This window comes from Coenobita brevimanus, chromosome 84, assembly GCF_032717465.1.
Source record: "Coenobita brevimanus isolate Jiangsu-jjx chromosome 84, ASM3271746v2, whole genome shotgun sequence".
Taxonomy (NCBI): Eukaryota; Metazoa; Arthropoda; class Malacostraca; order Decapoda; family Coenobitidae; genus Coenobita; species Coenobita brevimanus.
In genome coordinates this window covers 46,140,276-46,212,364 of record NC_137037.1, presented here as the reverse complement: position 1 = coordinate 46,212,364, position 72,089 = coordinate 46,140,276, and the positions used below count along the sequence as shown (strand labels likewise).

At 41.2% G+C, this 72,089-nt stretch overlaps 2 protein-coding genes across 2 annotated transcripts in view; both read left to right on the top strand.

The window, feature by feature from the left end:
• Nucleotides 1–4,961, top strand: part of LOC145410161 (uncharacterized) — a 182,149-nt gene extending 177,188 nt beyond the window's left edge. Inside the window, exons 5-10 of the mRNA XM_080280359.1 lie at nt 764–868; nt 1,367–1,520; nt 2,671–2,751; nt 3,247–3,353; nt 4,641–4,737; nt 4,792–4,961. Coding sequence (XP_080136485.1) covers nt 764–868; nt 1,367–1,520; nt 2,671–2,751; nt 3,247–3,353; nt 4,641–4,737; nt 4,792–4,961 — 714 coding nt within the window. The remainder of the gene's footprint in view (nt 1–763; nt 869–1,366; nt 1,521–2,670; nt 2,752–3,246; nt 3,354–4,640; nt 4,738–4,791) is intronic.
• A 14,391-nt stretch (nt 4,962–19,352) lies between these two features.
• LOC145410160 (uncharacterized) lies at nt 19,353–46,405 on the top strand. Its single transcript, XM_080280358.1, has 5 exons — nt 19,353–19,508; nt 27,337–27,469; nt 36,833–36,965; nt 38,968–39,073; nt 46,295–46,405. Exons 1-5 carry the CDS (start codon nt 19,353–19,355, stop codon nt 46,403–46,405), a joined length of 639 nt encoding a protein of 212 aa, XP_080136484.1.
• Nucleotides 46,406–72,089: the final 25,684 nt, after the last annotated feature.

Below are 72,089 nucleotides of genomic sequence, written 5' to 3'. Positions count from 1 at the left end.
TTATTTTGATCACGTCAAGCCATAAAGGTCAGTTGAGGTAAAAAAATATATATATAATTATATATATGATTTAAAAACTGATTTTAAAAAGTTATCAGGTCATAGATATCAGTTCACGAAGGTCAGTCAGATAAGACAACGAAGGTCATATATGGTGGATATACTCTGTTAGCGTTAACTTGACCTAAAATTGCCATATGTCCGTCTTGAATAGAGAGTTGCAGCAAGAGCTTAAAGTATGCGTTTGTGTGTGTGTGTGTGTGTGTGTGTGTGTGTGTGTGTGTGTGTGTGTGTGTGTGTGTGTGTGTGTGTGTGTGTGTGTGTGTGTGAGATGAATTCCTCGAGCTAGACCTTAATCGATCATATAGCCCCTTCAGGTGACGGGAGAGCGCTACCCCTCCCAGCAGGGCAGCTACCTGGGCGGGGAGCAAACTCTCGACCCTTCTGTCTTGAGTCAGGCGCTCTACCATTGAGCCACCGTGCCTCCTGAGAGAGAGAGACAGACAGAGAGACAGACAGACAGACATAGAGAGATTAACTGCAAAAGAAACATTCAGGCTCAAGTTAAAGTGATCTGACATCATTTTATTTTACTATTATTATTATTATTATTATTATTATTATTATTCAGACACTTGGTGTACATAGCCACTTATTTTCTGCCACTTTTTCCTCCCGCCTTGTATTGTTGTTAGTGGTAGTTGTAGTAGTAGTAGAAGTAGTAATAGTAGTGGTATTAATATTGTTTTTGCTTTCCCTTTAGTCTTGTCTCCTCCCCGAACGTGACTCCCCTGCTGATTTCATCTTCGAGTGTGGGTGTTGCTGCGACCCCCCCTGCCAGCTGCCGTGCTCTTGCGACTGTCCGGGGGTAACTGAGGACGAGGACGACGACGACGACGACGAGGATGAGGAGGAGGAAGACGAAGAGGAGGGCAGTGACGAGGGGACGGTGTATGGGGAGGGGGAGGGCAGTTTGAACGGATCCATACCACGAAGTTTGTCTCTGCCACTGAAGGAGAAGACTGCGAGGGTAAATGTAATAAATGTAATTGTTTATCATTTGATACTTTCGAGACAGTAAACACACACCTGCCCACGATCAGTATAATTTTTCTTTTTGTGTTTAGCGGAATTAAAACACACCAGCCTATGAAGGTGAATGTAGTAGTTTACAATTTGATTTTTTTCCGAATAAATAAATAAAGATATATATATATATATATATATATATGAGAGAGAGGGGGGAGTTGAGTGACATGTATAGCAGTGGAGCCGCGTGGTTATATCGATGTCACCACATGAAGGCATATCCCTTTTCATCACCGATCTTGCATAACCCACACAAATTTCCCTCCTGCCCCTCCAGGCCGGTCAGAACAATAACAACAGCAGTGTAAGATCCAGCGTGCGGTCAAAGGGTAGCGGACGCAGCACCTCTGCCGCCACCACCACCACCGCCACCGCCAGCCCGCCAGTCGCCTTCATACACTGCGACTTCACACTGCCGCGGGTCAAGCGAGGTAAGTCATAGCAGTTTGATGAGGAAAGTGACTGAATATTACTGACAGGCTAGGTAAAATAATTATAGAGTGTAAATTACATTTATAGTAGTTATTTATGTTGTAGTGGTTAGTCTCCACCAACTACATAGCCTAGGTGGAGACTATTGTTTTTGCTAGTATTATTATTATTCCAGCCTCAGAGTCTCGCGACGATTCCAGGAGAACTGGAGACTGTTAGGAATCTGAAGGGCCCAGGTTATGTGTCCTGTCATGGGTCGTTGCTGATAGAAAAAAATTCCAAGTCTTGTATGTTCAGTGGAAGGGCATGGCAGAAATAGCCATATCAGTATTAAGTGTGAACGAGGTAAGTTGATCGTGCCTACTGGAGATTTCAATCCGACCTGCACAAGGAATCTGAAGGGTGAAATTGGACCAATTTCCACTAAATTACAACAATGTATCCTACCATGACCTATGAACACTACTGAGATGTCCTGTTCATGTCTTTGTGACCGTTAGTCAAGGACCTCCATCCGGAACAGGTGTGAAGACTAGCGACTGTCCGCAGTGCAGTTGCAGAGTTCAAGTTGTTGTTGTGACCCCAAGGCTTATCTGGGCGTGAACCCGATGGACTGCAGGATGTAAGTGTCTTTCTCCTGCATTCCACCGTCCTCCTTTGTGGGAATGAGGAAATTGAGGGACGTTGTATAGTCAGTGAATGGAGCTGCCCGGTTATATCATTGCCATCACGTGAAGGCGTCCCTGTCCAGCATCAGCATTGACTTTAAGCAAGGGAAATAAAGTAGGACTGATAGAGAAATACATACCATGAGAAGTTGACAAAATAGAGAATAATACCGTAGTTAAAGTTGATAGAAATAGAGAAAAATACTTTAAGCTGATAGGAAATACGAGAGAATGATAGTTAAAGTTGATAGAAAACAGAAAATGTCAGTTGAAGTTGATAGAAAAGAAAGATTTATAGTTAACAGAAAAAAGAGAATAATAATGAAAGTTGATGGAAAATAGAACAATTAAGTCAATAAAATAAAAAGTTAAAGCTGATAATAATAGATTAATAGTTAAAGTAGATAGAGAATACTAAAGTAGCTTATACTAACCTGACCCCTGCTGAGCCCGAGTATTGACCCCCTTCTGTGTGTTGCAGGCGTGGAGGGTCAGCGCAGATCAGTGGACTTTGCAGTGTGTCCAGAAGCCAGGCTGGAGGAGCAGAGTGCATCATCTAGTGGTTAGTGTCCTCATAAAACACACACACACACACACACACACACACACACACACACACACACACACACACACACACACACACACACACACACACACACACACACACACACACACACACACAGTTCATTTCTAACATCTCCATTCCATGTCTCTAGTGTTGTAACTGCCTTCATATCTCCAGTTCGAACGTATACTAGTTTAGTTTAATGATTTAACGAGAATTAATAGAAGAAAATAGAACTTATGTAATGGTAAGTTAATAATCTAACTTGTACTAACGTGAGCATGTCTTGTATAACTTAATCAAATATAACTTAACCCAGCCCAACCCAGTCTACCCTAACCAAACTTAACCTAACCTTACGAAACTAACTCTGCCTCCTCATCCATAACCAACCTAACTTTAACTCAAACTCTCCAGCCATCGACATGCTGGGCGTGATGCGGGGCGGGGCGGGGTACTTGGAGGAGGGTGGAGCGGGGCGGGGCGGGGCAGGGGGCGTGGTGGACGAGACCTACAAGACACGCTCCCTCCCCGCGTGGGTGAGAAACAAGAGCCGTCCCCTGGGTGTTCTCGATGACCTCAATACCATTTATGAAAAGGTGGGGCAATTTTTAATTTATTTATCTATTTATTTACTGTATCATTCCTTTATTATTTGTTCTTTTTCATTTTCTTTTTGTCTTTATTTCGATGACCGCAATGCCATCTATGCGAAAGTGAGGCTTTTTTTTTTTTTTTTTCTTAAGTTTTCTCGTTTTCGTTTTCACCGTTTTATTTTTTATCATGATTACTTCAATACCATCTATGAGTTTTTTTTTTTTTTTTTCAAGCATAACCTGTTTTTTTACTGTGTTCTTGCTTTATTTTTCTCGCTTTCTTTTCCTCGTTTTTATCTTTATCTGGATGACCTCAGTACTACCCATGAGATTGTTTTTTGTTGAACCATTTTTTTTTTTTAACTATCCCTACTTTTTTTTTCTCGTTTTCGTGTTCTTTTAATCTTCCTCTCAATTACCTTAGCACTATCTGTCTAAAGGTGGGGCTATTTTTAGTTTAACTTTGTTTTCTAAAGAGTATCCTTCCTTTATTTTTCCTCTTTGTTTTCCGCGTTTTATCCTTTTCCTCAGTGACCTCAGTACGATCTGTGAGTTTTTTCCGTTTAACTTTTTAGTAGTCGTAGTAGTAGCAGTAGTAGTAGTAGTAGTAAATAGTAGTAGTATAATAATGATGATGATGTGGATAACCAATACTTCAGATGAATTAATGCGAATACTGTACTTACGTACTAGAATTGTGTGTCTTACATACAGTATATGCTAGATTTGTGTGTATCTCAGTGAAGGTAGTCTCAGTATGTGTTTTTGTGAGACATTACCTGCCGTACCATGTGTTCTAAGACAGCATATCATAATACGGGGGTCGCATACATCTTTGCTTATTCATTTTTAAGAAGACGGCTGACATAAAATTTAACTTTTCCTTTGGTTCACTGGTTATTAATGTCGCCTTGCTAATACTCGTGTGTGTGTGTGTGTGTATATATATATATATATATATATATATATATATATATATATATATATATATATATATATATATATATATATATATACATGTAGACAGTGTTCGTTCATTATTGATTTTCCATTCCAGCTTGAGAAAAAGAGGTGATGATGATGATGATGATGATTAGCAGTAGTAGTAGTAGTAGTACTAATAATGGTGGCCCTGATAGTGGTGACAGCATTCCATGTTTCCAGCCCCAGTGGAGTAAACGAAGGAGGAAAAAAGGTGGTGATGATGATGATGATTAGCAGTAGTAGTAGTAGCCGTAGTACTAGTAATGGTGGTGGTGGTAGTGGTAATAGCATTCCATCTGTTTCCAGCCCCAGTGGAGTAAGCGAAGGAGGAACCGAATGCGTAGCGACGCTGCAACCGTCATCGCCCTCAGCAAGTCCCGCGCACGCCTGATGTCCACGGGCGGCGGCGGAGGCGGTGGCGGTGGCGGCGGGCAGATGGCGGGGGGGACAGCAACAGCTGCAGGAGCAAGAGATTCACCCAGACCCGCGGCGAGGCAGGGGGAGGCGGAGAGCGGGACGGCGGGAGGAGGGGCGGCGGTGGCAACTACGGCAACTCCACAACCCGACACAGTGGCGCTTGTCGAAAATGAGGCCGTCATTGTTTACGACGAGAGGACCGCACTGTAGACAGGCTGAAGATGTTTGTTTGGGACGAAGGAACCGTGCTGTAGACTGCTGTTTGTTTACGAGGGGACTGTGCTGTTTAGGGGATGTCGGCTGTTTGTTTACGAGAGACCGCATAGTGTATAGTCTTGCGGCTGTTTACGACGAGATGATCCTGCTGAAAAGAGTGTCGGTTGTTTGTTTACGATGAGAGGGCCGCGATGTAGAGAGGCTGGCGGCTGTTTGTTTACGAGAGACTGCACCGCAGATAAGCATGCGGCAGTTTACGAGTCGGTCTTGCTGTAGAGGGACTGTCGGCTGTTTGTTTACGACGAGGAAACCGCGCTGTAGAGGTTTTTGTTTTATTTTATTTTTTACGACGAGAAGATCAGCCAGGATGGAGCCCGGTCGCTATTTCTAACTGTGGGATCTGTAGAGTAGAGAAAGAGGTGTTAGTAGTAGTAGTAGTAGTAGTGATTGTTTCGTGTGCAGGACGATGACGTGTGCAAAAAGAGGGAGAACAGACTGGAGAGGTATATGATTGACTTAATAAGAAAACAAAAATCCTACACCATAATATTACCAACAGAAAAAGAAAGAAAGAAAGACAACAGTGGTAGCAGGGAGAGAAGCAGGAGAGCAGTGTTAGCAGTGAAATAGATTATAGCAGGGCAGGGGATCGTCTCAAATATATGATCCTAAAAGTCTAGAGCTGTTAGACAGAAAATAATAGGCAGAAGAAGAACTCAGAGACAACAGGAATAGCATTGAGAGAAGCAGGAGAAACAACTTTATCAGTGAGAATAACCATAGCAGCCGGAGTGAAATGAAAATCAGCTACATTTACTTAGCAACGAGAGGACTACGCAAGAGAGACCAAGAGATGTAGGGAGGCAGAGGTAGCAATTACAGCACTAGAAACAACTTGAGCAGTGAAAGAATCAGGGCAACGATGGTATTTTTAAGTTAGAAGACAGAACCGTAGATGCAACAGTGATTTAACAGTAACAGAGAGAAAGAAGTACTAACTTTCGCGAACAAAAAGTATTGACAGTGAAGACAAACACAGCGACTAATGAAACACGAAGCTATTGATAATGAGAGGGCAGCCCCTTAAAGGCATGAGTGGACAAGTCACGATACAAGCAGGAAAAGAAACAGCGACAGTCACTAGGAATACATATATATATATATATATATATATATATATATATATATATATATATATATATATATATATATATATATATATATATATATATTTTGCCGAGAAAAAGGTTAAACAGAGACCACTAGAAAACAAAGGTATTTGTAACGAGAGGACAGAACTAGTGATCCTAAGGGAAAACGGGAGCTGGTATTGTTTACTACGAGTGCGGTGCTGAAGAGGAACGCCTTCACGTAATGGCATGGAGATAACTAGGCAGCTCCGTTGTTCGCTTATATGAATGTCCCTCGACGCTCTCCCAGTCCCCCGAAAGATGAATGTTTGATTCCAGCAAGGGGCCAACTTCAACCTGCAGTCCACTTGTGTCATGTTCAGTTCAACCTTTGACCAAAACAACAAAAGAACCGTGTTACAGAAACTGGAACAAGTGAAATAGGATGGAGTGAATGGTTGCAGAAGAGAAATGTGTTGAAATTGTGGAAGAGAGTACAGAAGTGGAGATAGTGGATACAGCCAGCAGAAGTAGAAGCAGGTAGAGCAAAAATGGAGGCAGTGGAAGCCGAAAAGATAGCAGTAGTGCATCAGAGTGGCAGGAAGTAAAGTCCGTAGTGTCAATTTGCGGTGGAACATTTTTATTACACTGAACTCTATTCCGTCTTCGTGACATCTCTTTCTTAGCGAATTAGTTTGCACATTCACCTTAAACATTCTCTTGCGTGTTACTGGTCTGTTTTTAATGGCGATATAGTTTGCATCACCAGCATACAAGGGGATATTAATGTGTAATAAAAGGCAAACGACGTCGCTGAGGAGGAGGGATTACGAAATTCCCAAGTAAACGAGAATACTGTACGAGTCATTATCCTTCAGGTTTTATGTATTTGCCATAATGGGTAATGTTTAATAAAAGGCAAAATAAGTTGCTAAGGAGGTAGTGTTACGATATCTAAACGAACGATAAGATGGTCCATTTTCCTGCAGGTTTTGTGTAGTTGCCATAATGGATTGTAATGTGTAATGTGTAAAATAAATCGCAGGGAAAGAGGCGTTACAAAATCCATTAGTGAACGGGAAGACGGTTCATTTTCCTGCAGGTTTTGTGTAATTGCTATAATGGATCGTAATATGTAATGTGCAGATAAGTCGCTGGGAAAAAGGCGTTACGAAATCCCATTAGCAAACGAGAATTTGGTCTGTTGTCTTGCTGGGTGTGTGTGTTTTTCCGTAAGAAGTCGTCAAAGAGTCGTAAGAAATACAGTTTGTGTGAGGACCCAGCGCTTGTAATAAACCTCCGTGCTGTAGAGTTGAGAAAATTACAGTTTATAATTCTCTTAGGCTGGCAAAGTTTCGAATACGACCAAACACTTTATTTTTATTTATTTTTTCTTTTTTTTTTACTCGTGTGTGTAAGGAAAGAAAATACTGTACTTTTAGATACCGATTTCGAATGATGGTGATTTTATTGTACTCCTTAGAACTCTCGCATGCTGGGAAAAAATTGTGAGGACGACAAAACACACTTCTTTCGTCTGTGTGTATGTATGTGTGTTGAGATGGAGAGAGGTAAACACCTAATTCTGTGCTGTAATATAAGGATACCATTTTTGTATGAAGATGATTGTATATTTATTCACACCTTGTAAGAAGACGTTTTTTTTCTTTTTACAAGGATGGTGTTATTGAGCAACCAAGAAATCAAGACGCGCCTTTAATCCGGGCCACGTCTTTTGAAATTTATTCATGCCTTAATCGTGTTTTATTCAACTTAGGAAAGGCCTCTCGTATTGAAAAGGTTTATTTGTCTATATCCAACCCCTCCAGTGTGAAGAGCCAATCCTAAGCTGAATATAATCGTCAGGAGATGGTAGGAATAAGCTTAAAACAGATGTCCCCGGGCTGTAGGAGTTTTTCCCGCCAAATGGGGTTGAGGGAGGCAGTTGACTCTCCCTCCTTTGGTGCTTTCTCTCCACTCCTCTCCTCTCCCTTTCCTCCTGTTTTCTTCTCATTTCTTTTCCTCTCGTGGTTATCTTCCCCCATTTCTTGCTTCGCTTGGCTTGCCCCTCATATCTTCGTGTAATCTTTCCTCCCTTCTCTTCGCGTAATCTTTCCTCCCTTCTCCCATAGATATAAATATACATTCTCCTCTTTGCGTAATCTTTCCTCTCTTCCTCCCGTCTGTCTTACTTCTCACGTTCCCTCATCGTTTTTGCCTCAGGTTTTTCTCATGTTTCGGCCATTTTTGTTCTCTTTCTCTCCATTTATTCCATCCTGCCAGCTATTTTTTTTTTTTTCCTCCCGTGGGCCGAATTGAGCTTTGGCCCGAATGATCCAGGCAAAATGCAAACACACTTTCTTTACCAACCATAAACAAACTGTCGTGTCCAAAGTAGCGCTGTAAGATCTCCATAATCAACCATAGCGCAGTAGAATCAAGATTTTTGTACGCCATATAGTCAACTGTACGTGTATTATACCCCTCAGTAATTGTATTCATGTATTATAGCCGATAACGAACTCATTTGTATTCCTGCATTGATAGCCGATACGAACTCTTGTATTCGTGTATTTATGGCCGATACGAACTCTCCTACTTGTAAGATGATGTGAATGTTTCAGTAGCTATTTTTAAGCAGTATTTCAATTTGTAATATCCTCAAGAGTGTCTGTACTTAAACTTAGAAACGGCTATTCGAAGTATTTTAAACTTTTTTTGTAACGTAGCGTAGACAAGGGGAAGTTTTAATGCATAAAATACAAATGTTCAGCGAGGTTTTGTGTCTGGTAAGAGTGTGGTGGTTTTAGGGGCCAAGATTCACAAATAATCCCAAGACCATCTCCCTCACGTTACTTGAGTTTGGATTTGGAGGAAGAACAAGAGAAATGGGGAGACAGAAGACCCCTTGTCCTCAGATTATAATAGTAATATAAAAATAATAATAATAATCATAATAATGATGATGATAATAGTAATAATAATAATAATGATGATGATGGTGATGATGATGATGATGATGATTATGATAAGTTTAGTCTTCTTTAAGCTCAGATCTTGATTTACAGGATGACCAGGAGATGTAAGAAATTTCTGGACTCCTGGCCTTTGACGTTCCTGAAAAAAAAAATACAGATAAATAAATAAATAATTCTAATTGCAATGATATTTTTCTTGCAATCAGGGGCGGATCCAGGAGTATTTTTGAGGTGTTGCCCATATCACTGTCCAAGGTAATGAATGTTTGGTAGTACCGACTTGCTCCTCAGCCAACTGAGTAACGATGAATACTTTAATGTATTTTATAAGTATTGAACCTGGACGTGGAAACTGGTGAACCACGGTTGGGTTGTATCATATTTGTGTGGGAAAAATAAATATAACAACTCAGAAGATGGGCAGTCTGAATATGCTTATCCCAGAGTGAAAACAATAATTGATGCCGGGATTGACAGGGCAACACTTTCTAATCCACCCATGCTACAGGGAAAAAAGCAAGAAAGGGGGAAAGAAAGAAAAGATATAGGAAAAAATCTATATAATTCATAGTTACGACAGGGAGTTAATCTTGAGTTGTGTTTGTGAATCCCGGCCCTGGTTTCTGCAATTGTCAAATAACTGCCATTAGGGGGGTCGAACCTGGGCACTGAGGCGAGCTTGTGTTCCTAATTTTTTTGTACAACTTGGGGAAAAATGTACATAGTTCTCAGGTTTACCGCAACAGGGTGCCAGGTTGATCACTGCTGTACTAACTGATGTACTAATTTCTGTACTAACTGATGTGCTAACCGATGTACTAACTGATGCACTTACTGCCTCTGTTAATGACAAGTGTTCAAAGGGCCTCATCACACTGCCGCCTGACTCAAAAATGGGGCCGATTTCTGGGAGGCACAGGAGACCGTAGTACATCTTAATAGCGATTTTTTCTGTACATTATATCTTAGTAGCTCTTCTTCAGTGATTCATTTTGCACTTTATGTCTCAGCATCTATTCTTCAGCGATTTATTTTGCATTTATATCTCAGTATCTCTTCTTCACCTTTTCATTCTGCACTTTATATCTCAGTATCTCTTGTTCAGGGATTAATTATGCACTTTATATCTCAATATCTCTTCTTCTGCAGTTTATTCTGCACTTTATATCTCGATATCTCTTCTTCTGCTATTTATTCTGCACCTTATGTGTCAGTATCTCGTCTTCAGTTCTCTTCTTCAGTGATTTTTTTCCGCCCATTTTAGTGCTGGATCCCCTTGTATGTTAGAGATTCAAACTTGATATTAAAACGATACAAATAACATACAAGAGAGGATTTAGTGTCGTATGCAAAATAAATCGCTAAAAAAAGAGGTGCCACGAAGCCTCCTATTCCAGCTATAGTATGGTCCTGTGTCTGATTAAGGTTTTAGTGTGGATAGGCCCTATATCTTTTCCCTGCTCCCGTAATATCCCACAGTAACCCCTTTATAAGCCATCTTTTTCACTTTATTCATGGTATCTTGAGACGATTATTTTATAGCTTATGTTAGACTTTAGACGGGAGGAGTTACATTAGATAAAACCTTCAAGAACTTCACAGTAATCGGGTTATATGCTGTTCATTTTAACGTGGTCTAAAATTGCCATCTGATCTAGAATGCTGAAACATAACGAGAGATTTGACAATATGGTGCTCATCACAAAAATAAACAGGGAAATAAAAATGCCATGGAAACATCCTTGAATAATTGTCGTTCCATCTAGAATGTTATTATAAGAGATTTGACAACAGTACGGTGCTAGCCACACACACACACACACACACACACACACACACACACACACACACACACACACACACACACACACACACACACACACACACACAAATAAAAAAAAAAGGAGACAAAAATGCTAGGTATGGAAAAGAAATGCTGTAGAACCGTACTTACTTTTTTCTTTTTTATCAGATGATGAACATAGGAAGGAAAAACAAAATTAAAAATATTCCGCCATTGAAGCCCGGGAAATATGCTGCAAAATGACAAAAATATCCACCAAGTTAAACAGATCGAAATACGGAGTCACTTTTCACCGGGATTTCTTTGGCCATATATACTGTTCAGCTTCCATCTCATCAGTACGGCTGCGAGTTCATTGTTATTGCTACCAGACGATTTTATTTCGGGCGAACCCCCGTGTAAAGAAAGCCAATGAAGGGTTTTAATTTGAAAAGCATGTAAAGTCTATCCTAAGCCTTATAAAATCGTCCTGAGATAACTAGAATAAAAACATAGTTTTGAAGATCCTAATCATCATTCTCTCTCTCTCTCTCTCTCTCTCTCTCTCTCTCTCTCTCTCTCTCTCTCTCTCTCTCTCCATATTTCTTGATAACAAGCAACTGTCAGGTGGTATGATGGGACAGCTAATTGGTTTCATGGTTAATATCACACACACAAAAAAATATATATATCCTAAATTGCCAGGCCTAACCGAACCCAGCCATACGTAACAACCTAACCCAACAGAAGCGAAATTAATGTTGCTTAACCTGACCTAACCCGGCCTAGCCCAACTATTTAACCTATCCACCGACCTATGCTAACCTCTCATAGCAGCTTAGCCCAACCTAACCTAGTATTTTTTTTTTAATAACCTCCATTCATCAGGGTTGCACGAATGCCAGTTTGTCGTTGGTATATGTTAGGACAAGCTTTATATATTTCTGTATTATTATTAGTAGTAGTAGCAGTGGGATTGAAGGTTGAGGACAGTGATATGAGTGTGTTGAAAATGAGTGTACTGTCGGTGACAGTAATATTACCCGGAGTTTTAGTCGAACAGTTGTGAAACCTTTAAATTACCGTATTTACTGGAAAGTTTACTGGGTTTTGAAAGTAGCATCGGTGGGTTTTGAAACTCACTGCCGCGTTATATATCACATTGTGGTGGATTAGTAATTATGTCCACGATGGGACAGTACATTGAAAAAACGAAAATTGGCTTCAATACGAACGAGAAAACGAGAGAAAGTCGTAGTTAATAAGATGATTGACTTTATGTTCACAGTGGATCACTTATAATTCTGTTCAGTATAAATCCGTTACCTTCCAAGAACAGATATATAAAATTAAGAAATGACAAAGATTCTCTGTTGATAATGAGCTGTTCATCAATGCATAACACAATTACAATCCGAACAAAGAAAAACAGTCCTGGAATTGGAAGTTTGTTTAAGCACGTCCTGAATATGAATTGGTTGAAGTTGAGTACCTAAGAAGATATAAACTTTAGGGCGACTCGTGTTAATAGTAATTGGTATCCAAGTAAAGTGATAATGAGAAAGACAAACTAAATGTGAACCACTGACCGTAGCAATAAGGCATTTAAAATTTGTGTGTATAGTTGTCAACATAAGGTAAATAGCTATATATATATATATATATATATATATATATATATATATATATATATATATATATATCATTGCGGACTAAAATCGGGCAAATTCTTATGTATATTTTATGATGAAAAAGTTTGGAAATGGGGAAAAATCGTAATGACTATTGTAAATTGCTCTTACTATACTCCGGTAAAATTTGAATGTAATTTTGTGACAGTTGTTTTAGTCGAATATTTTCAGAAAAAAAATTTGGAAAGCAATTGTATGTAGCGATCCTAATGAAAAATAGATAAGTTTAAAAATTTATAAATTTTTCGGATATGCGTTTTGAATGATAGAACAGAGTGTATAGCTTGTACTGAGATGATTCGAAGCTAGGCTATATTGAAGACAGGTTATATTTATGAGTATAACAGTTGAATACAGTATATCCAAAGACTGAAAGATTATTTATTACTGCTAGGATATGCTAAGTAAATGTGCTTGTAAATAAGTAATGGTATAAGGTTTTTTCGTTTATGGACTCTCTCTCTCTCTCTCTCTCTCTCTCTCTCTCTCTCTCTCTCTCTCTCTCTCTCTCTAAATATATATGAGCATCTTTCTGTTTGTCCGTCGTAATCTATATCTCTGTCTATCTACAGTATACATTATATTTCATGCCCACACCCATAATAAAATACCGAAAAAAATACTACCGTATATAAATAAGATCCCAAAGCTTCTTATTTTACACTTTTATAAGGCCTGAATGTATTTGCACCTGCATAGACTAAGTAAAGGCGCTTCGAATATCTATAACCCCCTTTGTATGAGTAAAAGAGTCGTATTCTAAAAGATTTTGGAGATTCGTAGCACCTCTTTGGCAGCTGTTTATTTCATGTATTTTTGCTTATTACATCGTTTTTTCTTGTACGTGACTGAGGCACGCTGTCAGTATTAAGACTACAAGTGACATACAGGAGAATGCTGATGTGTAATATGCAAAATAAATCGCTAAGGAAGAGGTCCCAGGAAGCCTCCCATGCCATTTAAAATGAGGCCCAGAATGCATATTGATGTTGAGAGTAAATTGAACTCTGGCCGGATAAACCACTGGGAGAAATATACAATAGCCTTGCCGCATAGCCTGACCGCTATAATTCAGTTAAATGAGTTGTAATTCTTTATGATGGCGGTATTCATTCATTTCTGTATTCACACTTTACCACTGCAACTTTTGTTATATAAAACCACACCTTCCGCCGCTGTTTATTCTGAGGGATATTTTTAAGTGTCCCATCAAGAATTTTTTTTTTTTTTTTTTTTTTTTTTTTTAGGACTATACAACAGCGAAGTGACACAACCGCCTGTTTTTGTTCTGTTCTTGTTCCACACGCACTTACCCTTATGGTCTGGAACCACAGTTTCTGCTTCACTTAGGCTTACTTTTTTTTTTTTTTTTTTTTTTTTTTTTTTTTTTGTAATGCAGAAGGTGAACAGAGGAAGGAAAAAAAAAAAAGTTATCATAATGGAGCAACAGAGGAAGGGGGAAATAAAAAGTTGATCATTTTGGAGTTTCATACATGCGCACCTTTATTTCAGAAGTAGTAGGACGATTCTTGAACTCAACGAACTTGTGGCCTATTCAGCAAGGGTTTTCTTTAATCTTTATCTACTTCAAGATAACAAACTTAGCCCGAATTCCGAGTGGTATGAGAGGCTCCGTAGCGACCATTCCATTGCGATTTATTTTCCATTATTGCGCCATAGCATTCTCGTGTATATCTTGTTATTGTGAACATATTTTGCGTCAGTATGTAGGAAAGGATATTGCGATGTGGTGTGCAAAATAAGTCGTCAAGGAGACGTGTTACGAAATCTGTTAAGGGTCCGTATTCTCGTCGGTTCAGGAGGCTCCCTAACACCTTTTCCTTGTCGATGTATTTTTGGGTATGGCTGGCGAATATACTTTTGTACGTTATTTATACAGTGTATGGCGATATTTAAAGGAATTATGTAACACAGGAGAGAACAGTAAGGTGTAATAAGTAAAATAAATCACTTAGGAAAAGGTGTTAGTGAGCTTCTTAAACCGATGAGAAGACGGGCTATACACTCACCCTTACTTTATGTTGTGTATCCAGTCCACTTACATCCGTCTTGACATGGGCTGTATTTTAGGTGGGTAGGGGGCTACGTAACACCTGTGCCTTAGCGATTTAGTATGCATATTACACCATAACATTATTTTCTGTAGTAATTTTAGTATGGACAGCTTTTGCATTCATAAAATTTACATGATAATAGTAAGGTGTAATGAGCAGAATAAATCGCTAAGGAATGTATGTTACGAAATCTCCAGAGCCTCTCAGAATACGACCCAAATGGGATATGTTCGTTCCCCTCCCTACCCTTTTTCAAGACGAGAACCTCCTAGTTATTATTATTATTATTATTATTATTATTATTATTAACGTTATTTTAGATTTGACTAATTGTGGTTGCAGATCGAGTTTAAATTTTTACATTATCAGCTTCATTTGAATATCATAGGTTTGTAACAACTGTATCATTTCAATTATTATTATTATTATTATTATTATTATTATTAAAAATGATTGTGTTCAGTACTAATGTAGACGTGTGTGTGTGTGTGTGTGTGTGTGTGTGTGTGTGTGTGTGTGTGTGATTAAGGAGGTTCTCGAGTGCCTTGCGTGTGTGTATGTAATTTGCGATGCGTTTGTGTGATTTGAGTGTGCGTGCGTGTGCGTTTTAACATGTAGGCGTCCGTAGGGTAATGCCACTGCACATTTTTTATACAGACCCATTGTATACTCTTAAGCCTATATGTATTTCCTTGTATATATAGCTTTATGTATATTAAATCGTGCTAATACTGATGCCTTTCTTTACATGTAGAATAAGTCCCCGTGATAAGTAGCGTTTTTTGCGTTTATTTTTTGTGTGTGTACTCATTGCTATTGTCAAGTTCTTGTGACTCACTCTCAGCTGAATAAAATCGTCTGGCGTTGGCTGAGAGAGAGAGAGAGAGAGAGAGAGAGAGAGGAAGGGACTATGAGAAATTCACTCTCACTCACACACCCGGGATAAACATCATCATCTACAGACTCCATGACCTATGAGGGTTCCTCCGTGCAAGCTTGTAGGCAGTGACTCATCCCTATCCAACTAAAGTGTGAACAGGAAGGGCCAACATGCACCAGCCATGAGTACTGCGGCCTTCTCCTTGGTCTCTTCTTCGCTGGGTTGTATTTTCAGAATGCACCGTACGAGCATGAACAACGTCAGGGAAACATGGACATATACCCGGAGTTGATGTTCACGTATTATGCAGGTGATAGGTGGAATAATCGCTCTTAGTACGTCACCGGGTTGTGGCAGCGATATCCCACGATCCTGTGAAGGCAAACGTCATGTCTTACAGCCGCAATGTAAGACCGGGAGCACCAAGGCCTTGCGACTGTAAATCTTCGTTCATCACACAGCGACAACGCGAAATGGTCGAGTCCAGAACACCGTATGCTAGACCAGTGCGATGGGAAATATCATCTAACCCGACATTGTTATCGATCATACTACCAATATAAATCTCTCTCTCTCTCTCTCTCTCTCTCTCTCTCTCTCTCTCTCTCTCTCTCTCTCTCACACACACACACACACACACACGCCTGCTGAATACACGAAACTTTTTTTCATCCAATAGGTCACCAGTTACCTAGATTTTGGTCAAGGTCAGTAACCATAAAATTGCCAGTTAATACTCGAGTGTTAAGTCCACAGTAAACAACAGGAAATATTCTCATTAACGCCTTCATTACGATTTTTTTTTCTACCACCAGATAATTTATACAGTGTATTTCTGGGAAGAGATATACCGGTCTCTCAAAGGATCTCTCGTTGCCCTACAGAGCTGTATGGTCCATTCATTGGTCCTACCTTTGGAGATTCACCCCTTCACCACATTTTTTTTTTCCAGTAAAATACATTGCACCGAAGTGATTAATTAAGGAAATATGCAACATATCCAGTTCGAAAAAGATATGCTTTGTCACAATATCAGGACTGAGTAACCTATCGCCTGGCCCTGAAGAGGCTCATGAGGATTGCTTTTAACTCCATCTTTTCTAAAAATATCCATGCCGAACGAAATTGTCAAAAGGTATGTATGTGTATGTAATTATGTATAAAGGTATGTACGTAAGTATATGTATTTAGGTAAGATATGTATATATGTATAAAGGTATGTATGCATGTATGTTATAGGTTCTCAACTAATTGTTCATACCTAATTGTATCTTTACAGGAATGAGTCAAGCTCGTACTGTCCCGTGTATTAAACCATTTTTATTATACATATCCTTAATTTTGTGAATAGTTTAGGCACACAATTTCATTCGGTAGTGCATTCCACTGATCAGTTGTCCTATTTGGGAAACTGAATTTCCTTACGTCTTTATCGCCTCTCTTTTTATGTGGTTCTTTGCAGTGTCCTCTTGCTGATGCTTCCCCATAGGTTATATATTTATTTGTCTATTTTCTCTTTCCCTGAGATGCATTTATATAGCATAATCATGTCTCCTCTTTTCCTGCTCTCCTGCATGGTGGTAGATTCAGTTTTTCTAGTCTTTCTTCGTAGCTTAGATCCCTTAAGCTTAGTACCCATCTTGTAGCAGCCCTTTGTACTTTTTCAGTCTTATCTATGTGTTTTTTTAGATGAAGATTCTAGACTATTGATGCATACACCAGGGTTGGTCTGATGAATAATGTTATCTTTCTCAGCATGTCTTCATTTATATGTGTGAATGGTATTCTCATATTAGCAACAATGTATAGATGTTACGTATTTTCTCATTGATGTGGTCAGCCGTAGATAGTCTGTTATTGATAATCACTCCTAGGTCCTTCTCCCTTTCTGATATGTGTAGGGTTGAACTTCCTAACTTACAATCACATTTTTTTTTTTTTTCACTTTTACCAAACATCATTACATGACACTTGTCCAGATTAAATTCCATTTGCCATTTATTGTTCCATTCATGAAGCTTATTTAATTCTTCTTGTAGCCCTCTCCAAGAATCTGTGTTAGTAATTTTCCTTTGTATTTTTGCATCATCAGTAAACAAATTTATATAGCTTCCAATTTCAGTGTTACTGTCGGTGTCATTTATACCCTGTACTAAAAACATAATTGGTGCCAGCATTGAGCCCTGTGCAACTCCGCTAGTCACTTCCCTCCATGATGGCTATTTCCCCTTAGTACTGTTCTCATTTCCCTTTTTTCAGAGAAAATCCTGCATCCAACAGTACAGGTTGCCTTGGACTCCTCCTTGATGGTATGTACTTGTATATATTACATAGGTATGCATGTATGAATATGTATACAGATAGATATGTATGTATTAGATTATACCGTATGTATTTATGTATGTTTGCACGTATGTGTGTATTGTAACGGCTGAGGCTTGCACACCGCTGACGTGAGTGGGCAGTTCTTCTGCATAGGTTAAATCTGTGTTTTGTGGGTTGTGAAGGGAAACTTATCCGGAAGACCGAGAAACACCTCTTTGTTATTTGAGAAGTGATCCACCCTCACCCAATGCTACACACGGGTATATGTGTGAAAGACTTTTGGAGTACGGCGAGAAGTGCATGTGGAAAGTGTGTTGCAATGGCAGTGTTGAATGAGCGTCTGTAATCCAGAGAATCTTGGCAGGGTGGGAATATGTGAAATCACATGAAGAACATTAATGCACTCTCTTACATATGTCAACTCTTTGGTGGAACTGAATCCAGTTCAGAGGAGGTGGTAAACGTGTTCCTTCATCTGGCGGTCCGCCGGAGGCTCCTCAAGATTGTCCAGTTATTGATTCCATTAACTTGTGGTAGGTGGTGGCGACCGTCATCCACTCACTTGATGTAATGCTGCCTAGTTCTTCCATCACCTTTATCATTCATTTTCTGTCTGGCCTCCTCTCTTCCGGTTTCTCCCATCTTTCCTGTCACTTTTTATTACTCTTCTCCTTTTCAGGTGGCTTTACATTGACCGACAAGCCTAATGGTTCCTGTAAACCAGGAAACCATTTACAGCGTTAGGTGGTAACCAAATAACCAACCCACACGTGTTCCCTACGTGTCAACAAATAGAATGACGGACTGACGGAGGGTTCCCCTCCCTGTAAACACCAGCTCAGATACAAACGGTCACATGGCGTCTGGCAATAGATTAATAAATAGAAGATAGATATTGTGGTTTATTATTTGCTAATTTAGAAGATATTCTCACTTTCCCAATTTCCTTAACCTATAATTAAATGGCACATTTTCCCTCGTCACTCGTGTTCTCTTGTGTTTGCCCTCCAGAGTCCAAATGCTTTTTTTTTTTTTTTTTTTTTTTCCAGCCCTGCGTGTCTGCTTACTGTGGTGAGTTACTATTCATACAGTTTTGTTTTAGTCTTTTAGTCGTCTTAACCACTGTTATTATCCTAGTGAGAAATAGGCGTTAAATATTCTTGCTCTGCTATGTGAACGATAAAATTTGCCAATATACAGTATCCCTGCTTGGCCTTCAGCGACGAGGAAGGATTCGTTTGGCGTGCACGGTGTTCGTCAGCGTCGAGTCCGAAATACGTTCTCGACGATCGTGTATTACATGTAAATTGTGCATAAAATTCGTGTGATTATTTAACAGATAAAGATGTATGCATTATTTGAAGTACATTCGGATCATCAAAGCTAATAGTTTTAATGAGAAAAGGTGACCTTTTTTTTTTTTTTTACCACCGAAATATCTCGCGCGTGTTTCGGTGTTGAAAACAAACGACCATTGTTACCATTTACACATTAAAGTGATACGGGTCTGATTCGTCGGAGTCATGTTGAGTGAGGTGGGCCTAGAGGACCTAGTGGTTGCCTATGATGGCCTGGCAGAAATAATTAAGCCATTTCACACAGACCAGAGTGAAGAGAGTGACTCTCAAAACACCACCAATGGATCACAGATTATAGAGGAAACTCAGTGTTTTGCAGAGGTATGAATTGTTGTAATTGAAGAATTAAAAAAGTAGCCTAGTTGATAAAAGAGTCTAGGTGTTTCATGATGGCAATAAGTTGAGCTTCAAGAAATAATCATGATTAATTATAATTTAGCTTTATCAAAGGAGATTGGCTACCAGTTGTAGCCACAACAATTTTGCATGCTTTCATAGATACATGCCTCTGGACAGCATCAAGAGATTCTTTGGTAAATGTTTACAAAACCATAACACTAGATTGATATGGGATAATAACAGGAATTAATTCTTTGCACAGTTGTTAACTTTCTTCTATGACATTTCTTCTGGAAAATAATAAAGTGTAAGCAAGATACTGTGAAGTCTAATGTGGCACAAGGGTTTTGTGAATATTAACTCCAACTTAGCTTTTTTTTTCTTATAGTGAAAATGAGTAAACAAATGAACTTTGAGCAATTTTATACATGAACTTACCCAAATGCCCCTTAACTGAACCTAGGTCTGTGTCATTCCAGCCTAACCAAGACCAATTTCCAGTCTTACCCTAAGTTGTTGGTGGAGTCCGTCTTGACTGATTTAAAATTTGAGAACATGCACAGACCCACTTCCAGCATCCTGGCTGAATCAGGACCATTGTGCACCAGTGAAAACAAAAGTACACCGCATGACCATAATGCACCACCAAGTAACAAAAATGCATTTTTTTTTAGTGGACCAAACTTAAGGAAACTGCCAGCACAGGCACATGTTAGAGACCCCACGTTATCTCGCTTGGTTTAACTTTGCGGAAGAAATATCGCAGAAGAAAGTTGACTTAGAACTGTGCAACAAATTGATTCACACCATTATTTCTTAGGAATTTGGTAATATGGATTTGTAAACATTATCTGATTCCTTTAACCCTTTAGATACAATGTTTGACTGTGGTCAATTTTTTTTTTTTTTTTTTAAGATATTTTTGACAAGCAACACCATATTACAGCACAAAACATAGGTCTAGTCAGCTGTTTTTCACAGATACAGATACCTTCTCATCCACTTGCACAGAAAAGGCACTTCACAAGCTCATTTGAATAATTTCATTTTTTTGGCTACATTTAGAATTCTACCTGGGGCTGTCGTCCCCATGGACTGTTGTATCTAGGGGTTAAGACTCAGAGCCAAAGATGTGTCTGGGCATCTTAAATTGTATTATTTTGAAGTGAGCAGTCAGTCTCTCTCTCTCTCTCTCTCTCTCTCTCTCTCTCTCTCTCTCTCTCTGCTTTGAATGTAGAGGCTATTCGGTATCATTATTATTATTAGCTGTTATTATTATTTGACTTTTAATGTTTTTTATTATATATCGTTTTTTCCTGACATGGTATTTGTTCTATGACTGTTTCACTGCGTACAGTCAGTCAGAAAAAGTACGGTATATGCACACTGTAGTCAACATTCTCATCGGTTAAGGAAGCTCCCTAACACCTTTTCCTTTGCAGTTGATTTTTGGTTATGGCTGGTTCATATAAATCTGTACATCGTTTATGCAGATTATGGCAATGTTAGAAGGAATTGTATAGTGCAGAATATGAGAGTAAGGAGTAATAAGGAAAATAAATTGCATCTAGAGGTGTTAGCCTCCTTAACCGACAAGAATACTGACCTTTGTGTGAAGTAAACCAGACAGTGCTTGTTGCAAAATTCTAGCTGATTGTATCCCACAGTAATAAGGGTGTCATATCTATTGCCCGTTTGAAATATTTTCGTAGGTTGTGGCAACCATCATCCACTCACTTGATGTAGTGCTGCGTACTTCTTCCTTCACCTTTATCATTCTTTTTCCGTGTCTGCCCTTCTCTCTTCCTATTTTTCCCATTTTTCCGTTCACTTTTTTTTTTTTTTTTTTTTCCAGGTAGTTTTTATTGAGTGATAAGTCTAATGGTTTTCTGTAAGCCAGGAAACCATTTACATCACCAGTTGGTAACCGTATAACTAACCCATACTTGTACTCTACGTGTAAACAGGTGGGTTGGCGGAGGCTTAGTGCCCCTCTCCCATAAAACAACTACTGTACCCAGTCAAATGGCCACCCCTTACGGGATTATGGCGTCTGACTATAGATAGACATTCCATAGTCAGTACAGTACTGTACTGTTAACTTAGGCACATTCAGATTATACCTGTTATATTAATTGCTGCAGAACATCATGAGCTACATTGATTATTTAGGATATCATTGATCCCACTTTCTGCCACATTTTTTATGGAGATCAACTTTAATTCCCATAGAATATTAATTTTTGCTTACAATGGATATACACTCGACCCTCCATTTCCCAGATTTCGGATTTCACAGACATGGGCTGAGGCCGGGCAATATTATCAGATGCCTGACATATGCCCATACGAGTCTGGGATTGTCACAAAAGTCCGGCCATTATTCCCTCATATAAAACTATATGCAGTCTGCTGCACAACACAGTATAATTTTAGCAAGGTTTAGACTCGATAAAGGCCATTTGTAACGTACAAACAAAAAGATATTTTCATACATGAAAAGCATCATGGGCACCATCTTGCTTCTCTCCACCAGTTCCTTCCCACTTGTGTCATTATTGATATTTATATTTATGTTATTTCAGTATGTGCTGCATTTATATTTATGTTATTGTGTCCGTGTTATTATTTTATGTGCTGTGTATGTTAGTTATTTTGGTATAGGTAGCCTACATTCCAGAATGCTCTAGAATATTGGAATAATTGCCAGAGAATATTGGAGATTTCGGATAAAATATGGTAAAAGTACGGGGAATGTTCCCCCCCCCCCATGTCCGACTCTGGGCAAAGGCTTCAGGGCCTATTTCTTGGGGGCAGTGACCTATTCCAAGCCCCAGTAGTCCTCCTACACCTTCACATGTCACCACTCCGGTGCTAACACCCACCGTCCACATTGAATACATGCTAGGGCTGTCTCATACAGGACTGGTGTATTAGTATTAGTGGGGCCGGACTTTTGCGATTCCCAGACTTTGGGGGTTCCCGGACTGGTCTTCCCTCCCCTTTTAGTCCGGCAAATGGAGGGTCAAGTGTAGTGTACAACACAAAGGCCATTTACAAACAGGCTGGGTTAGGTTAGATTAATATCTGTTATTGGCAAATAAAGCATCCTGGGTAGAAATGATGGGCCAAATTGTAAGGTTCATATATGAGATCGTTGGAAAAACTTTGTTTCACCATGAAAGCTAAGAACACCCAAAAGTGAAGATTTACCAATAGTGTAGTTTTGAAAAGTTGCAGCAGTTATTACCAGGCTGAGCTTGTGATGATTCAGAATAGTCTATCAGTAGCAGGAAAAGGTAACAAATTGTGCCTAGACCAATACAAAACAACAACACTATCATAATCTAACAGCTCAGTAAACCCAGAATAGAGAAATGCAAGACCATTCACTTTGGCAAAAAAAAAAAAATCTATCTATTGCCAGACGCCTCAATACCGTTTCGGGTGGCCACAAACAAATCGCCTCCGAGTCACCCTGTCCCCCGCCAGTTCACTGCCCTGCTCCCAACTCACAGCCCCCTCTCTCATATACCTCACCACCCCATCCCTTCATCTCATCCTCAGCCTCCCCCTCCCTCTTCCCCCCTCCACCTCACTGACATACACTCTCTTCGTCAGTCTTTCACCCTCCATCCTCTCCACATGGCCAAACCACCTCAGTGTGTTCCTCATAACGCTTCCTATCACATCCACATCAACACCACAACGCTCCTTTATATCCTTATTCGTCAGCCTGTCTCTCCATGTGACTCCACAGGCTCCTCTTAAATAACTCATTTCCACTGCTCTCACTCTTGACTTGTGTCCTTCCAACAACGTCCAAGCTTCACTTCCGTACGTTAGAGTTGGTATCACAATACTGTCATGTAGTAACTTTTTCACTTCCATGCTCACTTCCCTGTTTCTTATCACTGCTTTCAAAGAACTAGCAACCTTTCTTCCCTGCTGTACCCTTTCAAGCACTTCACCCTCCAAACCTTCATCCTTACTCATCACACTACCCAAGTACTTAAACGTACTCACATTTTCCAATTCCTCACCATCCAACCTCGCTGTACATTGTGACTTCACCTCTCTCAAAGACCATCACTTTACTCTTCCCTACATTCACCTTTAGATTCCGTTTCTTACACACTTTCCCAGACTCATCCACCAAGCCTTGCAGCTCCCCTTCGTCTTCACTCAACAACACAGTATCACCTGCAAACAACAGTACAGGGAGTTTCCAAACACTATCCTCTCTCACCAGGACCACTCCAACATCCACTACCCTACCTTGTACCTCTTTTATTACCCCATCCATGTACAGATTGAACAACCATGGAGACATGACACATCCCTGTTTCAACCCAACTTTCAAAGAGAAAAATTCACTTAGTTCACCATCCACACACACTGCAGCCTTAGCACCATCGTACATACTCTTCACAGCATTCAACAACTTCCCATCTACTCCGTATATTCTTAACACTTTCCACAATCCTTGTCTATCCACCCTGTCATATGCTTTCTCCAAATCCATGAAAGCCGCATACAACTTCTTTCCCTTCTCTAGAAACTTTTCCACTAAAGATCTAAGAATGAATATCTGATCTACACAAGCTCTTCCCTTCCTAAAGCCTCCCTGTTCTTCTCCAACTAATTTCTCTGTTCTTTCTCTAACTCTGTCAATAAGTATCCTACCATACACTTTTTCAATTACACTAAGAAGACAAATGCCCCTATGATTACCACACACTTCTTTTTCCCCTTTTCCTTTGTACAAGGGAATAATTATACCTGACTTCCAATCCTCCGGGACTCTACCTTCCTCCCAGGCCAATCTGCACATCTTACACATCCATACTATTACTATCATTCCCCCATTCTTCAGCATTTCACCACACACTCCATCAATTCCTGGGGCTTTCCCCGATTTAACTTTCTTCATTGCTTCCACAACTTTTATCCTACTGATTTCTTCCTGTCTTCTCACCTCCCTCCCTCTCCCAGCCATTCCCCAGCCACTTATACTCGCATTACTTCCATCCTCTATGTTCAACAATTCCTTAAAGTGTTCTCTCCATCTGCTCACTTTTTCTCCCTTCTCCACTAGTAATCTACCATTTTTATCTTTCACTCCCCTGTTAACTTCACTTCCATCATGTCTTACTCTTTTCACCTCTTTCCAGAACATTTTCTTACAGTCCCTCCACTTTACACTCAAATTCCTTCCAAATTCCTCATCCACTCTCTTCCTACTCTCTCTTACTATAGTAAATCTTTTCACCTCTCTCTTTCTTTCTACATATAACTCTCTCTTGCGCCTCTCAACTTCTTCCACGCCCCTATTTCTCATCCATTCGTTGTATGCTTTCTTCTTTTGTGCCACAGCCTGTTTCACCTCTTCAGTCCACCACGCTGTTCCTTGCACCCCCCTCCGTCTTCTCTTCCTTCCACACACCACATCACATGCTGCACATATTTCTTCTGTAAATATCCTACACACACCTTCCACGTCTCCCATCTGCTCCAATTCATATTTGCCCAATCGTTCCTCAACTTCTCTCTTATACTCTGCCTTTTTCTCATCCTCTTGTAACCTTTCCACTCTCCTTGCAACTACTCCTTCCTCTCGTCTTTCTCTTCTTCTATTCCTCCATCTTACTTGAATTCTAATTCTGGCCACCACCAAGTAGTGGTCAGAAAGTCCACTCCCCCAACCTCTATAAACTCTTGCATCCATTACACATCTTCGCATCCTTTCATCCACACACACATAATCAATCATTTCCTTCCTTTCATTCAGTTCACCACCCACCCTTCTCATCACTCGCCATGTATACCTGTGGATCATTTTATGCCTGAAGAGGGTATTGGCTATCACCAACCTCCTCCCAGCACAAATGTCCACTAACGCACTCCCATTCTCATCTATCTCAGCAGGCACACCCCACTCACCAACTCTTCCATCCAGCTTCACATTCCATACTTTACCATTCATTCACCAATCAAAAACACTCTCTCATTCCTTCAAACTTTTCCATGCACACTTCTACATTTGTCCAGAACTCTTCTCTTACTCTTCTAGCACGATCTTGCGTTGACGCATACACACACACAATCGCCCACATTTGTATTCCAACTTTCAACTTTACCCACACAATCCTTGACCCAACTGATCCATACTGTCTTATGCTCCTCTTCCATCTTTTACTCACAACTATACATACTCCTTCCTTTGCCCTCTCATTCTCACCTACTCCTGCACAAATACCCCATCCATACTCCAATTCTCTCTACACAATAAGAAGTTTTGTGCTAGCTAAGTCATATGTGGAGAAGGACCTTGGTATGATTATATCACTGGATCTCAGGTTGTCAACACTTATTGCCAAAATAGCATCTAGAGCAAACAGCAGGCTGGATATTATAAAAAGAAGTTTTCATTTATCAGTAAAGACATGGCTCTGCTTCCCCTACACAAGACATTAGTTACGGTACCCCTACCTGGGCAAGGACATTAAGCTGCTGGAGCAAGTTCAGCATAGGGCAGCCAAGTTGATACCAGAGGTGGCAGAAATCTGGTGTGAAGCCTGCTGTGGGGCTTTAGGCCTGCAGACACTGAGGTCAGGAGGAAGAGAGGGGATGTGATTGAAGTCTACATCTTTTGTATGGTTTTGAGAATATACGCTTCTCAGAATTTTTTACTCTGAGTAGTACAGTACTTAAAATCTGTGTGGATACCATCCAGAACTTCGCTTGGTCAGGACATTGGAGGACCACTATGAAATGGAAGTGATTCTCCTTTCAGGTAATAAATGAATGAAACTCCCTTCCAAAACACGCAGTAACAGCATCCACATTATCCATAAGTCACAGTATGATGGACTTAGTTGTATGGAATAGAGCAGAACACTCAAAAGTGGGAACACTACAAGAAATTCACTTCTCACTACCGGTACCCCATTATGAAATACCAAGGAAGCAGTACAAGGTTAACCTAGTCTAACTTAATTAAGCATGAGCTGGTTATGGGTCCTCTAAAGTCCCATCAGTTCTCAGGAAGACTGTTAGGCGGCAGCACCAGGACCAGGAATGTCAACATATCTGCCCAGTTGAGAGTGGGTAAAATTATACCAGTATGTTCTCGTTTTCATTAATGGACTAGGTGAGGTTAGTTAGGTTTTATTAGGGTTTGAACATGCTTATTTTCTGTGCTGTTAATAGTGTCACTTCCAAGCCATCGTATGGTATGATATGAGTACTCTATATATCATTAGCAAAGAAGTGTTTGGCACCATTCTAGGAGGGGGTACACTGCAAGAGGTTTTCTTATACCCCGCTAAATATCAGTAGGTAAACATAGCCAGGGGTAACTGTTATAACTAATCAGAACAGCAATACAAACTAGAAAACTGTACTACATTAGTGGTAACTAATGAGTGTGTCATACTTCATACATGTACCTTCCTGTGTTTAATTTGTTCAGCTTGTCATTGCTTTTAAGCTCATATAATATTATTGCTTTGTTCAGTAAATAAGTATTTCAGGTTATAATATGGTGAACTTCATCATTCCTCCCCTTCAAGATACTGATGGTAAATCTGTATTGTGCATCATGTTGGTGCTTTAATTACTTTACTGTATTTTACCCTAACTATGGCATTAAATTTCAGCTCACACACTAGTTGTTGACTTACTTTTGTGGATTATTTAGTAGAATCATTGTAAAGGATATACTGGGTACACTACTGTATACTGAACTGTGATCTTTTTAGGGGTTAAGAAGTTCTCAATCTAGTATTACTGACTTTCTTACTTTCAGAAAGTGGACAAATTTTTGTATGATGTGTCAGCCCTAGCAACAGCTCGAGATGAACTGATGTCCATAGCAGAACGTTTTTCTGTGGCAAACTTGAGGAAGGCCTCTGCAGCCCTTACACACCCTACTGTTCTAGGTGACACATCATGATACTGTTTGTGTGGCCATAACATGGCATGTGTTAATGAATCTTTGCATTTATCATACTGAGCTTGGAAGTAAAATTCAGTAGCGTAGAGGGCTTCATACCATACTGTATACTGTTTCCTCTTTTACTTGGTCAAAAATGACATGCTCTTTTTTGCTTTTTGCTCTTTAATTTGGCCTGATAGTGGCACTTCATAGGCATTCAGAGCTGTAGCAAGTGATTAACACATGAACATAGCACTGGTTGCAAATAAGTGCCATGGAAAGGATGTAGAGTTGTAGCATTGTCTTATTCTGCCATTTACCTAAAGAGAATGAGCTGGAGGAGGATGAAACTCTGGATCAAGTTTAAGAAATGGGAGGGAATATATATATATATAAATTATATATATAGCCTATATGTACTGTACTGTATGTATGTATGTATATATATATATATATATATATATATATATATAAAGTAATCCCTCCAATATCCGACGTAATAGAGCCATAGGCAGGTCCGGATAGTGGTCCTGTCCGGATATTGGGCCCCAGCTTATGGACTTGTACTTATGGACCCCGACTCAGAGAAACACCTATACAACTCCCTCTGGACATGCATAGCACCTATTTAAGATCCAAATCACACCAATAAGGGACATAAAAGACTGAAATAAATGCAAAAGAAGCATAAAATGAGGTTTTTGAGGTAGGTTCATACAATATTCAACATTCTGGGTACTTACAAGTCCCTGGCTCCTGGACTGGTAGTTATGGACCCTAACCTAGCCTAACTCAGAAAAACACCTTCCTACTGCACATGCATAGCACCTAAGACACAGCATACTGTATTCACACCAATAAGGGACATGAAAGAGTGAAATGAGGTGTTTGAGGTAAGTATAGTATGGAAAATACAGTAGAGTACAGTATGAAACATTCTGCCTACTTACAGCAAGTCTATGGCCATCTCGATGAATAACCGCCTCCTCTCGGACTCTGACAGTAAGAAGGATTTCCTGAAGCACTTGCAGTACACTGTTCATGAAGTCTTGCACTGAACTTAGTCATTCACACTCAGAAGTCCATTCTCTTCACAGTGCACACTCGTGTCTAACTTATGCTCCATTGTAACTTAATAAGTGTTGCACTGTGCACTTTAACTTTTTCCACTCTTATAACCATTTTCCAAAGCAAAAACACACGTCTATTTATGTGAAATTTAGTTCAAAAATTGTCTTTTCACTCACAACTGTAAATCATTAACACAATGCACTGTTTTTTTCACTGCACAACACTGTAAATTCCCGTGTGGTCTAGTGGAGAAGTTCTGGGCGTCTATTCACTGTCAGAGTCCGAGTGTATCACTGGCAGGTGACCTAGGGGTGCGTTGCTGGGTCATGGTGATGGCATACCCACTGCAGACGACTCTGAAGACAGACGCAAACTCATGTCGAGCAGTGACTCCACCGTGGCTGATGTGCTGGTCTGTGGCACGGAGCATGAGGGCCTGTCTTGGGGAGGCAACGGAGTGGAGCCAGGGCTGGGCACAGCGGGGGTCATGGGCCTGAAAAAACTGTCAATCGTTGAATGACGCAAGGAACAACGATTCTGACGATTGATGATGCGCTGCCTGAAAGCACGCACTTCCTCCACAAGTCCCAAGGACCCCATCTCCCTGTCGCAGTCCGGGTGTTCCAGGTAGTCGAGAACGAACTCTAGGTGTTCCCGGAGTGCGCTTTGCTTGGGGATGGTTGGAGGTGTGTCATGCTGAGAGGAGTCCGCATCATCGTCGCCATCCTCATCGGAATCTTCAAGCTGGGTACTGACACCTGCAACTGAAGATGCGATCTCGATATCAGACTAGGTCTGATACCCAGGATCGCCCTCGTCGTCATCCAACCACTCACGCACATCTTCCACATCAACATCGTCGCCATGCGTACGTAGACGTGCATGGAAGTCATCCACGTCAAAACCTAGGAAATCGTACTCCACATCCGTTCTGAGAAGCAGACGAGACCAACCATTTTCTAGAGTCTTGACAGGGACTTCCTTCCATGCACTGGCCCAGTTGTAGATTGCAGACTTGATGTTGTAGCGGCGAAGGTTTTCCAAAGTCCGCTGGCCTCGCGTGTCCCGTCCCTCCCCGTGCTTGTCCTCGTCCTTGAGAATAACCATCACCTCGTCCAGGAACTTCCGTCGATATAGGCGCTTTGTTGCTGCGATCACTCCTTGGTCCATTGGTTGGATGAGAGCAGTCGTATTAGGTGGCAGAAACATGCACCTAATCCGGCCATTCTCAGCCACCAAGTCCTTGTCGCATGGCTGGGCACGTGCATTGTTGAGGAGAAGGAGGGCCTTTACCTGGTCGCGTGGGATTCCCAGTGTCTCCGTCTGGTAATGTATGACCTTGACGAAGTGGCGGTGGAACCAGTCTTTGAAGATCAGGGCTGTAAACCATGCCTTTAAAGAATGGTACCAGACGACAGGAAGGACATCCATCACCCCAGGAAAACACTGAGGCTGCTTTGCATGGCCAACAATAACTGGCTTATGCCGGTGCATGCCGTTAGCATTGGCACAAACAAAGTAGATATCCGTTGCTTGGAGAGCTTGCGGCCAGGTACATGCTTCTCCGTCTCCTCGGCTAGAGTGTTTGTTGGCAAAGAGCGATAGAATAAACAGGTTTCGTCAGCGTCGTAGACTTGACCGAGAGTGAGGCCCTCCCTGTCGATCAAGCCCTTCACCTTGTGCCGAAACTCGTCAACTCCATCCTCGTTAGCATCCAAAGCTTCGCCATGAGCTTTACGGTTGGTAAGGCCATGCCGTAACTTGAACGCGAAGAGCCAACCCTCGGATGCCTTGAAGCCTAGGGCGTCGTGAAGCCTGGCGAACTTCTCAGCAGCAGCCTTCAGCTCCGTACCACGTACCATCACACCAGCAGCACGTTGCTGTCGATACCAAATCAACGTGGAGCGGTCGACTTCAGCAAACTTGGGAGTAAACATCATCATCTTCTCCACGTTGCGTTTGCTTCTCGACGAGAAGTCAGCCGTGTACTTCATGAGTTTGTCTCGGGATCTCTTAATATCAAACAAAGTAGATCGGGCCAGGTTGAACTCGTGGAGGATGCGGGAAGAAGACCACCCCGCATCTACTTTCTCCAATATCTCCCATTTCTTCTCCAGAGTCAACACCACTCTCTTCCTCTTGTTAGGCGGCGGGGCCATCATCACACACACGAAGGAGAGGCACGAGACCAGCAGGAGTGCCTGCAGCAGGTAAGGCACCACCACAATAGCGAGCACGTGGGCAGCCATGAAGTTTGAGCATTCACTCATGACGAGAGACAGGCGGAAAGTGGGGAGGATGCAGGGGCGCTCTAGCGGACATCAGAGGAATGATGTGCCACAACAAAGCTGTCCCATGCCCCGCGCGCCAAGTTCAAATTATGGGCGGGAAAATTTCGTTGTTGTTGTTTTTTTTTTTTTTTTTTTTTTTTTTTTTTTTTTTTTTTTTAAATACTTGTATTGGATCCCGGGACGATTATGTCCGGTTAGGTTGGATGTTCGGATATTGGGCATTCGGATATTAGAGGGATTACTATATATATATATATATATATATATATATATATACAGTAACCCCTCCAATATCCGGATCAATAGAGCCATCGGTAGGTTCGGATATTGGTTTTGTCCGGATATTGGGCCCCAGCTTATGGACTTGTACTTACGGACCCTAACACAGAGAAACACCTATATAACTCCCTCCGGACATGCATAGCACCTATTTAACACCCAAATCACACCAATAAGGCACATAAATGACTGAAATAAATGCAATAGAAACATAAAATGTGGGTTTAGAAGTATGTTCATACATTAATAAACATTCTGGTACTTATGGACTCTAACCGAACCTAACCTAACCGAACCTAACCGAACTCTGAAAAACACATTCCTACTGCACATGCATGAGGTAAGTTTAGTATGGAAAGAAGTACAGTATGACACTTTCTGGTAAGTATAGTATGGGAAAAAATACAATATGAAACATTCTGGTAAATATAGTATGGGAAATAGTACAACATGAAACATTTTGGCTACTTACAGCAAGTCCCTGGCCACCTCGATGAATAACCGCCTCCTCTCGGACTCTGACAGTAAGAACGATTTCCTGAAGCACTTGCACTACACTCTTCCTGAAGTCTTGCACTGAACTTAGTCAATAACACACAGAAGTCCGTTCTTTTCACAGTGTTCACTTTAGTCCAAATAATGTTCCATTAAATTTAAGTGTTGCACATTAACTTTTCCCAAGTTTTTTAAGTTTCCAAAGCCAAAACAAAGAAGGTTAGTTACGTTAAATTTCTTTTCTACTTAGTCTTTTCTCCCAACTTGAAAACCTTAACACAACACACCGTTTTTCACTGCACAACACTCAAAATTCCCGTGTGGTCTAGTGGAGAAGTTCTTGCTGTTTATTCACTGTCAGAGCCCGAGAGTATCACTGGCAGGCGTCCAAGGGGTGCATCGGTGGGTAGTGGTGATGGCATACCGACTACAGAAGACTCTGAAGACAGCCGCAAACTCACGTCGAGCGGTGACTCCACTGTAGCTGATGTGCTGGGCTGTGGCTCGGAGCATGAGGGCCTGTCTTGGGGAGGCAACGGAGTGGAACGAGGGCTTGGCACAGCGGGGGTCACGGGCCTGAAAAAACTGTCAATCGTTGACTGACGCAAGGACCGACGATTCTGGCGATTGATGATGCGCTGCCGGAAAGCACGCACTTCCTCCACGAGTCCCAAGGGCCCCATCTCCCTGTCGCAGTCCGGGTGTTCCAGGTAGTCTAGGACGAACTCTAGATGTTCCCGGAGTGCGCTCAGCTTGGGGATGGCTGGAGTAGTGTCCTGCTGGGCGGAGTCTGCATCATCATCGCCTTCGTCGTCGGAATCTTCAAGTTCGGGACTGACACCAGCAACCGAAGACGCGATCTCGATATCAGACAACGTCTGATACCCAGGATCGCCCTCGTCGTCGTCCAACCACTCACGAACATCGTCCACATCAACATCGTCGCCGTGCGTACGTAGCCGTGCATGGAAGTCATCCACGTCAAACCCTAGGAAATCGTACTCCACATCTGTTCCGAGAAGCAGACGAGACCAACCATTTTCAAGAGTTTTCACAGGGACTTCCTTCCATGCACTAGCCCAGTTGTACAGCGCAGACTTGATGTTGTAGCGGCGAAGGTTTTCCAAAGTCCGCTTGCCTCGAGTGTCACGTCCTTCCCTGCGCTCGTCCTCGTCCTCGAGAACCACCATCACCTCGTCCAGGAACTTCCGACGGTACAGGCGCTTTGTTGCCACGATCACTCCTTGGTCCATTGGTTGAATGAGAGCAGTCGTATTAGGTGGCAGAAACATGCACCTAATACGGCCATTCTCAGCAACCAAGTCCTTGTCGCACGGGTGGGCAGGTGCATTGTCGAGGAGAAGGAGAGCCTTTACCTGGTCGCGAGGAGTTCCCAGTGTCTTCGTCTGGTAATGTATGACCTCCTTGACGAAGTGATGGTGAAACCAGTCTTTGAAAATCACAGCTGTGAACCATGCTTTCAAAGAATGGTACCATACGACAGGAAGGACATCCATCACCCCACGAAGGCACCGAGGCTGCTTTGCACGGCCAACAATAACGGGCTTAAGCCGGTGCATGCCGTTAGCATTGGCACAACACAAAGCAGATATCCGTTCCTTAGAAAGCTTGCGGCCAGGTACACGCTTCTCCGTCTCATCGGCGAGAGTGTTCGTTGGCACCGAGCGATAGAATAGGCCAGTTTCGTCAGCGTTATAGACTTGACCGAGAGTGAGGCCCTCCCTGTCGATCAAGCCTTTCACCTTGTGCCGAAACTCGTCAACTCCATCCTCGTTAGCGTCCAATGCTTCGCCATGTGCTTTACGGTTAGTAAGGCCATGTCGCAACTTGAACGCGAAGAGCCAACCCTCGGATGCCTTGAAGTCTAGGGCGTTGTGAAGCCTTGCAAACTTCTCAGCAGCAGCCTTCAGCTCCGTTCCACGTACCATCACACCAGCTGCATGTTGCTGTCGATACCAAATCAACGTGGAGCGGTCGATCTCTGCATACTTGGGGGTAAACATAACCTTCCTCTCCATGTTGCGTTTGCTTCTTGACGAGAAGTCAGCCGTGTACTGCATGAGCTTGTCTCGGGAACGCTTGATATCGAACAAAGTCGACCGGGCCAGGTTGAACTCGCGGAGAATGCGAGAGGAAGACCAACCCGCATCAACCTTCTCCAATATCTCCCGTTTCTTCTCCAGAGTCAACACCACTCTCTTCCTTTTCTCAGGAGGCGGGGCCATCATCACACACACTAAGAGTAGGGCAGAGAGCAGCAGGAGGCCTTGCAGCATGTACGGCACCACCACAAAAGCGAGCACGTGGGCAGCCATGGTGAAGAGCGTAGATCTTGTCGCGGTGAGAGACAGGCGGGAAGTGGGGAGGATGCAGCGGCGCTCTATCGGACGTCGGAGGAATGACGAACCAAAACAATGCTCTCACGCGGCGCGCGCGGCAAGTTCAAATTACGGACGGCAAAAAATCGATTTTTTTTTTCCAATTTTTTCGGATTTTCGGACCATTTTGGGAATGTTTGATCCCAGGACGATAAGGTTCGGTTAGTGGGGATGTTCGGTTATTGGGCGTCCGGATATTAGAGTGATTACTGTATATACAGTAGAACCTCTTTAGTCCGGACCCCTTTAATCCAGATTTCTGTTAATTTGGACAAAATTTAAAAATAATAAGTTCCAAAAATATGTTGAAAGTAATTCAAAAGTCATTTTCAGTATGGGCGCGGAAAGCGATCGTCATTCGTTTAGTCTCGGATCACGCTAGGTCGCAACATGGGCACCTGTTTAAACACACGATAGCATTCGTTCCATCAACTAGTTCACCAACCATTTACATTTTTATGCTGTATTTTAAAAGTTAATCCTCCTTACCATGCCCTTTAATGCAAGTGTAGCTTCCGCAATGAATAAAGGTGTTAAAAGGAGGAGTTTGCTTACACAAAAATGGGTCAGAATATTCTGCAGTGTTTAATGATTACTGTAGGTTAATTTTTGTACTTAAATGTGCTTTACTTGTACATCAAACATTAGCTTCTTGCCCATATGGGTATTATCAATATGCCAAAGATGACAATGTATTTTTTGCCTACATAAGTTTTATTTTTATTCCAAATATTACAGTTAATTAATTAAATTATTTTTTTGCCTACACGGGCCTTAGTCACTTACTACAATTTAAAATGTAGGCTAGTTTCTTGTCATGGCCTTACCTGTAAATTATGCAGTACAAAACTATCATACATGATTAGTTTGGTTATTTTAGTATCCTTTCATCTTTTGCAGTTACGTAGGGTTGACATATGCCACATATGTTAATAATTAACAAACATACCATATGTCCGGACAATCTGCTAATTCGGACAACCCTTCCCCCCATATAGTCCGAATGAGAGAGGTTCTACTGTATATATATATATACAGTACAGTGTAGGCCTCTAGATGTCAGGAGGGGTTTCATCCAGTTTAGTCAGGTTTGAGGATCAGATGTAGGTTAACAACAGGCCCAAGCTCTTCGTATTTTAGTGAGGTTACAACAGTTGTTTTTCAGAATTATCGATGGGAAAGCTTTATTGGATTTTAACACAGTTATCATGTCATGCGTAGTATTGAGAAACAGCAGGAATTTAAAAAAAATAAAAATGAGAAGAAAAAAAAGTTGTCCCAGTGCTGAAGGAGTTTTAAGTGTTAGTGGAAAATTTTTCAGAATAAAAAGCTTATCAGAGGTGTCAGGAATAGTTGTGGCTACACTACACCAGTGTATAGTTAACACTGTCAGGAGTTGGACTGGGGATATTATGTGGTGGGACATGAAATGTGACATGTAGTGGGAATGGCTTCTGTGGTATGGAACTGTTACATACTTTTGTTTGTTCATTCATTGGTGTTAATGTGTATTTCTTCTCATTCAAAGGGCACCAGATAAAATATTTGGTCATATAATGAAATTATCCTGTGTCTTACCATATAATCGTTTCAGATGTTGATGTTATCTTCTGTTTATTGTATAACTACATATGTTTTGTGTAATCATTGTACAGTACATGCATTCATCATCATCTCAACCTTTTTTTCCCCCACCCGAAGATGAAGTTAGGTGGGGTCCAGAAAGCAGGAAAAGAGAAAAATATGATAGAGGGAAGACTCAGTTAGGTTTTAGCAGCTGTAGAGCACATCTAGTTATGGATCAAATCTAGGGTTGCCATATCTGAACAGTCAAAATACCGGAGCCTCCGCTGAAAGCCATGTTCCCCTTCCCCCAACACAAACTCTGGGCTTTTGGCATTATGAAACCCTTATATATATATATATATATATATATGTGTGTGTGTGTGTGTGTGTGTGTGTGTGTATATAATATCAGTGCTACTATATTGCATCCATCCATCCATGATCCATCATCCTGACATTTAAGATGAGAGTGACCAGCCTCACTCATCCCTGAGTGGCATTACTTGAGCAATAAACCCCAATCATCCCTTGGATATAAACTTGCACAGGCTCTATCCCATTGGAGCACCTTCTCTAATCATTTTACAATATATTGGAAAACAGGCAAAGTACAGAATTGGCAAGATTATGATTGTAAAATGCAACAATACCTTAGATGCAGGATAAGATCATAATAACAAATGCTACAGTGTAAAAATGAAAACAAAGCCAATAATTGTGTGCAATTACCATTTATTTTATGGCTATAACAGCACTAGGTATGAAAAAAAAAAAAAAAAAATCATGGCTGAACAAGAGGAAAAGGCAGGACATTTTAGCTAGCTGCTAGCACTAAACCAGCCGAGTTGGCAACACTTACCAGCTGACGAAAACAATGAAAGTCTCTCTCTCTCTCTCTCTCTCTCTCTCTCTCTCTCTCTCTCTCTCTATCATTTCAGAGTTTAATACAGTAGTATATTTTTTGAGAAAAAGTGATGGAAGCTGAAATTCTGGACTTTTGGAGAATTTTTAAAATTCCCTCCGGACGAAGATATTGACACCTAAATGCAGGACATGTCCGGGAAAATCGAGACGTATGGCAGCTCTAATCAAATAACAAACTCATTTCATATTCCTTGCACTCTGCACCCTTCCTCACCTCATCCCTAGGTAGGAAATAGAGCTTGGGCTGATGATGATGATGCTCATTGATGATGATGATGATGACAATGATTGATGTTGATGGTGTATAATAGTTACTCCTCCACTGATCATGCCACATTTCAGGCAGGTATGTGGAATGGTGTAGCGATGCCGAGGTACACATGCGCTCTATTACAGAGAACAAGGACCTGCTCATATACCACCTGCAGCAGCCGCTCATCACCAACTTCCTCACAATGCACCACCAGTACCACAAGTTAGTGTAATATGCACCTCATTCTGTGTGGAGTCCCTGCACAGATGAGGATGCTTTATTACGATGTTATTCAGCCTATTGTTAAACTGTGTATAATTTGTCGGCCATCATGACTGGAAGTACTTAAATTCATTACCACCCACACTGCAATAGGCTGGGATATGTGAATCTGAAAAGAAAATCATCATAATTATATGATGGCCACATATCTTCTAGACCTGCAGTGATGAGGTAAGTTCGAGTCCCACACAGATGATGGTGTTTTACGGTATATTGTTATTCTACAAATGTCACATATTCCAGCACGACATTCATTCTCTGCTTACCACCCAAACCAGCCAAGCTTACTACTGGCATGCTCTCATCATTCCCATTCATCATCCAATCCTACCTTGCCCCATGAGGAGCTTAGGAGCCCGGGGCTAGGCAAGTTGGTCCTGACATTTAAGATGAAAGTGACCAGCCTCACTCATCCCTGACTGGCATTACGTGAGCAATAACCCCAACCATCCCTTGGATATAAAGCTTCACCGGCTCAATCCGATTGGAGCACCATAATTACCTTTCAAAATATTTTTTCCATCTGCTTCTTACTTTACTTCTGTTTATCAGTATTCATCCACTTTCATCCTTCACACTTTCCCACCCATATTTCTGCATTTTTTAGCCTCTTTTCAAAGTACTTTCCATCTTTCAGAATAGTTTTTATTCATTTATCAGTCATGCTAATACCAATACACCAGTCCTTTATGAGACAACCCCTGTGTTATTACAGGGTGCATATGGAACAGTCTACTCCTGTTCAGTCATCTTAAACTGTAACTAACATTCCCCATCATTTGATATATATAATTTTTCATTGCTCTCTTCCGTTCATTGTTCATCTGTAAAGCAACATTTTTACATTCTCCACATGCACTTATACATGACTTAATACACGTTGAACTCTTGTACTCACCACTTCACATCCTCTCGTTGATATTTATAATCTTTCCTTTGTTGTGCTCATTCATTATTCATCAACAAATCAACTTTTTCTTTACATTCTCCACATGCACTTATAAACAACGTAATACACTTTGGACTCTTTCAGTAACCACTTCACTCTCTTTCATTTCAGTGTCACATAGTATGAAGACAGCCTTTCTCGCACCAATGAACACATTTACTACATTTGTTCTCTTCATTCCACTCATCACCCAGTCCAGTATTATCCTCCATTCATCAGTTGCATCTCTTACATTCCACATAGCCATATGAACCTTTCTATTTTCCTTGGGCCCTGGGTGTAGGACCTAGGCCTGAAACTTTCTGAACTTTTACCAGGTGTAAGAATAAAGGGTGGGGGAATATCCCTGTTGCCATGTTCCATTTTGCCTGCTGGAATAGGGGAGGCAGTGTTATCTCTCCTTTACCCAAGGGATTGGTTGCAAGTTCCCTTTGAGTAATAAAAGATTTCCTGGGTTACAAGAAACCGTTTGGTCTGCCACCCAACGCTACATCGAGTGAGTGGATGATACCTTGATTTACCACATTTATTTTCTCTTAATGTTAATCCTGTTCATGGTTAAATTAGTATAGTACTATACTTGTTCATACACTTTTTTTTTTTTTTTTTTTTTTTTTTTTTTTTTTTTTTCCCGTGGTTAAATACACTCAAACCTCGATTAAAGGGACCTCCATTTAAGGGATTTCAGATTTAAGAGACTCCATTTTCTACCTGAGAAACGGACAGGACCATTCACAAAGCCTGCTGCTTGAAACGTTAATATGTTTCTTTTTACAGTACCTGTAAAATAATATTCATAATCATATAAATAAGTCAGATAAGCAAAACAGTCATTGCATTTCATAATAAGATTGTCTTTATATGTGTTCAAACAATAGACATTTTCACATAAGGGACATTTTCAAGTAAGGGCCAAGCTGATTCCCCATTTAGTCCCTTATATCGAGGTTTGAGTATACTGGCTTCTTATACTTCCAAAATGTGTACTGGCAGAGACCTCATCAGTCTTATAGGCGACCTGGTGGATGTGATGAACAGTATCCCATCTCTCATCACCCTGGTGGAGGAACACTCGCATAACTCCATTCTTATGAGATCGGTAAGTTCTCTTTCTTCTCATGCAACACACAGTACATACATAAAAATATATCTCCATCATATATGTTGATAACGAAAAGTTAGCTGCCACTGTCCCTGGGAGATATTACCATAAGAATGAAATGTGATATCTGGTTACACTCATCACTCATAGGCTAGAAACTCGTCCACAAAGTCAAAGTCCAGGCTGAGATTTTCGTATAATTTCAGATCTTGGTATAAATCCGAGACTTCATTTTTCCAATAGTTTCCAAGAACTGTTTGAAGGTAATTTGGTAGTTTTGGTAGTGGTGGATGGGGGCACCCATCATCCACTCACTCAGTGTAGGGATGCCTTATGGTGACGACGCTGGGCGACAAGCCACACGGTTTCCAGTACCCGGGAAACCATTTGCTACGCTGGGTAGTAACCATATAACCACAGTTTTTGGCTGGGTTAGGTGTCCCCTAGATTCCCCTGTCTAAAATCAATCATGGCAAATGTTTCTCAGAGCCTCGGAGTGCCCAATACCTACCCAGTGCCCCAACGAATGGGCAGATTCGCATGGCCATGTGGAATGTGAGAGGTGTGAATGAGGAGAGCAAGAGGGTGGAAGTGGTGAATGTGTTCAAGAGTGTGAGATATGCTGTGATGGCATTGTGTGAAACAAAGATGAAAGGGTGTGAAGTGGAGGAGTGGGAGGGTGTGAAATGTGTAAGATCGGTCGTGAATGGGCGAGGAAGATGCAATTAACGAGTTGCTTTGTTAATGAATGAGGTGTGGCAGAGTGGAATGAGAGATTACAAATGTGTCAGCTTGAGGTGTATGTATGTCAAGTTCAAGTTTGAGAAGATGAGAGTGGCTGTGATTGTAGTGTATGCACCGTGTGATGACAGGAGTGAGAGAGAGAGAAAGACAGGTTTTGGGATGAGCTGGATGAAGCAGTGGGGGAAATGCCCAGGAGCTATAATGTGATCATAATGGGTGATATGAGTGGAGGAGTAGGCACTGGTCCTGAGGATAACATAATGGGTTGTAATGGAGTTCCAGGAGAAAATGATAATGGGAAGTGAGTGAAGGATATGTGTCAGGAAAAGAGGTTGTGCATTTGTAACACATATTTCAGACACAAAGATGCACATAAATATACACGGTACAGAGGGAACAGGGATCGTGTTGAAAGGAGCCTGATTGATTACACGCTCGTTGAGAGGTCGATGCTGGGAGTGGTTGCTGATACGAGGGCCGTGAGAAGACGATGTGGAGGTCTATCATATCATGTGATTGTGGTATGCAAGTTCAAGCTGAAAGGAGTGAGGTGGACCAGGAGAGAGAGGAGCAGTCAGGGAGAAAGACAGAAAGTCGAAAAGCTGAGGATCAGAGAAATGGCAGATGAATACAGGACCAAAGTAGGGGAGGAGTTAGAATCAGTGAATTGGAATGAAATGAATCTGAACAGCCTGTGGAATGCATATAGGGATTGCTTAGTTAGGAATGCTAAAGCAATGTGTGGTGTGGCAAGAGTAACAACAAAGACGAAAGGTATGGTATGGTGGGATGAAGAGGTTAAGAGAGCAGTGGAGGAAGAGAGGAAGAAGTGGCTCGAGTGGTTACAGGGCAGGGGTTCAATTGAAATAAGAACTGAATATATTGAGAGCAAGAAGCAAGTAAAGAGACTAGTGAAGAGGAAAAAGGAGAAGGTAAATGATGATCTAGGAAGAAAAACGAATGCATGCTTCAGTAATCCCTTTAAGACCCGGACACCCAAGTCCCGGACACCCCAAGTCCTGGACATTTTGGGCTTGGGTCTAAAAATGGTCAAAAAATGTCAAAATGCAAAAAAAAGGCGATATGTGTTCATCCCTACTCTAAATTTGCCGTGCGGTGATGAACAGCTGTGTTTTGGCGCATAGTTCTGGCGACGTCTGCTAGAGTGCCCCTGCATCGTCCCCACTTCCCGCCTACCTACCGTCTTGACTGCACGCTCGTCACCATGGCTGTCCACGTGCTCACTTTTGTGGTGGACAGTGAATAAACTGCAATACCTCGCCACTAGACCGCATGGGAATTTATCGTGTTGTGCAGTGTTAAGAAATTATAATTCACAGTGCAAAGGATTAAGTGCGGTGCAACACTGGATTACTGTATGTGCTTCAAGTGCACCTTCACCACTGTGAAAGCCATAGGGGAGGCGGGTTAATCTTCGTGACGGTCATGTACATGTCATGAGTACCCTACACACTGCTAAATATTTTCCATACTCACTTACTAATTTCTCATTCTCTGGTTCCTTTTCATTTATTTTATGGTTTCTGTCCTTTATTTGTGTGAATAGGTCTTAAATAGGTGCTGTGCATGTCTGGTAGGGAGTTATTTAGGTGGCTTTCAAAGTTAGGTTGGGTTGGAGTCTATAAGTACCTGTCACAAGGGCATTTTTCCCAAGTCCCGGACATGCCTTTTGCTCTGTTACATCGGATCTTGGAGGGATTACTGTACTCTGAAAATAGGAAGTTATTCTGAAAAGAGGTGCGGAAATGTAGAAGTGACAGCGGAAGGAAATGAGAAGGTGTGAAGGATGTAGGTGGTAGATTATTAACCCATGGGGATGACGTAAGGACCAGATGGAAAGAATATTTTGAAAGTCTAATGAAAGGGAATAGAGAGAGCAGAGCCACTGTAAACATGATTGGTTTGGGGGATGTGCAGAGAAGGAATGCAGTGCCAGGAAACGTAACCCACACAGGTGAGGAGCACTGTGAATCGGCTGAAAAATGGGAAAGCAGCTGGGGTTGATGAGGTGTATGCAGAGATGATTAACTGTCGTGGAGAGAGCAGAATTAAGTGCTTGTTGGAGATATGTAAGAAGGCATGGATAAGTGAAACTGTGCCAGCAGAGTGGGAAAAGGCTTTGATTGTACCCCTGTACAAAAACAAAGGTGAGCGAAATGAGTGCGAGAATTATCATGGGATAAGTTTATTGAGTGTGGTAGGGAGGGTATATGGAAGAATTATTATAGAGAAAGTAAGTGAGATAGCAGAAGTCCTAGTGAGTGATGAACAGGGTGGCTCTAGGAGTGGCAGAGGATGTGTGGATCTGATACTTACAATATGACAGATAGTGGAGAAGGCTTGTGAGAAAGACTACAAGGTGTTTATGGCATTCACAGATCTGCAAAAAGCATACAACAAAGTAGACAGAGAAGGATTGTGGAAGGTTTTGTGCATGTATGGTGTAGATGGCAAGCTACTAGGTGCCGTCAAGAGCTTTATGATGGTAGTGAAGCATGTGTGAGGGTAAATGGACATCTAAGTGAATGGTTCATGATCAGTGTGTGGGCATGCAACAAGATTGTGTTATGTCCCCATGGTTGTTCACTGTATACATGGATGGGGTGATGAGAGAAGTAAAAACACAAGTAATGGAGATGGGGATGGCATTGGTAATGAATGGTGATGGATGGAATATTTGAAATATTTTGTATGCTGTTGATGCAGTACTACTTGCAAATACCAGACAAGAACTTGGTAGACTAGTGCAGAGTTTTGCTGATGTCTGTGAGTGTTGTGCCTTGAGAGTAAATATAGAAAAGAGTAAAGTGATGGTTATTGAGAGAGAAGGTGATTCCCAGTGCGATGTTACGGTGAATGGAGAGAGATTGGAATTGGTGAGAGAGTTCAAATACCGTAGTATGGTGACAGAAAAGAGAGGAAAATGTGCTGAAGAAGTGGAAAGTAGAATGATACAAGGAAGGAAAGTAGCTGGTGCTATGAAGGCCTTGATAAGAACAGAGGCTAGAGTGTTGCAGCTGCACGAGGCATACATGAAGGAGCTTTAGTCTATCTATCTATCTATCTATCAATAGGCCGACGCCCTAATCCCACAAAGGGTGGCCGCTGACAAAACGCCTCCAAGTCGCTCTGTCACCCACCATTTAACAACCCTCCCCCCAACTCATTCCCCCCTCCCTCATATACCTCTCAACTCCATCTCTCCACCTCATCCTCGGTCTACCCCTCCCTCTTCCTCCCTCCATCTCACCTACATACACCCTATTAGTCAGTCTTTCATTCTCCATTCTCTCCACATGTCCAAACCACCTCAGTGTATTTCTCCTAATCTTCTCAACCACATCCACATCCACATCCACCCCACAACATTCTTTCACATCTTCATTCATCAACCTGTCCCCTCATGTCACTCCACATGCTCCTCTCAAGTAACTCATTGCCATTTAGTGCCAACTTTAATGTATGGATGTGAGACTGTGGTGTGGCATGAAAATGAAAAGTCAAGAGTGAGAACAGTGGTGTTGGGACTGCTGAAGAATGTAGGTAGAGTGCAGAGAGTGGATAGGATATGAAATAATGTAATTCATGAAAGATATGGATTGAGGAAGTCTGTGGACACCAGAATTGAAGAGAGTATACTGAAATGGTATGGTCATGTGGAGAGAATCGATAACAATAGAATGGTGAAAAAGGTTTATCTGAGCAAATCAGAAGGAGGGAGGAGGCTAGGTAGGCCAAGGAGAAGGTGGAGGGATATGGTGGATGAGTGTGTGAGGAAGAGAGGTTTGGAAGTCGACGAAGCTAGGGGACTGACAAGAGATCGAGCTGGCTGGATGAATATTGTGAGGAGAAGCATATGATCAAGGATTTGGCACCCCTTTTTAACGTGACAGCATCCGGATTGACTCTGTCGGACACATTTATGTGAAGCTGTAGGACGTGTTGAATGTTTTAGTGTATCAGATAGAGCCAGGATTCCGTGGGCTTGAATGGTGAGTGAATGGAAGAATGGCCCTTTGGATTGGGCAGATCTGGACTGTCTGGACATTGCTACTCCTCACCCTGCCCTAGGGTGGGAAAGGAGGTCTGGATGATGGTGGTGGTGGTGCTTTATTGAACTTCTAGGCCTTAGAAGACATCAGGTGTAAAATGGCCAACCCCAGTATGATGGTTCATCAGTGCAAGAATCCATCCATCCATTATCCAGTCCAATGTTGCCCCATGAGGAGTGTAGGAGCCCTGGGCTAGGCAAATTGGGCCTAACATTTAAGATGAGAGTGACCAGCCTCACTCATCCCCGAGTGGCATTACGTGAACAATAAACTCCAACCACCCCTTGGATATAAACCTACACAGGCTCAATCTGATTGGAACAAATGTGACTTAAGTAATGTAATGCAACAAGAGACCGTTAGTATTAGGGGTAGTTATGTTCTTGACTCTATATCTTACTAGGAGGGGAAAGATTATAATGGTCCCAGTTTCTTATAATCTTTCTTTATCCTGAAAAAGAAAAAAAAAGCCTCACTTTGAAGTTTTGTACCATTTTTGAGCATGGGATATTGGGTTAGGATTATTTAACTTTTTTACAGTCATGTCCTGGCATGTGATGGAGTTACTGGTACATCAAGTGAAAACAGATTGCATAACTAGAAATTGCATACTGAGGTTGATTTAGCATGGGGTCAGTGGGGATAGGGAGAGGGTAAAGGGCCACATGACCTAAAATATTAGAAAACATTTCTGTCACCTACCTGATTGTGTCCTAGACTGATTTGAGTCATCACCAAAGCCGCTGCTAGCACTGGTTTAAATATTCACACACACACATACACACACACACTTACTTACTTACTTACTTACTTTTATGGAAACTGTACCATCAAGGAGGAATTCGAGGCAAACTGTTTTGTTGGATGCAAGACTTTCTCATAAAAAGAGAAATGAGAACAGTACTAAGAGGAAACTACTCATCATGGAAAGAAGTGACTAGTGGAGTACCACAGGGTTCATTGCTGGCACCAATCATGTTTTTAGTGTATATAAATGGTATAAGCAGTAACACTTGAAATGAGAGCTATCTGAATATGTTTGCAGATGATGCAAAAATACAAAGGAGAATTACTAACACAGACTCTTGTAAAGAGCTACAAGAAGAATTAAATAAACTTCATGAATGGAGTAATACATGGCAAATGGAATTCAATGTGGACAAGTGTCATGTAATCAAGTTTGGTAAAAGTGGAGAAAGACCTGATTGGGATTATAAGTTAGGAAATAAAACCCTATACACATCAGAAAGAGAGAAAGACCTAGGTGTGATCATCAATAACAGACTATCTCCGGCTGACCACATCAGCGAGAAGGTACGGAACATGTATACACTGCTTGCAAATATGAGAATAGCATTCACATACATAAATGAAGACATGCTAAGAAGGATAATAACATCATTCATTAGACCAACCCTGGAATATGCATCAGTAGTCTGGAGTCCTCATCTCAAAAAGCACATAGACAAGATTGAAAAAGTTCAAAGGGCCGCTACAAAATGGATACCAAGCTTAAGGGACCTAAGCTACGAAGAAAGACTAAATAAACTGAATCTACCAGCACTACATGAGCGAAGGAAAAGAGGTGACATGATAATGCTATATAAGTGCATATCAGGGAAGGAGAAAATAGACATAAATGATTACTTAACATATGGAGAAGCATCAACAAGAGGACACTGCAAAAAACTGCATAGGAAGAGAGGTGATAAAGACGTAAGGAAATTCAGTTTCCCAAACAGAGCAATTGATCAATGGAATGCACTACCGAATGAAATAGTGTGTGCCAAAACAATTCACAAATTTAAGGATATGTACGATAAATATGGTTTAAGACACGGGACAGTACGAGCTTGACTCATTCCTGTAAAGATACAGTTAGGTAAGAATTAGGTAAGGTAAGAACACACACACACACACACGCACACACACACGAAAGACCTAAAATACAGTATTAGAAAACATTTCTGTCACCTACCTGGATTGTGTCCTAGACCGATTTGAGTCATCACCAAAGCTGCTGCTACCACTAGTTTAAATTTTCACACACACACACACACACACACACACACACACACACACACAGAGCATTATTTGTCATGTACTTGCATGCACTGTTATTTTGCATTAGTAGTGGTGTCTTGATGCACATGTAAACACTGGACTGCCATCCTGGTTAAAACATATGACTGTTGGCTTGCATAGGTGGTGTGTGTCTGCATGGGATCACTGTACTCAGCCATTGAAAAAGTTGTACGTGCAATATTCGCTCTTGTTAACCTGAAACTGGGTATAAGTTTTCTTTGATTATTCTCATGATTGATTACATGCTGAGCCATCATATACTAGAGTGTGACTGTACAATATTCCTCTGCTGAGTTTTATGTGTTTTTTTTTGCAGGATAACCGCATCAGCAGTGTGACACGCACAGCTGCTGAACTCCGCAGCACGCTGAAGGACATCACCACACTCCAGACACTTGTATCTGATGTTTTGGTTGATAATGATTAGTGTAAGCCATGTATTTTAACTTTCGTAAAAATTTCTATTCCATTGTTGCACATGAGTATGCACCTCTTTAGAAGATAGCTCTCTGATGCATGCAGGGAGATCAGGTTTGGGCCTTCAGGTTGTGTACTGATGCAGTGTACTGTTGTTCACGTACTTTTTTTTTTTTAGATACCTGGTGTATTGAGTTAAGGTGCTCTGGTGGGGTATGAACTACAGTACTTGGATCTACTTCCAACAGATGGTTTAGGGAAAGGCCCTTACACTGATAATGGAAGCCAAGTATTTTAACTATGGTAAAAATTTCTATTCCATTGTTGCACTTGAGTACATACCTCTTTAGAAGATACAGTAGCTCTCTGATGCATGCAAGGAGATCAGTGAGCCTTCATGTTGTGTACTGATGCAGTGTACTGTTGTTCACATATGCTTTTTTAGTTACCTGGTGTTCTGAGTTAAGGTGCTCTGGTGGGATATGAACTACTAGGATCTACTTCCAAGAGATGGTTTGGGGTTAATTTCTCATGTAAAACCACTCAGGGGAAAGCAGCTGATTCCTCTAACCTTCAGTGTCTTGACTGGAATGGTAATTCTGTACTTATAATGATGACTCACTGTATTCATCCCAAGCACCACTAAAAATTACTCAACCTAGATCATGAATCTCATTAGTTTTTGTGGTGTTTGATGACCACTGAGAGAAAAATACTGGTTCACCAGTGCTTTAACCCCTTTAACACTAGGATGTATTTTTTATTTTATCTGTGCTATCTTCAGAAAATTTTGTTTAACTTTGGAGAAACCATTTGTAGTTATAGAGTTAGAAACAGTACCATACTTCTCCAACATGATATCACTCTCCAAGTTGAATTAAATTGATAAGGTAGCAAGGATAAGATTAAATATGTCATCAGATTGAAGGGGTTAACACTTCTGAGAGTGAGGCACAAAAGAATCAGTTGTATAACTAAGAGATCAGTGTATTTGAGAGCTTGGATATATACATGATCCCTATGAAAAAGCTGAACTGAAGAATGTTTGTGCATGTTTGAAAGAGAGAGAGAGACTTTGAAGTACTGTGCTTTTTGAATCTAAAATATATTTTGTGACCATTGAATTATGTAAGAGGCCATCTTGTCCTCTTGAACTTACGGGTAATTTGATCATCGGACATTTTATGACTTTGAATAGGGAGGCTGCCAGAGATTAAGCAGCGTTGAGAACCACCATTAGGTGACCAAAGCCGACACTTGCAAGCATGACGGAGCCATTGTAAACGATACGAACATGTGTGTACTATACATATACAGGCATACCCCGGTTTAACGATCTAATTGGTTAGGTAAAACCCCATTGTTAGGTGGGGTATTGTATATCGAGGTACTTTTAACATGTTTTTCAATGTGGACCGCTCACCAGCCTTGGGTTTCCCCCCCAAACCAAGTCTGAAACCTACCCAGATGAACCCAAAAACAGGTTTAAGGGTAATCTAAATGGCCTAACAGCTGTCAGGGAAGCTCACCTAAGCCTAACACCTATAAATAACTCACTAAAACCAACAAATCAAATCTGAATATTGTCAAATATAAGTCTGGAAAAAATCAAGCATAGTACAGTAATCTGTACCCCAAAATGACAATGTTTACCCCACCTGTGGCTAAAACACATTAATCGTAGTCTAAAAACAGTGTATAAATCAACCTAAACACAATTTTAGTCTAAAATATAATCGAACTCAGAAAGAAAACTCAAAACCCATCGTTAAACCAGGGTTTAGCCATCGTTAGGTGGGGTATGGTGCAATTTCTACCCTCATCGTTAAGCTGGGGTATCACATCTAGGGGTATCGTATATCGAGGTAATACTGTATATATATATTCATTCATTTTCATTCATTGCCAGACGCCATGTATCCCAGACAGGGTGGCCAAGGGCTTAGAGTTAATTGTTTTACAGGGAGGGGCACTAATCCTCCACCAACCCCACTTGACGTAGGGATGCCAACAGCATCTGGTGTTCCCAGGCGGTCACCCATCCAAGTACTAACCAGACCCAACGTTGCTTAACTTCGCTGATCGAACGGGAAGCGGTGTATATATATATATATACAGTAAAACCTAATTATAACAGACGAATTGGGGCTCAAACCATTCCAAAAAAAGCGAAATTCCGATAAAAGTGACAACCAGGCTTCCCACTGCTAACCTGGACTTTTTCCGCTATATCAGACATTAGTCCGGATCGCACCAACAGTTTTTAAACTGTTTTCACAACCATTGCAGTACTGTACTGTATTATATACATTCACTACAACAGTCAAATGGTATAATATGTATAATAATACTGTACTGTACACTGATAAACATGTCTTATATTTACCTTATTGTGGTGAACATAGCTGAAGTGGTCAGGCAGTCCGGACTGCTTCTGGCTTTATCGGACTTTTTCTGATATATAAGAATTTAGTCCGGTAGCTCCTTGATTCTGATACAAGCGAATTCCTGTCTATTGAAGTCTGTTATATCGAGGTTTTATTGTATATACAGTATATAATCATCAGCCTGTAACAGTCCACTGCAGAACATTGGCCTCTCCCATGTTCCAGCAGAAGCAAAGGAGAAAAGGCTACATATTAACTTCACATTCAGGGCAGTACACCTCCGTTAGAAAACCATATTACAATTCCCCCCTTTTGACATCCACTTGTCAGAGATGTCCTTAAACAGAATTGAATTCATCTAGCTGGACCAAGAGGAGGACGTTACCCAGCCGTGCTCAACTACCAACTTAGGTTTGGTTTGGTTGGAATCACAGATGACAAGTGCCCAGCTTGTAGAATAGGGTCACACAACATTATATACATAATGGAGCACAGCACAGCACTTGCCACATTAAGACAGACACAACTTCATTGGTGTAGGGAACCTATGGGATGACCCAGTAGGGGCAGTTGCTTACCTGTGGTCAGTGGTTCTGCTCCATCAGACAGACTGGGGTTGAGCAACAGCAACAACAAATGTCTCTGAACTCCCTCTCAGTCCCCTGAAAAGAGGATGGTGAATTGTAGGTTAAATTAAGCCTGTAGTCTACAGGGTTCACATTTCAGATGAGCCATGGGCTATAACAACTTGGGACCGTATTATCCAGGGGTCAGCAAGCCTTTTAGCACTGCATCCTTTCCAGTTTATTTCAGCATGTGGCATGTTGTTAATATATTCTGTTGATATTAAATTACAAAAATAGGAAACACAAGTATAATAACATGCAGTATGAAAAATGTCACTAACGAAGGTGATATTTTGAGCCTGTTACTCCAGTGATATCTTTATCATTTTGCTCTTGCAAGTTTCAGAGACTTGCTTGCAGCTTAGGAAAGACTTTATGAACTGGAAAGGTTAGATATAGTCTTACCAACAATTAACACCATCACAATGAAAGATCTTTCCTTCTTACATATGGAAGTAGCAAAAATAAACCAAGAAATGCATCATTGGATTTTGCAGACATGACTGCAGCTGTTGGCCCATCATACAGGTGTACTGTGGAAGATACATCCAGTTGTGAAAGACATTTCTGCAGTTGGAAGTTGAGCCATTGTACCACTGTAATGACCGAACTGAAACTTAACAAATTAAGCACACTGCCCTGGCCGAGATTCGATCTCAGGCCCTCGCTCTTGTTATGCGTGCACATTACAACTGAACCAAATGGAGGATCTCTGCTTTGCCTCTAAGCAACGTGGGCTTTTATAGACCCTATTACATCATTTTTTTTCTCCCATTGGTGATTAATTTGGTCAGTTTCTAACATGGTAGAATAGCATCGGAGGCCAGCATTGGGGACGCTGCAGACCACACAGAACAGCTCATCCCCGGGATGTAAGGACTAGAATGCAGTCAGCTAACCAGCAACATCATTGCCTTCCAAGCTTCGCCTCACAACCCTCATTGCTCCTAACCAGTGTAATGACCGAACTATAACTTAACAAATTAATCACACTGTCCTAGCCGAGATGCTATCTCAGGCCCCCGCTCTTGGTACGCGTGCATGTTACCACTGAACCAAAGAGAGGATCCCCACTTTGCCTCTAAGCAACACAGGCTTTTATAGACCCCATTACACCACTGTACTTTTTATTTTTAAAAAATACATGAGCTATAAAAGAGAGGTGAATTTTCATACCTTTTTATAGTTTTTGTGGAGCTGTAGTTATGAATAATGAAGGTAAGTAGCCCAGGCAGTAGGTGTGAAAGATTTTTGCTCACATATTCTCAGTGTGTCAAAAGGCAGGGAAAAAAGGGAGGGAGTTGGTACTTAGTACTGTACCATTTTCATTGTACAGGAAGGCTTTAAGTTGTGCATGTGCATGCACACACATGCACATATACACACACACACAATTTTTTTTTCCCCAAATAGAAAAGTAGAAATATTATCTATCTATGTATCCATCTATAGCCCAACACTCTAATCCCGCAAAGGGTTGCCACAGACAAAACGCCTCCAAGTTGCTCTGTCACCCTCCCCCCAACTCACTTCCTCCTCCTCATATACAGTGCCTCTCATCTCCATCCCTCCACCTCATCTTTGGTCTCCCCCTCCCTCTCCCTCCCTCCACTTCACCTACATAAACCCTCTTAAGGCCCGTCCAGACGATCGAGCAATGCCCGCGGGCACAAGCGAGCAGTTTGCCTGTTGACGGGCTCACCGCTTGTGCCCGCGGGCAAATGCGTAAATTGCCACGGGCAATTTACGCATTTGCCCACGGGCACAAGCGGTGAGCCCGTCAACAGGCAAAGTGCTCGCTTGTGCCCGCGGGCATTGCTCGATCGTCTGGACGGGCCTTTAGTCAGTTTTTCACTCTCCATTCACTCCACATGTCCAAACCACCTCAGTGTATTTCTCGTAATTTTCTCAATCACTCAGTCACATCCACATCCACCTCACAATGTTCTTTCACTTCTTCATTTGTCGACCTGTCCCTCCATGTCACTCCACATGCTCCTCTCAGGTAACTCATTTCCACTGCCTTCACTCTTGACTTGTTTCCCTCTAGCAAGGTCCACGCCTCGCTTCCGTACGTGAGGGTAGGGATCACAATACTATCGTGCAGTGACTTCTTAACTTCTGTACTCACCTTCCAATTTCTCATCACCGCATTCAGTGAACCAACAACCTTCCTTCCCTGCTGTACTCTTTCAAGCACTTCATCCCCGAAACATTTGTAGAATGCAAATGGTGATTTTTTGTGCATGTTTCAATGGAGGATTGAGCGGCTAGATTGACACAGAGGTCTTGAGGAAATTTTGAAGCATGCAAACAACAAAGTTGATGGAAGTGAGGGTTGTTGATTGAGAATATGCTTTCTTCTTTTGTGCCACAGCTTGTTTTCATGCCACCACACTGTTCCATGCACCCCCTTTCATCTTCTCTTCACCTCACACACCACCTCACATGCTGCACAGACTTCTGTGAATATCTTGCACACACCTTCCACCTCCTCCATCTGCTCCAAATCATATTTATGCAGTCACTCCTCCACGTCTCTCTTATATTCTGCCATTTTTCCATCCTCTTGCAACCTTTCTACCCTCTTTGTATGGACTACTTCCTCATGTCCTTCTCTCCTTCCATTGCATTATTACCTTGACTTTCACCGCCACCAAGTGGTGGTCCGAAAGTTCACTCCCCCAACCTCTGTATGCTTTTGCAACCATTACACACCTTCTCATTCTATCATCAACACACACATAATCAATCATTCCCTTCCGTTCATTCAGTTCACCACCCACCCTGCTTACCATTCACCATGTATACCTGTGGATCATTTTGTGCCTCAAGAGGGTATTGGCTATCACCAACCCCCTTCCGACACAAGTGTCCACTAGAGCACTGCCATTCTCATCCATTTCTACAGGCACACCCCACCCACCAACTACTCTATCTACCTTCACATTTCCTCCTTTTCCATTCATATCTCCAATCAAAAACACTCTTTCATTCCTCTCAAACTTTTCCTTGCACACTTCCACATTTGCCCAGAACTCTTCTTTCACTCTGCTCGCACGGTCGTCCTTTGAAGCATATACACACACAGTCACCCACTCTTGTATTCCTACTTTCAGCCCTACCCACACAATCCTTGAACCAACTGATCCATACTCTCTTATATTCTCCTCCCATCTCTTGCACACAACAATACATACACCCTCTTTTGACCTCTCATTCTCACCTACGCTCACACATAAACCCCATCCATACTTTCTCAGTCTCACACTCTCACATCTCCATCCAGTCTCAGTCACTTCACATGTGTCCACTTTTGTACCCTCAAGCACCTGGACAGTCTCTCTCTTTCACCTCATCATTTGCCTTACATTCTACGTTGAAATTCGTACCATGTCCTTTGTGCTGTCCATGGTCGTCACCTGTTGGTCTGCCTTGGTCCAAGACATTTTGTTTGTCTTTTTAGTTAGTTGTTTTCTGGGAAGGGACACTAACCTTTCCACCACCCCATTTGTTTACATGTAGGAAACACGTATTGGTTGGTTATAAGGTTACCACCCAGCATATTAAGTGATTTCCTGGTTTACAGGAAATCATTTGGCTTGTCACTCATTTTAGAGTTACCCTAGAATAGAATAACACTACTCAGATTGAGTGGATGATGGGTTTAATATGCAAAATAAATGACTGGGGAAGAGGTGCTACGAAGCTTCCTAGGCCACTGAAAAAATTGCGCTGTGTGATTATGGTGTGCTGCACAAAGTAGTGAGAGATGACGCTGAGATAGATTTACCAAACAGCTTTTGATTGCTAGGTTGTGGGTGGTAGAAACCATCATCCACTCATTTGATATAGTGCAGCCCACTTCTTCCTTCATCTTTATCATTGTCTTTCTGTGTCCACCCACCTCTCTTCCTATGTCTCCCTTCTTTCCTGCCACTTTTTATAACTCTTCTTTCCTTTTCAGGTAGCTGTACATTGAGTGACAAGCCTGTGGTTTCCTGTAAGTCAGGAAACCATTTACAATGCTGGGAACTATGTAACCAACCCATATGTGTTCCCTATGTGTCAGCAGGAGGGTTAGTGCCCCTCCCCGTAAAACAACCAACTCAAGACAATCAGTCACCCCTTATGGGATTATGGCATCTGGCTATAGATAGATAGACTTTAATCATTAAGAAAATAAGAAGAAGAAGAAGAAAAAAGTCTGCTTTGCATCCCCAAGTTGGTCATTATGTTTGTTGTACAGTATTTGTTACTTTTAGTGTAGGGATGCAACACTTTTATCATTGTGTTTTCTATATATAGAGTTTCTCTCCCTCTCTCTCTCTCTCAAACATGACCAATTGTACATCGGTTAAGAAAGCTCCCTAACACCTTTTCCTTAGTGATTTATTTTTGAGTAGGGCTGGGTAATATAAAATTGTATGTTATTAATGCTGAGTATGGTAATATTGGAATGATTTTAATGTCACAAGATGATACCAAGGCATAATAAGCAAAATAAATCACTTAGGAAGAGGTGTTAGGGAGTGACAAGAATACTTTTACATGCATTTTTCTCACAACAGACACATTTCCCATTTATACTTGTCCAGCATGGGGATGGGTTAGCTCCAGGCTACCACTTCCTTCAAAGATACCAAATTCTACAGTGGCAGGTCTTCAGGCTTCTTGATCTCTAGCAGCAGCGGCTCTGGTTAGTCACCTTTACAGTGAAGTCTTTTGAAAATGTAGGTGAAATTCTTCCATCTATCCCACAAGGCACTGTTAGTATTAGAAATTGTAGTACCTCTTTTGTCTCACACTTCATGGACTTAAAATCAGGCATATAAAAGAGTTGCAGTCCACACTAATGACAGCGATACATCGTTCATTCTCTTTTGTTCTGTTTCGTTTATAAAGGCTCTGACATGCTTGCTGCCTTGGTCACCTAATGGCAGCTTTCCATGCTGCTCCATCTCCGGCAGTCTCCCTATTCAATCCTTTATCGCTGAGGTCACACTCTATGACCTCTTCCCAGGTCTTTCTCAGTCAGCCTCTCGCAAGTCTACCGCTGACGTTCACACTTCTCACACTCTGCACCCAGTTGTGATCCTCTATCCCCACCACATGCCCAAATCATCTCAATCTACTCCTCATTACAGCACCAATACACTCCAGTCCCATCCTTCCTCCCAAAGCATCTCAATCTACCCCTCTTCATCACAACACCAGTACACTCCAGTCCCATCCTTCCTCTCAGACCATCTCAATCTACCCCTCCTCATCACAACACCAGTACACTCCAGTCCCATCCTTCCTCCCAAACCATCTGAATCTACCCCTCCTCATCACAACACCAATACACTCCAGTCCCATCCTTCCTCCCAAACCATCTCACTCTGCCCCTCCCTATAACAACACCAATACACTCCAGTCCCATCCTTCCTCGCAAACCATCTCATTCTACCCCTCCTCATCACATCACCAGTACACTTCAGTCCCATCCTTCCTCTCAACTTTTCCATTGTAAGCCTAGCTCCCTCAGGCCTCTAATTCAAGGATGCGCTGCATATCCGCCTAATCATCATCATTTCTGTACGTTTGAGCCTACGGATATCCTCTTCCTTTACTGCCCCAGTCTCACTACCATACAGCATCACACTATATGAACATGCTGCATTCATAGTAAAATAAATTCATCAGTCAGTTGCCGTGGACTAACTAAACGCGACTGATTTTTTAAGTCCATGAAGAGAAGCAGAAGTGACAGGAATTTTTATTTTGACTAGATTTGTAGACATTTTTGTAGGTACTAACTGCATGACAGAGTACTAACACCATCTGTCTATCTTTCAGTCTGTCTGTCTGTCTGTTTTCCTATCTGTCTATCTATCTGTCTGTCTCTGTAGACACCATAATCCCGTAAGGGGTGGCCACAAACAAATTGTCTCCATGTCGCACTGTCCCCTGCCATTTTGCTGCCCTCCTCCCAACTTATCCCCATCTCTCATAATACCTTTCCACTCAGTCGCTCCATCTCATCCTTGGTTTTCCCCCCCTCAACCTCACACACTCCTAGTTAGTCTCTCACTCTCCATCCCCCCAACTTCCACCTCCCTCTCTCATATACCTGTCCACTCCATCCCTCCATCTCACCCTTGGTCTCCCCCACCCTCTCCCCCCTCCACCTCACTTGCATACTCTCCTAGTTAGTCTCTCACTCCAAAAATAATTTACACCATATACATCTCTTTCTGGCCATCATATAAGCAGTCCAATATAACTACAATTTTGAGTGCAGTTATTATTCCATACAGTACGTCGTGATTCACAGATTTTTGCTACTAGAGATGAAGCGGAAGAGATATTTGTTGCTAGAGATCAAGCAGAAGAGATGTTTGTTACTAGAGATCAAGCAGAAGAGATATTTGTTACTAGAGATCAAGCAGTACAGGTATTTGCTGCTGGAGATCAAGCACCCATTATTTGTTTCATAATTTTTAATGACTTAACAAATCATTTAATACTGCATGCCATCATTTTTAGCAATATAGCAAGGAGACATCCAATCCCCCCCCTTCTCTCTCTCTCTCTCTCTCTCTCACATGAGCTTCAGTTAGTCTTGGTTGTGAGTAGGGGATTGAGTCTCCTTGGTTGTTAGTCAAAATCAACCCTTTAGTCTAACCACACATAGCCTGTAGTAAAAAAAAAATGTTATTGAAGACTATATCTAACTTTTTGAGTCCTGGTGAGCCTTGGTTATATGAGAAAAAGGTAGTCTCCTTGGTTATTGGTCAAATCTCCATCCACCCTCTCCAGTTCAAAAAATCTAACCAGAACTCAATATGTCTTGAAATTGGAGCAGGGAAAATTTTGAAAGATGTCGTCATTTTGAAAAAGCTATAACAGAGAGAGTAGTATATTGATGCATTAGTGCCATGTGTGTATATACATAGGTCTGTATCATCTATGTATCCTATCCATGTGTTATACAGTGACTTGGTATATATATATGTATCTGAGAAACTGAGGGAAGTGATTGTATGGTTGACGAAGCTCCCTGATGCGTTTTCCATTATGATTTATTTTGCTTATTACTGTACACCTTACTGTCCTCTTGTGTTATATATATTGTCCAAACATTACCTTCTCAGTATAACCAATAAAATGATATTACCCAGCCGTATCCAGAAATAAATAACTGAGGAAGAGGTGTTAGGGAATTTCCTTAATTGACGGGAATACATATTTTCTCCTATAAGACTATCAGTAATTATAACATGGCATTTTCCCCCATAAGACCTTCAGTAATTATAACCAGTCGCATTTTCTCCCATAAGACCTTCAGTAATTATAACTTGGCATTTTCCCCCATAAAACCTTCAGTAATTATAACTTGGCATTTTCCCCCATAAAACCTTCAGTAATTATAACTTGGCATTTTCCACTGTAAGGCCTTTAGTAATTATAACTTGGAATTTTCTCCCTTAAGACCTTCAGTAAATATTTCTTGGCTGAGAGTTAGACTTGTTTTTACTTTTTATACCATTTATTCTAAAAAATTAACCATATTTTCACCTCCTGGATTTTTGGACACATTTTGGAACATTTTGTATATATGGGGAGTTGCGATTGTTGTCTCAGTGCATTATGGTATGTATAATCGGAAATACTGTATCAGAATCGCAAAGTCCATGTATATGTGGTAATTGCGGTAGTCGCTTCTCATTTACTGTATTGTATTATGGTTTGCACAAGTTTACAATAGCTCATTTATGTAGATTAATAAAGTTGAATGTAGTACTGTTGTTTGTATTTTGACCATTCTGTAGTGTAAGGGGTTTACTAACATTTAATCTATCATGTAGGACAAGAGTTCATCTAATATTTCACCACTTCTACTTGTCACTTGCCCCTACTGACTATTTCACCTCCTCTACTTGTTACTTTCCTCTGCTGACAAAAGTTCATCCACTGTTTCACACCTACATGTCACTTTCCTACTTGTTATTTTCTTCTGCTGACAAAAGTTCATCTAATGTTTCATATTCTACTTGTCACTTTCCTCGGCTGACCATTTGTCTATAGCCAAACACCTTAATCACATAAGGAGTGGCCACAAATATATGTCCATGTTGCCCTGTCCCCTTCCGTTTTGATGCCCTACCCCCAGCTTACATCCCTCTCTCTCATACACCTCTCTTCTATTATTGCCAAGAGACTAACATGAAGTGGAGGATTTGGGGTGTGATTTGTAGCTCATGACCCACAACTTAGAGGTCCTTGGTTGGATTCCCTTTTCTGACCCTGAGAACTTGGGACAGGGTGTATGAACAGTGCAAATTCCTGTTAAGTACTAAATCCCATTGCAGAATCATGGGGTTTCACTGTATTGGTAATGTGCATAATACTTGATGAGACTCATCCACGCTGTTCAGTCTATATAGTCATGATATTCCTACACCCCAACCAGCCACTAACATTGCCTTATATGCAGGTGACCATTTCAACCATACCAGACTGCAGACCACCATAATACCACATTGCAGACACCATAACAACCACACACCACATTGCAGACACCATAGCAACCACACACCACATTGCAGACACCATAGCAACCACACACCACATTGCAGACACCAAAACAACCACACACCACATTGCAAACACCATAACCACCACACACCACACTGTAGACCACCATGCCAACCACGCACCACATTGCAGACACAGCCCCCTCACTGCAACAAGACTACATCAACACACAGCACACTTGGGTCGAGGACAAGAGGTTGACAGTCCCCAGCCAAATCCACCACCACACGTCACCAACAATAAACATGAACACAGGTAATCCCTCCACCTCACAATCCACTTAATCCACACCCTCCACATCACAATCCACTTAATCCACACCCTCCTAATCACAATCCATTTAACCCACACCCTCCACATCACAATCTACTTAATCCACACCCTCCACATCACAGTTCACTTAATCCACACCCTCCACATCACAGTCCACTTAATCCACACCCTCCACATCACAGTCCACTTAATCCACACCCTCCACATCACAGTCCACTTAATCCACACCCTCCACATTACAATCCACTTAATCCACACCCTCCACTAAGATCTGGGAGTGACACATGAAGCTAGACACACCCTTAAGGACCCTGTACAAGACATCAACAGGCAGTGCATCCCCAGACTGCCTGCACTCGGGGCAACTACAGGGCTTGACTTTGGGCCTCACTCTACAGACAATAGATAGACCGATACATTAGATCACTTAATGTCCTGTGCCTACCTGACATCGGGTCCCATCCTATCCGATACTCACAACAACACCCTGCAAAACGTACATACCAACAGTCCACACATCACCACTGGCAGCACCAAATCCACTCCCATAGCTCACTTCTACTCTGAAACTAAAGCCCTCATAGAAACTGTCTTGATATGAGGGACACATAACCAGGACCAAACACCCCGTTCATTATACATACATGACACTCACACCACACATAGGCACATGGAACACTCACCAAACATTATCAGATCCGTTACAACAGTATTCTTCCTTCAGAAATTCCAACACTAGCTGTTGAAAAAAAAAAAACCTACATACTTACTTCACACACACAGCAGTACAACAAAGTCATAACACCATCGTACCAGCCACCCTCCTGACATACACTCATTGGAGGTGTCCTTAAGTACAGATTGAGTTCCCTTAGCTAGGATTATATCAGGACATTACCCAGCCTTCCTCAGCAACCAGCTTAAATTTGGGTTGGGTGGAGCTACAAAAGACACACACCATGCTTGTAAACTAGGCCCACACAACACATACTGGAGCCCTACACAGGAAGCGCCACATGAAGAGGGAGGCAACAGTGGGAGGAACCTGTGGGATAATTTCATAGAGGGCAGTTACCTGTGGTCGATGGATCTACTCGATCAGATAATCAGGACTGAGCAACGAGTCCTATTCCAGTACCTACACATACAGTCCTTCATTGCCAAGCCAAGTGGACATATAGCTTGTTTAAGGCTGAAGCAGACCATAGGATAGTTAGTATCAAAACGAGACAACTGAATGAGAAGAAAAAAGATGGTGAAAAAAAAGTGGGAAAACAAGACAGTTAAGTGGAAAAAGCTGAGTGGAGACGAGAAGGAAAGACAGTAAGTGGGAAAAGAAGACAGCTGAGTGGAAAAAAGAGACAGCTGAGTGGAGACGAGGGGGGGAAACAAGACAGTGAGTGGGAAGAGACAATTAAGTGAAAAAAGAGACAGCTGAGTGGAGACGAGAGGGAAGGCAGTAAAATCCTTAGTCGAGAAAGTCATGTGTTCCAGTTGGAGTTGAGAAGGTGAGTGAGACTGCTGCTGTGTGAGGGGGAGAGAGAGAGAGAAAGGGGGTTTGGTCACTATATGCTGTTGTAGTGTTTGCCCTGAGAGAGAGAGAGTTTAGTCAATATATGTTGCTGTAGTGTTGTGCTGAGAGAGAGAGAGAATCCCCTGAAGTATTGTCATTACTTGTTAGGCTTTAGTTATATTTTCCTGTTCAGCTGTTAGTATAGGTTGGCAAAGACTAGTAAATAGATAGAGGAGTTGATAGACTAAGAGTAGATAGATAGACTAGTGGATAAATAGACAGATTTAGATACTGATAGATATTGTCCATTCATTCATCCAGTTCTTTGCCTTTACAGTTAGTAGGGGTATAGGGCAGTGAAGACTAGTAGGCTAGATATAGTAGGTAGATAGATAGATAGATTAGGAGAGTAGTAGATAGATAAAGACTAGTAGATATAGATAGATAAATAGACCAGTAGATATAGATACTGATAGATATTGTCCATCTGTTCATCCAAGTCTTTATTATCCCAGGACTATGCTACTCGGTCCAGACACTGAAGGGGAGGGAGACCAGTCGCTAATCCCTGAGCAGCAATTATACCAGCTTAAACACCAACCATGTAAGTAGAAATGAATCTCCTTAGTTACTACTGCAAATTTTTATCACCTGATTGAAATGAGTCACCTTGGTTACTAGTCAAATAATTTCTTCAGTCGTTTCAGCAGTGTTTAATGGTACATGATTTTTTTTGGACCTTAAATGAGTATCCTTGGTTACTAATCAAATAAATCCTCCATGCTTGACCATTGATATTTTTTCCATAGCCTCAAATGAGTCTCCTTGGTTACTAGTCAAATCAGTCCTTCAGTGAGCTAAAAATGGACATGGATTTTTTTCAGACATGTGTACTGTATATATATAATTGTATTGAGATTTTAATATCTGACAGTGATGAGGTGTGTATATATATATATATATATATATATATATATATATATATATATATATATATATATATATATATATATATATATATAATTTTTCCAAGGAAGAAGGAACCAAAGGCTGATTCAACCTGACGGGGGGTACAAGATGGGCCATTTCTGTTCTTTCTCCCTAATTAAGAAGGAAACAGCTTTATAAACCCTTTCATACATGGACTCCAATCGAGTCATTAAATACCATCCTTTACAACGCACCATGATGCACATCATGTCAAACAAAGGAGGACACAAGATTCCCGCCAATGTGTGTCATATATATATATATATATATATATATATATATATATATATATATATATATATATATATATATATATATATATATATATTTACCCAATTCATGTCATGGCGCACTTTACAGGATGTTAAACAATTTAACGACTCAAACCACCCGTGCACGAGAGGGTAAATTGGGACATATTTTTGCCATTTATTATAATCGTGGTTTAGGTGACCTGTTGACGTGATGCTTGTTAGAAAGTGGTTTAGTCTGGTTGTTTAATGGTTTGGAGTGGTAGAGAATTAGTGAAGAATTGATAGACATTATTATTATTATTATTATTTTTATTATTATTATTTTCATCCGTCCAACACTTCTTCTTTCGCCTCCTCTTCCTCCTCCTCCTCCTCCTCCTCCTCCTCCCCCTCCTCCTCTTCCTCCTTCTCCTCCTCCTCCTCCCCCTCCTTCGCCTCCTTCTCCTTCTCCTCCTCCTCCTCCTCCTCCTCCTTCTGATAGATTATGAATTTTAAAAAGTTATGTATACGAGTATAATAAAAAAAAAATGAAAACGTAATTATTTTTAAACTTTTGACCATACTGTGTTTACACAAACTTGGCCTAAAATTACCATCACTCCGTTACCGAGTTTGCAAAAGTTTTAACACGAATATGATGCTAGTCACGAAGAAGTGCTGCGGAAGGGATGTGGAGCAACAGTAATGATTTTTCTGCATTTGAGATACGTAGAGAGAGAGAGAGAGAGAGAGAGAGAGAGAGAGAGAGAGAGTCATCCACTGGGCTTGGTGATTTCTCGCGTGTTGGGGGTACGGCTGAGATGTCAGTTTCTCCTGCATAATATATTTCGTACTCTGTCACACCCACACCAGCGGACTGAGCAGCTCCCGCAACGAATTACCGCCTGCAGTTTAACTTTTACCGCTTGCAGTGTAAGTGAGTTATTTAAGATGAGCATGTGGAGTCACATGGAGAGAGAGACTGACAAAATATGTGGAAGTGAAGGAGCGTTGTGGTGTGGATGTGGATGTGATAGGAAGCGTTAGAAGAAACACACTGTGGTGGTTTGGCCATGTGGAGAGGATGGAGAGTGAGGGACTGACGAGGAGAGTGTATGAGTGAGGTGGAAGGGGGGAGATGGAGGGGGAAGCCAAGGATGAGATGGAGGGATGGAGCGGAGATATATATAAGAGAGGTGCGTGTGTGAGCTGGTAGTAGGGCAGTGAAATGGCGGGGGACAAGGCGGCATGGAGGCGATTTGTTTGTGGCCACCCGTTACGGGATTAAGGCGTCTGACAATAGATCGATAGTTTAACGTCATATACCGACCACCCTATACAGAATCTTGTTTTACGCAGCGGGGTAGACATAGTTTGGGCATGTGGAGAGGATGGAGGATGACAGTTGGGTGTGGAAAGTGGGAAGTGTGAACGATGAAGGGGGGGGGGTGAGATGCAGACCGAAAAGACCTGGGACGAGGTCATAGTGTGTGACCTCAGGGATGTGGGACTGAATAGGGAGGCTGCCAGTGTAATGCTGTGTTTTTAAGGCGACTTCTCGTCGTAAAAACACGAGCACTGGACGGGGTCCTTTGGCTAGACCGGATGTAATGCACTAACAAAGGAACAGGGCATAAAAAGAGACAGTACACCGAATCACATCTATTGCTTAAATTCTATCCCTTACAGCGCTACATACACAACATTTGGTACACAATTACACAGAGATACAACAATACACTTATAATTGGATCCAATCTACTTTTGCACAGGGCACAGGGCAGTCAGGGATATGGGTTACTGTTATTGAGGAGAGATATCACTTCACTGCGATGGTCAATCGAGAACACTGGTCGTGCCGCTGGTGCATAATAATAAACGGGGGAATCTCACTTATATTCTCTGTGATCGGGAGTCTGTGGGGGATATGATACTATAATAAAGGTAGGGTGCGTGTGGCGACATCCGACACCGTCACCTAGTCGCAGGGAAGCACTTTATTAGCCTTTCGGCTCGCTCACACACCTACCTTCGACTCCACAGAAAACTCCCCGCGTCCTTTCTGAGAGGAGGAACTGAGCTGTTTAATGTTCAAGCACGACTTACTCCGATATCACTGTTTAACATAACTTTTATTTGTCACTGCCACTGTGCATTGGATCACTGTCACTGTATTAGGGGTCACTGTCACTATCACTGTTCTACCCGTGTTTCCTGGGTAGTTGGGTCACTAGTACTTACTGTCCAGGGAGGTTCCCTTGTTTAGGGCCTTGACCTGAGGGGCGGCTCCTTCCTAGGGCCGCACTGGTGGGGTGCAGGGAGGCCTCGTAGTCTGGGGGCCTCGACCTGATCGGGGGCCCTCGGGACTAGGACCGAACAGGCGGAGGATTCGGGCCTGCTTCTTCTTCTGCTGGGGCGTGAGAGAGCCTAGGTCGCCGTCGTCGGGGAACGTGGTGGAAGGCCTGGGCGTCCGGGGTCTGCAGGTGCTCAGGGGGCGAGGCGCCGTCAGGGCTGGGCTGCGGCAGCGACTCCTGTAGGGCTCCAACAGTGCTAAGGAGCGTCCGGGTGTGGGCGGTAACTCCGCAATCGGGCCTTGCCACCACTCTAACGCCTCCGCTTGGCCAAGAAGCCTGGATGGCGACGAAGGGCTCCCCGGAGGGAAAGAGGCTTGAGGGAGACTCACGCTCTTCGTGGTTCCCTGAGTGTGTTCATTGGGCTGAGGTGGGGCTCCACTTCCCCTAGTATGGACTTTGGCTGGTGCCGTGAACTTGTCCGGCGTGCGAGGGACACCAGTAGGGTGATCGGGGTCGCCCTTTCGCCGAGGCAAGCGGCCGTCAGCGTGGTGTTCCTCCCGCAGTAGGGAACAAGCCGGAGTGAGGGGCACGAGGGCCGCACTCTCTCCAATACGGACAGATCCTACCGTCAGGGAATTCTCCACCCTGGTACGTGCCCCAGTCGTAACCGAGTGTCTGCCCGTACGGGAATCGACTAAAGTCCCGTCCAGACGATCGAGCAATGCCCGCGGGCACAAGCGAGCAGTTTGCCTGTTGACGGGCTCACCGCTTGTGCCCGCGGGCAAATGCGTAAATTGCCCATGGCAATTTACACATTTGCCTCTTCCTGCCCTTGGGCCTCTTCCTGCCCTAGTGGGTGTAGCAAGACCGTCAAGACTGTGCTACTTGGGACTGACCTCTTTTCAGTCCCACCCCTGGTCTGACGGTCACTACCCCGCCCACACAGTAGTTCAGGTTGTCTGAACGCCTGGGGTTGGGCACTTGCGAGGAATAGGGGCTCAGGGCCGGGATGTCCCGATGACCCTCTTGCCCGGGGTCACTAGCCTCACCTGTGTGTCCTCCTGGGGTGGTGTTGGGGTGGCGGCTCGGCGGTGGTGTGGGGGGTGGTGAGGTGGGAGGTCCTGTGGCGGTCTCGGCGGGCATTTTAGCCAGAGATAGAGCAAAGTGTAAAACAGCCATTAGGTGACGAAGGCCGACGCATGCAAGCAGGTTGGAGCCTTGATCAGCGAAAGTAATGTACGAGAGTTTCACAAGTAAGTGCAACCAATATCAAACTAATAAAAACGAGTTATTCACGTTAAAACGAGTTATTCACGTTACATTTGGCAAAGTCTTTTGCAGCTAGTCACGTAGCTTAACGGGATAACTATTTAGACATTTTAAGGAACTTTTCTAAATACTAACTGTGCTTTATTTTCTCACTTTGGAGAGTGATTGCAGTTTTAGGTAAAGTTCAGCCCACTATAGAATTGTGTGAATTTGGCAAATTAAAAAAAGTTTCATACTGCCCAAAATAGTCAACTAGTTTGGCAGTCATTTTCTGTGACTAACGTAGTGGTTGTCAACTTAAAATTTTTTCCATCGTACCATGAAAAAGTACTTCCTCTGCTCTGTCCCTTTGAGAGGCGTATTGAAATTTCTCCAGTCTTTTTATTTCTCCCCTAAGTCTCCTTTCCGGGTTTCTTCCGGTTTTGCCTTCCTTCTGTTCCCATTTGGTTAGACCTATGGTTTCCAGTCCAGAGTTGTTTAAGGTCTTAAATAGCTACTGACGTCCCTCTTGTCTTCTCCCTACTCCTTAACATACTTTCTAATCTTATGTGGCATATTTGTTATCTGGCAAGTTTCATTCACTCAGCTTTTAAGATACAATACAAGACATGTACACGGGTCTATAGTGTTGCTCATTAAATGTATGCGAATCACGCGAAGCATTCAAGTAGAGTGAGATTGACGAGGAGAATGTATGCGTGTGAGGTGGAGGGGGGGGGAGAGGGAGTTGGAGGCTAAGGGTGAGATTGAGAGATGGAGTGGTCTACGAGAGAGAGAGGGGGGGGGTTACCTGGGATCATGGCGGGGGACAGACACCGAGGCGATATGTGGCCACCCCTTACGGGATTAAGGTGTATGGCAATATATACATAAAAATAATATTTTTCAAATTTCAGGCCCGAGTAAGTACACAAAAAGCACATGCGTTATAAAGTCAAATACCAGGTATACAGGAATATTTATAGCCCACGACAAATAAACTATTTATGACAAATTTAGTAATTTCAGGTACAGTTTAAATATGTAGATTCCTTTAAGATATCATTCCGAAGACTATAGCCTTGTGGTAGCCCTGTTAGTGTAGACTCCTGGTGGTTCAGGAGGACAAGGCGTTCAACTCAAGAGGATTTTTAGTAGAGATATTCCAGTATCTAGTAGGGTTCCGTGTGGTAGCTGGCTTTGTAGAGACGCCTGGTGGTTTAGTGGGTCAGGGAGGTTCAAGTGATGTGGTGAGGATTGGTTTTGATGTCCTGGTGATTGTAGATTCGCTATTTACATTCGCTGCCTAGACTCGTTCACGCGGTGTCACTAAAACCGTCAGTGCCTCTGCCCGGTAGTCTAGTCACTCCATCTTGTTCGTGGACTGATAGTACGATGCAGGAATTGGGTAATTGGTCAGCTTGTTCACTGGGTTCAGCAACGAAGACCAGGCCACACCTGTAACAAGATTAGGTTTAGGAGACATCAATTTTACCTTGTCTTACGTGACAGGAACTTAAATCAGTTTTTATATTACATACTAGCAGCTACAGCACAGTCTAGTACAAGTTGTTTTCGATATTAATTTGTAGAGTTTTTCGGCGTGTTACTTTTTCTTTGACAAGGGCTAAGGTGCTGCTCCTGGGTAGAGGATTTAGGTTTTGGAACGTGCAGTACTTTGTTGTCCGATGACCTTATGTCTACCACAATTTTGGTTGGACTCTAATCTCCAACTTGTCGGTCATGAGCGTGCTCCAACCTATTGATCCTACCCATTAAGATGAAAGTTTATTTACAGTTTAGTATAGATTTAATGTTTGATATTTAACCCAGACTTCTAGATAAGTACAGTCTATTGCAGAGGCAAGCATAATGGAGACATGTCAGGAATAAAATGAAGTTGCTAAAGAAAAAAAAAAATAACGTCAAATTTCAGGGGCGTTGGGCTATATTTTGTTTAATAATAAAGGTTACCGACCAATTTTTATTAAAATTGGAAATTTTTACCTATGACAAAGTAATAAAATCGCGCTAAGTCTTTATCTAAACTTAAATTACCTAAGCTAAGAATTAAACAATAGGACCATTTAAGCTACTAGTTCCAAGTCTTCATATAAATTAAATTTATGGTTTCCCTTTGGTGCTGCATTTCTAAGTCTTCATATAAATTAAATTTATGGTTTCCCTTTGGTGCTGCATTTCTAAGTCTTCATATAAATTAAATTTATGGTTTCCCTTTGGTGCTGCATTTCTAAGTCTTCATATAAATTAAATTTATGGTTTCCCTTTGGTGCTGCATTTCTAAGTCTTCATATAAATTAAATTTATGGTTTCCCTTTGGTGCTGCATTTCTAAGTCTTCATATAAATTAAATTTATGGTTTCCCTTTGGTGCTGCATTTCTAAGTCTTCATATAAATTAAATTTATGGTTTCCCTTTGGTGCTGCATTTCTAAGTCTTCATATAAATTAAATTTATGGTTTCCCTTTGGTGCTGCATTTCTAAGTCTTCATATAAATTAAATTTATGGTTTCCCTTTGGTGCTGCATTTCTAAGTCTTCATATAAATTAAATTTATGGTTTCCCTTTGGTGCTGCATTTCTAAGTCTTCATATAAATTAAATTTATGGTTTCCCTTTGGTGCTGCATTTCTAAGTCTTCATATAAATTAAATTTATGGTTTCCCTTTGGTGCTGCATTTCTAAGTCTTCATATAAATTAAATTTATGGTTTCCCTTTGGTGCTGCATTTCTAAGTCTTCATATAAATTAAATTTATGGTTTCCCTTTGGTGCTGCATTTCTAAGTCTTCATATAAATTAAATTTATGGTTTCCCTTTGGTGCTGCATTTCTAAGTCTTCATATAAATTAAATTTATGGTTTCCCTTTGGTGCTGCATTTCTAAGTCTTCATATAAATTAAATTTATGGTTTCCCTTTGGTGCTGCATTTCTAAGTCTTCATATAAATTAAATTTATGGTTTCCCTTTGGTGCTGCATTTCTAAGTCTTCATATAAATTAAATTTATGGTTTCCCTTTGGTGCTGCATTTCTAAGTCTTCATATAAATTAAATTTATGGTTTCCCTTTGGTGCTGCATTTCTAAGTCTTCATATAAATTAAATTTATGGTTTCCCTTTGGTGCTGCATTTCTAAGTCTTCATATAAATTAAATTTATGGTTTCCCTTTGGTGCTGCATTTCTAAGTCTTCATATAAATTAAATTTATGGTTTCCCTTTGGTGCTGCATTTCTAAGTCTTCATATAAATTAAATTTATGGTTTCCCTTTGGTGCTGCATTTCTAAGTCTTCATATAAATTAAATTTATGGTTTCCCTTTGGTGCTGCATTTCTAAGTCTTCATATAAATTAAATTTATGGTTTCCCTTTGGTGCTGCATTTCTAAGTCTTCATATAAATTAAATTTATGGTTTCCCTTTGGTGCTGCATTTCTAAGTCTTCATATAAATTAAATTTATGGTTTCCCTTTGGTGCTGCATTTCTAAGTCTTCATATAAATTAAATTTATGGTTTCCCTTTGGTGCTGCATTTCTAAGTCTTCATATAAATTAAATTTATGGTTTCCCTTTGGTGCTGCATTTCTAAGTCTTCATATAAATTAAATTTATGGTTTCCCTTTGGTGCTGCATTTCTAAGTCTTCATATAAATTAAATTTATGGTTTCCCTTTGGTGCTGCATTTCTAAGTCTTCATATAAATTAAATTTATGGTTTCCCTTTGGTGCTGCATTTCTAAGTCTTCATATAAATTAAATTTATGGTTTCCCTTTGGTGCTGCATTTCTAAGTCTTCATATAAATTAAATTTATGGTTTCCCTTTGGTGCTGCATTTCTAAGTCTTCATATAAATTAAATTTATGGTTTCCCTTTGGTGCTGCATTTCTAAGTCTTCATATAAATTAAATTTATGGTTTCCCTTTGGTGCTGCATTTCTAAGTCTTCATATAAATTAAATTTATGGTTTCCCTTTGGTGCTGCATTTCTAAGTCTTCATATAAATTAAATTTATGGTTTCCCTTTGGTGCTGCATTTCTAAGTCTTCATATAAATTAAATTTATGGTTTCCCTTTGGTGCTGCATTTCTAAGTCTTCATATAAATTAAATTTATGGTTTCCCTTTGGTGCTGCATTTCTAAGTCTTCATATAAATTAAATTTATGGTTTCCCTTTGGTGCTGCATTTCTAAGTCTTCATATAAATTAAATTTATGGTTTCCCTTTGGTGCTGCATTTCTAAGTCTTCATATAAATTAAATTTATGGTTTCCCTTTGGTGCTGCATTTCTAAGTCTTCATATAAATTAAATTTATGGTTTCCCTTTGGTGCTGCATTTCTAAGTCTTCATATAAAACATAGCCCACTGCCTTTTTAGATCACATATTTACAAAATATCTAATAAAATATTAAATAATTCAGTATACTAGTAAATAAATCGGTATACTAGTAAATAAATCAATATACTAACTAATAAATATATCAGTATAATCTAGCTTACCATCCAATGTCTTCTTCCCAGTTCAGCCGCTCGATTGAAACTAACCCAACATTGCTCCTCCTCTCACACCTCACCTCGTTGGCGGGAAAATTTGAACCCTGTTGGTTCGTTTCGCTGGTTTGAATGTACTAGGTGGTTCGGTAGTTCCCCCCCCCCCCTCCTGGTTCGGTAGTCTCCTCTCTCTCTCTCTCTCTCTTATTCTACAGACCTACCAGTCATTATTATTATTATTATTATATTAGGAGTTCCATATACACTGGCCTTGATAAACTCTTCAAGCTAATGACCTGCTTTTCATTTTTTTAAATTAATTTATTTTTTGGTGTGTCCAGGTAACAGTAGGGTTACATCTAGCCTTCATTAGTCTATCTATCTGTCTATCTATCTATTGCCAAACTCCTTAATCCCGTAAGGGGTGGCCACAAACAAATTGCCTCCATGTAACCCTGTCCCCTACCATGTCATTAGTACCAGGGGATATTAATGGGTAGTTTGGAAAATTGATCGCTAATGGAGAGGTGTTAGGGAGCAATAGTCTTCATTAACCCCTTCACTGCCATACTATATTCTAACGACCTAAAATTGCCATCAGTCCATTGTGCATTCTTAGCTTTAACTGTTGAATATAGTAGGCCTACTAGTCACGAAGAAGTGCTGTGGAAAGAATAGAGGTAGTATTTTTTAGAGAATGAGCTACGTGAAATAATCTGAAAAAAGACGAAAATCTGGGCCAGATGAAATTGAGCGATATATAGTTAAGTCAGCAATAATAATAATAATAATAATAATAATAATAACAATGATGATGATAATAATAATAAATAATAATAATAATAATAACAATGCTAATGCTAATAATAATGATAATAATAATAATGGTTATAATAATAATGGTAATAATAATAATAATAATAATAATAATAACCGTACTACCAATACTACTACTACTGTACTACTACTACTACTACTACTAATAATAATAATGATAATACCGTAATAATAATAATAATAATAATAATAATCTGGGGCACCAAGAATAAAACCAGAGGTCATAGAGGGAGGGGAGGCACCGTATTTAACACCTCTTCCTTTATGAATTATTCTTCTATGCATTACACCTCAATATTCACATGCCTGTTGATAATTCCAACTACGAAAGTATTTAAAAACCTTGTAGATATTTAAAAACCTTGTAAATATTATATACGAAAGAATGTGAAGGTGTGGAATGCAAAATAAGTTGCTGAGGATGTAGTGCTTCGAACCTCAATTCAGTTCAGTTCAGTTGGATGGCGAAAGTATTGGTTTGAATCAGCGGTCTTATCTTGGTCTGGGTCTGTTGCGTATGGCAGTGAGTCTCTTATTTTATTTTCCCTTATTTGCCTGAATCTGTATAACATTTTATCCGCTTCCAGTATGTTTTTCCTATTAACAGTCTTGAACAGCTCCTTACAACTATTGAATAGGTCGTTTGCCATTCTCACTGCCTTCTCTATCATTAACTCTTTCTGTTCTTTAAAGAAGTATCTGCTATCATTAATTGTAATCCATAAATACTTCAGCCTATCACTAACCCTTATACCAGCTATCTCCTGTGGTTTGTATTTCATGTAGAATATTATACTATTACTTTTTTGTTTTTGGTCCACATTCCCTACCTGTTGTCACCACCTGTTCCACTACTCTTTTTTGCATCTTCTACATTGCTTGCCAACAGCATCCCATCATCAGCAAAGAGCAGAGATATTTTAAAAGCCTCATCTTCAAGCCCCTATCTAGTTCTTATTGCTTCTGAATTATTTTGAAAGGCACTATAATAAAGTGGTTGAACCTGTACAACCTTGCCTTATACCGCTACTTACTGGTATCGCAGGCTCTTCTCCCTCATCCAGTTTCACCTTGGTTTTGCCCCTCTTGTATAGTTTTGTAATAATGTCTGTTGCTTTTTCACCTATCTTGCAGTCCATTAACAACTTTACCATCAAGTCTCTTTTAACACTATCGAATGCTTTAGCAACAGTGATATAACTATTAATGTTTTTCTGTTCATAAATGCCTTTTCTATACGGTACCTCAGGATAAGAATATTGTTTTCTACTCTACCTCCTGCTGTAAAGCCTACATGATTATCTTTTCCCCATCCATTCCTCGCTGTGTGTTCTTATATGCTCATGCTCAACAGTGTGTCCAGGCATCTCGAAATGAACGGATCTTAAATTTGGCTCCCTTTTGTAACGTTTTTGTTTTTTTCTTGGAAGGAACGGTTTGTGGGCTCCTGGCCTTTGGTTCCTTCTTTCTTGCATAAAAAAAAAAAAAAGACTGCCATCATTAGTTTATAACCTGTATTTGTTAACTCATTAACTTTAGGCTTCCCAGTTTTAGGTATCATAACTGTATTAGATTCTCTCCAACCATCTGGTATGTCAGCTGTTTGCAATGTTTGTTTCATTATGTCGACTAATGTGCTTAATAATACCTTACTTAATACGAAAACTCTGAAAGTAATGGTTTTATACCGTCTGGACGTGCAGCTTTTTTTGTTTTCAATATTCTTAGACACATTTTCCTCATTATTTCCTTTTCCATATAGGACACGCCATTTTTAAATTCTAATGCCATGTCTAGGTGTTCCCTAATTTCTTTACTACATGGGTCTGTACACTCCATGCCTTCAAGAAATCCACCCCAGCTTATGAGCAGTGGTGGAGTTCTGTCTGTTATTTCTGTCTATCTATCTATCTATTGCCAGACGTCCTAATCCCGTAAGAGGTGGCCACAAATAAATCGCCTCCATGTCGCTGTCCCCCGCCATTTCACTGCCCTGCTCCCAGCTCACACTCCCCTCTCTCATGCTATTTGCTTCTGTTTATTAAGTTTATGTATTTATTTAACGATCTGCTTGATTAGTGACATAATAACTAGAGCCTTGAGTTGCTATGTACCGTTTATGAACCAAAATCGTCTAGTGAATTAACATTATACTGAAAACCCTGTATGCTTGTACTGCAAAAGCCGGGGAACATTTTATACCTAA

Bases quoted from the DNA above. Each gene is read 5' to 3' on its own strand.
- LOC145410160 (XM_080280358.1), top strand. From the start codon at position 19,353: ATGTTGAGTGAGGTGGGCCTAGAGGACCTAGTGGTTGCCTATGATGGC. The intron at 19,509-27,336 runs GTATGAATTGTT...TCTTACTTTCAG, and splicing joins AAACTCAGTGTTTTGCAGAG to AAAGTGGACAAATTTTTGTA. The intron at 27,470-36,832 runs GTGACACATCAT...GCCACATTTCAG, and splicing joins TACACACCCTACTGTTCTAG to GCAGGTATGTGGAATGGTGT.